General features: G+C 47.8%; 1 protein-coding gene across 1 annotated transcript; it reads left to right on the plus strand.

Annotated features, from left to right (window-relative positions):
- Positions 1-836: 836 nt before the first annotated feature.
- On the plus strand, positions 837-44,103 carry IFT43 (intraflagellar transport 43). The gene is made up of 9 exons (XM_026051869.1): positions 837-875; positions 1,010-1,099; positions 16,008-16,075; positions 28,090-28,122; positions 28,615-28,661; positions 41,033-41,105; positions 42,603-42,678; positions 43,029-43,091; positions 43,926-44,103. The coding sequence occupies exons 1-9, from the start codon at positions 837-839 to the stop codon at positions 44,034-44,036; spliced, it is 600 nt and encodes a 199-aa protein (XP_025907654.1). The 3' UTR covers positions 44,037-44,103.
- The last annotated feature ends 26,471 nt before the right edge of the window (positions 44,104-70,574 follow it).

The raw sequence follows: 70,574 nt of genomic DNA on the forward strand, positions 1-70,574 counted from the left end.
TGACAGTGGCCCTCGGAGCAGCCGAATCCGTAATTAAAAGAGGAGAAGGCTGTCTCTGGAAGCCTGTGATTTCATGGAGCCTAAGCAGGCTGGCTTCTGAAGAGGAAAATCACGCCTCACTTACTGAATTCCTTGAACATGTCAAGGTTTGTAAGGAGAGATAGTATCTTTTATTAGACCGATTGATACGGCTGGAAAAAACAGACAAGCTTCTGGGCACAGAAACGCTTCTTGTCTGTTTTTTTCCAGTTGTATCAGCTGGTCTAATAATAAAAAGTTATTACCTCTGCCTACAAATCTTCCTGCGCTTAGTCCTGAGATCATCACGGCCGCAGCGCAGCTCCTTGAGCGTTCCGGTGAGGAATGGATGAGCGTGGGATGAGGGCAGGATTCGCTGACACTGCTGTATGCAGAATTCTTAGGGGCCACCGGCCAGGGAGTGCGGGAGAGCCCGGTGATCCCTCGGTACGAGGTGCCGGGGCCACGGGGCTGTGACAGGGAGTCCCCGCGAGCTGGAGCTGGGGGGCTGGCGCCCAGCACCCTGGTGCCCAACAGCCCTGGTCTCGGTCCTGGGCCTTGCTGCAGCCGTGCGCCCGAGCCATTGAGGCCGACGCCGCACAAGCCCCGCCCACAGTCACACAGACCCCGCCCACAATCCCAGGCCCCGCCCACAGCCCCTCCGCCCCCGCCCACAGCGGCACAGGCCCCGCCCCTGTCGCTCAGGCCACGCCCACGTCAGCCCAAGCCCTTCCCCGCCGCTCGGGGGGCGGCGCCGCGTTGCCAGGGACGCGCGGGGCGGGCGGTCTCCAGGAAGTGCCGGCGGCGGCGGCGGCGGGATGGAGGCCGAGGCGCCGCCGCGCCGAGCGGGGCCCGGGGTAGGGGCCGGGGCTGCGGCCGAGGAGGGGGCGCGGGTCCCGGCGCCGCGGGTCCCGGCGCCGCTCCGGCTCTCCGGGCCCCTCCGGGGCCGCTGCCGTGAGTAACCGCGGGCCCCCTGCCCCTTCTCCCGCAGGTGCTGAGGATGGGCCGCCGAGCGCGCCAGGAGCCCCTTCCCGATGAAGGCCCCGGCCGCGGGACCTCCTCCTCCTCCTCCGCCGGAGAGGTGCGTGCCGCTCGGCGGGGCCTGCGGCAGCCCCAGGCACCCGTTCCCCCGGGGTTGCCTCCAGGGGAGGGTTCCTGCTCTCTGTGAGGAGCTTTCCCGTTCGCTGCGCCCTGTCCCTGGGGCCTGTCCTTGGCTGGGGCCCCGGAGCAGCCCTCTCTCCCTCTCCTGCTCGTGTCCTCCTGAGGGGGGGTAGGTTTTGCACAGTGGTGCCTGCAGCTGCAGGCCGTGATGTGGCAGGTAGAGAGGGCACTGCCACATGTGATGTGACGACGCGGGGCCCTCCAGAGCTGGGACCTCCTTACAGCTCCTGGGGATCCCTGTGACCAGACACGCTGTCTCCTTACCGCTCTCGCCCCCATCCCTGGGAGAAAGCAAAGTGCAGGTGAGCACTGGGGTGTGAAGCTGTCCCTCTCCCTTCCCCTCCCTTCCTGCTGCAGTGTAGTTTCTGATGGTCTCTATCCAGTTTAATAGCAACATACTTTTTCTTTTTTTATTTTTCTTTGATACTTTCCAATTTCTTCCCTGTATGGACCATGAGGGCCGTGCCAGGAGCCAGCGAGCATGCGGTAGCTGGTCTCCTGCAAGCCTCCTTGAGGCCAGCCTTGGAGAAGGGCTGTTCCATCAGCAGCAGGAGGAGATGGCCTGAAACTCCTCCCTCATGGGAGAGGGAAGCAGCATCCTTGGATACCCAGGAAGATGAGATGGGAACCCTTCAGCTCTGTTTGGAGGTTGTTTTCTGATGTCTGGCCTGATTTCTACACAGGCATCATTGTTGAAAGAAGCACCCATTAAGAAATGATAGAGGTGATGCTCCCTGACACCTTCAAACAAACCAAAGGCTCATCAGACTTGCAGCTTGTTGATAGTGGTAGTTCTCTAAATAAGATGATACTTACTGTAATGTCAAAAGTACTTTCTAATGTACAGTGGTTTTGGTTCCTTTCAACTGCAGAACCCCCTGGATATTCTGACCTGGCCCCAGCAAAGCTCAGGCTTCTGTGCTTAGAGTCCTGGGACCTTCTCTTGGCCCCGGCCAACTCTCTACCATTCTCGTTCATGACCTCAAATTCCACTGACTCCCTGCAGCCCGGCTGTCTGTGTGGAGCAGCTAGTGGGGTGTTTCTTGAGCGCCCCAGCTGTGCTGGTGAGGATGTGGTGTTGGAGCTCTGACTTCTCGGGGAGCGGGTTTCTCCTCCTGGTGAATCTTGCCATCATCTCCAGGGCTCACATCATCTCCAAACTGTGTGGTCACCCTCTGGCAGCGCTAGGAGCTTGGGAAGAAATCCGAGGAAGGAGTTTGTGGGAGGTACGAAAGGCCCATGGTCAGAGGTGACCTAAACTGTGTCAAGTCCATCCTCTTTGCTGCACTACTTGTCTGCCACTGCAGCAAAAATGGAGTACTCTGTGTCACCTATTATCCATGGTTTTTAGGGTTACACCACTTCCCACTTGCAAGGCAAACTCTCTTTGGTCCTGTTACGGATACTGGAGAATGAGGAAGAACATCCATGGTAAGAGGAAGAACTCATACTTGCCAAGTCTATTCTCATCTTGTCTGGGTGAAGCTGGAAGTCCACCTGTCTAGCTGAGATTATTCCAAGACCTTAGCTTCTGTCCAGTAAGAAGATGAATACACCCTTTGAAGAAGTTCAAAGGGCTGATTCCTTCAGGAGGCCTCTCAGGTGTCCTGTAAGCAAGACATGGACCTTAAGAGCAGGTGGTTTGGCCTGTGTTTGCTTTCTCCTGTCCCAGCAGCACTGGAAAGACAGGACAGGCCTGTGCAAAGCAAGAAGAATCTCCTTGTTAACAGTCAGTAGTAGAGTCTTTTGCAATTAAAAATCAAAATAAGTGGACCTTATACGTAAGAACAATTAAGGAAGCCACGTGAGAGGGTGATGGTTGGGGTCGCTGGTCAGCCTCCAGGGCAGGGAGCCCTGCAGCCAGACCGGGCTCCAGCTGGAACTGTCTGTCCTGGCCTGAGCAATGACTCCCTGGTCAGGAGGAGATTAAGCCCTGATGTGGGGGACAGTTTAGTGACTGAAGCTATCACAGGTTGTGCTTGGTGTGTCTCATAGCCCTTGTAGTGGTTGTGAAGGGCTTGTGATGGCTCCAAGTTTGGGCATCACCAGAGAGGCCTAAGAAATAATTAGGCTCAAGGCAGTGAGGTTTCAGCAGCAGCAGCAGAGAAGGGTGAGCCTCCCATGCCTCAAGATTCAAATATGTTATTTCTGGATCTTAACCACCAGGAAGAAATGTTTGGGTCAAGTCTCCCTTTATTTCTAGAAGTTGCTTTTAACTTAAAACCTTAGAGCCACTGGAGAACAGACAAGCCAGGATAAATAATATTTTTTTCCTCTCTGCTGTACAGTGGGAGCATCTCATACCAAATTTGATAGCAAAATAAGCTCTCATTAGAAGTTATGTTGTGTCTTCCTTAACCCTAGGTCGGTAAACACCTTCCTCTGTTCTGGGAGCTTGGCCCTGGCTCTCCCCCAAGCGGTGGGGTCAGCTGTTAGGAGGGGCATCTTGTTCAGTCAACTGGACCTTTTCAAGGGAATTTCCCCAAAGAAGCACAAAATACAACCTGTATTCTTTTCTAGAAGTGGCAGTAGTGGAGGAGGCACATTGCAATTAACACAGGCATAGGAGATTGTGTTAAAAGTCTTATAAAATCAATAAAAGGAAGGGAAAAAAGGAGGTAGGGAGGAGAGATGAAGAGATTGGCCTAAATGTTTATTTTTACGTATACCTTTCAGGATGGTGATCCTGAGCGCTGTATTTCAAAACTGTTTTGTCTGTCATGTTCCTGAACAGCCTGGGCACAGGGCTGCATCTCCTCAGCTTGTTTGCTTGTGAGAACCCCTTCCCTCAAATGCAACTGCAGGATGTTGTGCCTTCCAGCCTGTTGCACTTGCTCGCAACTCTGTAAGCAGCATATGGTATCTTAGTGTCTTTTCAGAGCATTTTGTGTGTATATGCTGCTCCCAAAACAAGTTGTTTGGAATATTGTCTTCTGTGCAATTCCTCTGCTCAAATCTGAGATGAATCTAACTCCAGTGGTATGTAGGTATGTAGATTACCTTCAAATTTAGACCTGTCTCCTCCAAGTGTCACCAAGCCCCGAGTCAGCCCCCGACCCGCAGAGCGTGCCTGTGTTCCTGCACGAGCCCTGACTAAGAGGGCTGAGCTGTGTGTGGTGTCGGGGGGCGAGAAGGACCAGGGCTCCACGCTGTCACCGAGCAGTCAGTGTCCCCCCCAGCAGCGGCCGTGCATGGCCCTGGCTTTGCAGCCCCTTGGCAAAGCAACAGGCACTTCTTGGGCACCCGGGGGAACTGCTGTAAATGGGAATTCCTAGAGATAAGTCTGCTTGCTGCGTGCCAGAACTCCACATTTCAAGCATTCATTTTCAGAAGGGTAATGCATCCGTTTTTTCCATTGGGAAGCCTTTCCCATCCTCTGGCTTCATGTGTTCCTTTTTCATCATCTTGATGCTATTAGGATTCTGACAAAATGGGGACAGGTTCAAGCTGGTCATATTATTAGTATAACGGTAAGAGCAGATCATATGAGTCTAATGATCTTTGCTCCTCCATCTACCAGTACTTCTGGACACTCTTATAGAATAAAAGCCAACTTTTTTTTTTTTTTTTCCTGGCTCTAATTTGCTGTATCTAACAGCCTAAGTGCTGGCTTGATGACATCCACTGAAAGAAGCTGTTCAGCCAGTTTGGAGCTCTTGAGAAGACTGATCTGGAAAGTTGGGTGGAAAAACCTTTGCATTTAAATATATCAGCAAATTTTTCCTTTTCTATGTCTCCTCTCAACATGATTGAACTATTTGCTGTTACACAAGAAAGAATATAATGTTCAAAAATATTTTCCTATTACCCAGCTTCCATGGTCTGTTTCCTCTTCATCCTGCAGTGGCAGGTTTCCTTTGGGACCTCGTTCGCGCTTTCCCTGCTTTTTCTACTTTTTACAATCTCAACGTGGTGTTGTCCGTGTCCCTCTGGCAGCACTTTATAGATTCTGAGAGTGGAGGCTGCTGTTGGCAGGGGCAGTAGGTCACCCGAGGAATCAAGGTCTTCCAGACTGTGAGAGCATCACAGTACAGGTAGGAAAGGGTTGTCCTGACTTAATCTCGGGATCTGACCAGAGTAATTTAAGCCCTTTCCTAGTTTTATTTTCCAAGTGTCCCTGAAGCCTGAAGAAAGGCCATGTGTGCCCATTTTGGAAAGTCTGATCCTCCAATGTTGTCCTACCTGGTATTAGTACCATGCTGAGGGAGCTGTAGTCCTGGGGTGATAATTAGGGTAAGTTGGTGTTCCTCTGCTATAAATATGTGCCATATGGGATAGGTTCTTCTAGCCCCACAAGGACTTGGGCTGCCTCCACTGCCTACTGTAAGGATGTCTCCACAGGTGAGTTTTGCAAAGCAAAACTTCTCCCCCCAGGCTTATAAGCAGCCCTGGATTGAGATCTCTGGCCACATTCCTTAGGCTGACATCCAGGCATCATTTAAATAAGACTCCTGTTACCTAACTGGAGAGAATAAACAACTGCAAATCAATTGCTGAGGGTGAAATCCATGTGGAAAATTGCTCAGAGAAGAGTGGCTATTTAAGCACGTCTTCAACATGTGTTGTCCATCTGGCTTTCCCTCCCTGCTACTGTGGAGGCCTGTAGCACCTGGATCCCGTGCAGCCAGAGAAGCTGAGTTCGTGTTGTGACCTGCACGAGCCTTTCTGTCCTCAGGTGTATGAGGCAGCGCTTCCCTTGTTGTTGGACCTGGGTAGTTATCCAAATTCTCCTGCTTAGTTGAGCATGATTTCATTTACACTGCTCACTAATATGGATGCCTCTGTGCCCCAGCTGTATTAACCTTTGTGTAGCCTCCCTGCACCCCAGGCACCACCAGAACATAAAGCAGATGATAGTGCAGAGACTAAATGGGCTCAGATGCCAAAAATACTTTAATCGTGGATATATGTAACTGGCTGTTACGTGCCTTCCCTGTTCTGCAGGAGGGATGATGCAGTTGAGGAAAAAGTTGGGTGGGTGAGAGCAGTGGTTGCAGCCATGTAGTGTGTGAGTGACTCTAGGTGTTGATTTCTAGTACTGGATAGAGAATACCTGGTTCCAGATTGGCTTGTTCTTCCTCACAACTTGCTGTTGTTGCTTCTGGTGAGAAGGTTTTTGACCCCTTCTCAACACTCAAAGCCATTAACAGGCTGTTTGTACTTAAGTTGCTCCTCTATCCCTGTAACCAAACAATTCTTAGAGGTTAAATAAAGTGCATATACTCAGGCTAACAGTGCTGACAACTAGACCTATCTTATGCCAACTGCAGTAGATCGCAGTGGAGCTCAGGAAACGGTGGCTCCTGGAAAAGGGTCTCCAGCCTGCTAAAGTAAATGGACTGCAGCATGACTGGTGCTTAGTTCTGGATGGTGGCATGCTTGCAGGGGTTACAGATAATGGCCAAGATAACTTGGGCCCTCTCATTCTCTGTGGGACAAGGAGCTAAGTCTGATCTCCTCTCATTCCTGTTTGGAGTTGGTTTTCTTCAGGTTGCATTTCGAGGCCCTGTTTGCTGGCAGACTTTCCTGCCTTTTCAATCATGCACACTCTGTAATATCACTTTTTTTATGTATAAATCACTACAGATATAAAATATTGTTACAGGGGTACCAACTTGGTATTCTGTTCATGTGAATAAGCTTACAGAGCACCTGCTGTGGGAGAGCTCTTCATGTCAATCTTCAGACTATTCTGTGCAGATTACCATATTTTTCCCGTTTAACTTCTTCTCTTTTCTTCCCCAATCCTTCTAGGATGAAGACTCCAAGGAAAAGGTAGAGCATGTAGGCCTAGAGAATTACTTTCTAGGTAGATGCTGGCTCCTCTGAAGGGGACTAGTAGGACTAACTTATTCACATGCCTGGAGACTACCTTAAGAGGGGACTCTTGTACTGGAAAATAAGATAAAATTATGCTTCATATGCAGCGCCTGTCCTGCAACTTCTTATTGCTGATAAATTTTGTTATTATCTTTATAACAGTTGCTCTTATCAGCTGCTGTAACTAGTGCTGAGGTCACAGACCTGTATGTGCCCAGTGGAAAGATGCTCATGAGCTAACAGTGCACAGAACTTTACTGGGCTTTGCTTTGCTGTTTGGTGTGGCTAGCTGGCTCCCACAACAGGAAAACTTGTTGTTACGGAGTCTTGCTGGTGCCCCAGAGGAGAAGACCAGCCAGTGGTAGCAGAGATGTGTCTGTGTATTTGTAGTGGGTCTCTCCTTTTCACTGTAGCAGTACTGAGAATTGTAGTAGCTGGGATGAATAAGGTGGAATTAGGCATCTTTCCAGGCTCCTGGAATGCAGAAGAAAAGCTTGCACACATCCTCTGTCATCCCGCAGCTAAGCTAGACTACATCTCAGCAGTCACTTGGCGTTGGAAGGCAAGGTGTTGCTGTTCAGTACCACGTGAGAAATAGTACCTGTTTCTGCTAAAATCTCTGGTTCAAAGACATATTCTTTCAGCAGTGGAGTTGATGTTGTCCAGCTTTTCTGACTAGAGCTGCCTTCTCTGTACACTAGACAAATTTAAGCATCCTTTTCCATACTCACATTCCTTGTGGGGAAGCACCAGAGCAGCAATGGTACCACAGTAGATTCATTAGTGAATCTTCTCAAAGCCTAGATGTATCCATCTCATTACTTCTGGCCTCAACAGGGTATTCCCATTGCCAGGAATGAAAACTGCTCAGCTCAGTTTTCTCTTGGTCCTGCCAGACACATTATTATAGGAAAGATCCCCGGAGCAGCCAGGTTTGTTGGTCAGTAATGGGTGGCTCAGGGTTATGCCCAGAGCACTTCTTCATTTATTGAGCAGAGACCTACCCCTGGCACGTAAAGTTTTGGGGGCTGATGATCCAAGAGGGAATCCTTTTCCCGATAATTATCTAAACCTTATTTTTTTTTTTCTCGTAATCATTTCACTGGAGCTAATTCTATGTCCATATATTGCCCCAAATCACTGCTTCCCAAGGCCTGCTGTGCCCAGTGGTGGCTAGCCCCATTCTGCGGGCACCTTCTTGCTCCTGGCTGCTAACTTTCATTAAAATAACCAAAGTGATGCTTCCACATGAGTAAGTGTTGTTACAGTGTTGTGCAATGGTGCTTGGCAAGGTCGTTTGCTCTTGTTTGAAGTGATCCTTACTTTGAAATCCCCCTTTTTTTCATGCACCCTTTTTACAGGCATTTGTCTGTAAGAAGTACAGTCACGCGTTATAGAATTCTTAGGTTTGTAAGCGCCTGTGAAGGGCAGCAAAATGGTTAACTGAATGTTCAGGAATCTGACTGATGAGAAAGCTGCTTGTAATGCTTGTATCTTGAAAATGCTTGCAAACTTCTATTAATTTTATCATGAGCCCCTTCCAAGCCAGTTATTAGTGGAACTTTATATCACGAAGTGTGATCCAAAGCTTGTTTAGCTGCAATATATCCCTCCCCTCGTCCCTGCCAGGCCAAGCTGAAATACTTGGCTTCTTGAATCATTTGTCCGAGGTTGGCCCCTCTGTCCCCCCGATGGCTCCTGCAACCCTGCTCTGAACTCCCTCCGGGCCGGGCCGAGTGTTAGAATCTGAATTTTTCCTGGATTTGGGCCGTTTCCTCTTGCCGGGCTGGAGGGGCTTCGGGGCTGCCTGAGCGTTAGCAGCTGCACGTGTGTTGTGGATGTGAACGTACCTGCACAAGTGCTGCCCCCGGCCAGCTGCCTGCTTGGAGGCTTGTTTTGCATCCCCTGGCAAGCTGCTCCGCTTGGAGCTGAGCTTTTGCCAGTTGAATCACTCGTTTGGCTGCACCTTCCAAGGCTGCCTGGGACATATAGCCAAAGGCTGTAAGGCTGATCAGTTGTATAATAAAGGGTGTATCCTAATATCTCAGTTAATTTGGAGGAGCGGAATAAGCAGGAGGAGTATGAACATGGCTGTGGGCCAGGAATTTGCTGGGTTCTCTTCCTGCCCTGCCACAGATTTGCTTCAGGGCCTCGGAGAAGTCCCCCCCTCCGGTTTGTGTTAGGCCCTGGCTGAAAGGAGGGATATAATTTTATGCAGGAAAAGTGGGGGAATTCCCTGAACACCTTCCCTGGAGGGGTTTAGGTGCCTTACCCTCATAGCAACATTGGCAGCTGAGGTTAGGTGCCCAGGCTGGGAAGTGTGCAGCCCACCTCAGGATGGACCTGTGGACTTATTAAGGTAGGTAAGAGTGGCAGGGGGCTCCAGGGTGTCCGAAACCCTGTTCTTCCCTGGAGACCTGGCCTCTGAGAACTGTGTGTGAGCACCTCTATTAGCAATGAGTGATCCTGATCCCTGTCCTGGTGCTTTGTAGCCTTCAGCAGTGCAGTAGATTTTTTCCTTTCCTTCAACAAAGGGATGGAGGTGTTAATTTTGATGCTGAAGCCACTTGTTTTATTTACATAAGCTCAAAGATCAAACCTACTACCTTGTTTCCAAGCTGTAAGATCTTGGTTTTATCCTCCTTTTCCTCCTACTGGAAGTTATGCCGGGTTTCCCACCTCCTTAGAGAATGTAATATTATAATGACAACATTATGAGCTGTTCTGGATTGAAAAGGCTCTTGGACCCTTCCCCTGAAGTTGCTCTGCTTTGAGAAAAAAAAAGGGGGGGGCATATAAGACTGTCAAACTGAAAGGCAACAATATGTGAATGTGGGGAGCCTTTGTTTTGGTCCTAGTGATCCATTTGGGCCTTGTTCTACACTCGTACTCTGGTAGGAGGCATAGATACTTTCATGGACTGTAGCAGGGAGGACAACTGATTGCCACCCCCCAACAAGGTGAATACTGACCACTTTATGGTCAGGGTTCTGTGTCCCTCAAACCTTGAGAGGTAATATGCCTTAAGGCAGCAATTGCAAGGAGGTTTTCTGAGCTATCCACCACATCCTACTGTAGTTCCAGTACCTGTTTTTCTTAAAACAGTTTGGGTAGATAAATGGGCCATTGCATACTAGGCAAAGAGGATATGCCAGGAATGTTCGTTTTCAATGAATTGATGTTTACTGACAAAACTAGGAGGAAGGTTGAAGTACCTGACACGTGAAGCCAGTTGTGGACTCGCTGTGTTACTGCATGGCCCTGTTTGGTGAGGTGGTTTACGTAGCTTGTGTTTGTATCCTAAATTATAATGGAAACGATGCAGAAATCTCCTAGAGAGAAACAGCCCGTAGCCGTGGTGCCGTGCTGAGGTGCTTCTGGTTACCAGAAGCAACTAAAACTAGACTGTTTGCAGACTTGAGCTGACTCACATGGGTGCTGCTCGCAGGTGTGTCTGCGCCTGCGGTGTAGACATGGCCTAGGGCTTCGTGTGATCAGGGCCTTTAATCAGCGCGGTATTTTCCTGACCCAGTTCTTACCCTAGCGTGGCGCTTGGCACCCACCTCCAAGCTCTCATTCCATTGTCTGGTCTCGGTCTGCACAGCAGCCACCCTGCGAGTACTTCCCCGCATTCCTGATTCACTTGTTCCTGCCTGTCACTCGGCAATGTCAAACCCAAGAGCCGAGCAGTGGGGGTGCTCAGCTGTGCCTGCTGGGGGGCACTGTTTTTGCAGCAGCAATCACCCTTTTGGGCACTGTCTAGCCACTCTTGTTCAGAGAAATCATGACCTAAGAAGTCATGTTTCATCATAACGTCGTCCTTCAATTCTGTCTGCATTTATGACTTGTGTTACAGTGAGACCTAGGGAACGTTGGGGTATAATTATGGCAAGAAGTTTCCATCCCAGGGACTTTACAGGCTTTTTTCTCTAGCATTGTGTTCTTGCTGGTGCTCCTCAGCTTGCCCCTGCCAGGGCTAGCTCCTCTTGGTACACGGCACCTTGCCAGGGTTTTGCCTTCTTAGGCATGTTCTGGGCCTAGGCTGGACTGGCAGGAGATGGCTCTTGAAGCGAGCGGCACTTCTGAGGACCTGGGAGAGTTCTCCGAGAATTCCCTGTAGCCGTTGCGGGTGCCCTCCCATCTGCGTGTTTGTCCTGGGATGAATTTGTCCTTCAGTATTACAGAGCCTCCATAATCTGTTTGGATTCTTGCGCTGTGCTAGTAAACGTCCTCCCCGCAGGGAGCCAACACCTGAGGTAACAGACATTGCACCTATTTCCCATCCATGGAGTTGCTTCTGTTTTCTTCAGTGGTCTTCTGGTTGCCTGTAGAAGTGCTTGCTGGACTCTTAGCCCGTTCCCGGGGAGCGCTTGGCTGGAAGTTGGCCACATTCTCCAGGAGGAATCTCAAAAATGCGGCTGAACTTTCGTTCCCTAATTAGGCCAACTTCCCAAGCGTGAGCCCCAGCTCTGCACGGCCTGGGCTCCCCAAGGCCTTGCACTGCCTTTCCCCTGGGCACCCCAAGTGCCTGGCCAGCAGGGCAGCTATTTTCAGCTTTCTAAGGTTATCTGCTGGCATTTTGATGACATCTTTTCTCATTCTTAGCAAATAGCATTTCTAATCAGCCATATTTTTCAGCCTTTCTAGTGGTGTCCTCCCTGCTTGACTAATTTGGTGTGGATTGGAAACCAACACTGGGAATCCCATGGGAAATAATTTTATTTACAACTCCTTTTCTCTTCTCTTCTCTTCTCTTCTCTTCTCTTCTCTTCTCTTCTCTTCTCTTCTCTTCTCTTCTCTTCTCTTCTCTTCTCTTCTCTTCTCTTCTCNCTTCTCTTCTCTTCTCTTCTCTTCTCTTCTCTTCTCTTCTCTTCTCTTCTCTTCTCTTCTCTTCTCTTCTCTTCTCTTCTCTTCTCTTCTCTTCTTTCTTATTTCATACTTTTGAGTGCTCCTAGGCCCACCTGAACCCAGAAAAAAAGAGCAGTGTAGAAGACTGGGAAAATATTTGTCAGCATGTATCCCCTGGGAGAAACCAAGTGTTTGAGAGTAAAACTGCCAGGTAACCCCTTGCTGGGAGGGTCAAATTGTTGTGTGGTGCCTCACTGCTCTCGTGCAGGGAGAACCATAAATCTGGAGGCAGGATAAGGTGCCAAATGCTGCAATGTGGTAGTTTTCCTGGCAGGCACATATTTAAGCTGACCTTTTAACTGGGGCTGACCATTGTTTGAAGGGATGAAAGTCCCGATAGCTGCTTTACAGTATAAGCTGCTCTCTCATGCAACGTGATAGATGACAACTCATTTGTAGCCCCACAAGAACTTTTTGTCTCAGTAGGCATTTCCCTAATAAAGGCAGGTCAGTGACTAAGAAGAAAGGACAGTGGAAGAAACAGAAATCTAGGGGGTCTAGAATATTAGGTGCTTAAGAGACCCGTAGATCCTGGGAGAGGATTTATTAAGCACTGCTTTACCATCTGTGGTCCTTGTTAAGATGGCAGGTAGAGTTGGGCTGCTCTTGACAACAAGCCTAGACTGGGGAATTGAGCTTTGCAAATCTGTTTATTGGAGGGACCCAATGGCTCCACAATCTGCTTGGGTCATGGTAGGCATTGACAGAAACTTTGGATTCTCAGGATTCAGAGAGACACAGGTGCTTCCATGAGAGAATATCCAATATCCATCTGGCATCTTCAAAACTGCAGCTTTAGGGATGTGATCTGACACATTCAGCCTTAATGGGAAATTCAAATTAGAATCCAGCTCTATGTCTGTGGGGTAAGGAGGACCTGACTACAGATAAAGAGGAGGGTAGAGTTCCCACCTGAGTTCAGGAGAGACGGAATTTGCGTTCACTGAACAAGGCTAGTAGTGTTTCAGAGAAAGAATAAAATACCAACTATAGTGGTAGTATAGAAGTATCGATGAGGAAGAAGGCCTTGGGGAATAATGGAAAAATGCCTTCATAAAAATGGCATATTGTACTCCTGAAGAAAAAATACAAGGTTCCGACTGAGGCAGTGTGCCTGAAGAGAGGACCTTCTGCAGAAACTTAGGTAGGGGAAAGCTTCTGTAGATAAATAACTGGCAGAGTTGAGCACAAAGGCAAACCACAGCAATAAGCAGTTGGGCAATGCTAAGAAAGGCTGAATTCTTCTGTAAGAGCAGCAGGAGTTGAGGGGGGACAGTGCTGTCAGGAGCTAGTAGATTCTCAGCATTTTGAAAACTCAATCACTTTGAGTGTGCAGCTGCATATTTTGGAAAACATACAGAAGAAAAGTTGTATCACAGGGTGCCAGCAGCTTCTGATGGTGCAAAGTCCCCAGTCTTTCACCAGAATGGTGTGTTGAGCGGTTGCTCTGCTACACAACCTCCTCTCCCAGTTGTGCTCTGCTCCCTCTGAGGCTGATGTTTTCACTCTGTACTTCAAGCTCTTGCTCGCAGCTGCAGCATCACTAGCCATGACCACATTACGGTGATTCTCAGCTGTAAATTATGCTGAGGTTTTGGAAATGTGAAAGTATATGAAGCTAAGTTAGTTTACTTGACAAAAGTGCATGGGGTTTGTGACCTTTTTATGGCACTTTCCAGGCAACTAATAAAGAAAAGCCATTTATCCTCTGCTGAGAGCTAACACTGCCTTTCCTGTTGCTGGTCCTCCTGTAGGCAGGTAAGAAAGAATTACCCAGTGTATTGCGAAAGGATTAAAAGGCCTGTAGGTAGATGCGAAATACTCATCAGGGTCTGACATTCATATACAGCAACGTACATTGGTGTATATGATCAATGGGAAGAAGTTGTAAAATACTGGTAAGATATTCATAGAATCCTTAAGGTTGGAAGGAACATTTAGAGATCATCTAGTCCAACCCCTCTGCACACACAGGGCGATAGTGGGATCGAACCCCTAAACACAGTGCCAGCCTGTCCTGTGCAAAGGCTGGCACAGACCTTCCCGGCACCCTCCGATCTGAGTGCCTGACGTGGGCTCTCTTGGATCTGAAGCCTAGCTTTGATGAGGAGGGAATTGGATCACAGGCACATTGGTATGTCCTAGCTGCAACAGCAGCAGGAGATGCTGCATTTTCCATCAGCCTGATGCCCCAGGCTGTTTGGTGACATGTGTGTAGCTCGGGGTACCTATGTGACCTTGCTAGTTGTCTGAGGAGCTGTAAGGATGTGTTGGGAACGTGGCCGGCTGGCTCTCCATGGCACGGAGTGATGCCCGGAGGGCTGTTTGCACTGGGAAGGATCAGAGTGGGAAGCAGTGGGTTTTTGAGGTAGGGGTGTGTAATGGGAATAGGGATGTTTATGTGGGCACGCATGCCCATATGTGGTGTGGTTTTTTTCCCCCCTTTTTTTCTGGACTCTGGGTGTGTCCAGATGAACTGAATTCAAAATGCTCCTTTTTTGGCACTATAGCCTCTTCCCTGGTTTGGCATCTGAAGAATCTGGGGGAATCATTTAAAGATCAGAAAACTCCATTCACTTGGGCCCCCGAAGGCCTCGCATTCTGTGACATGGTCATTCCAGTCGACTGAGCTCTGTCCCCTGCGGATGAGCCCATATAAGGAGGATGTTTCCTGCCTTTCGTGCTCCCTGCCTGTCCCTCTGCCCTCCTGTGCTCCCTTTGCTGAAGAAAGCTGGTATTTTGGGACTGCAGCTCCTGCCTCATTCCTGCTCCCTGTTTATTTTTGGAGAATGACTATTTTTGCTGCTATCAAGGAGCTATGCGGGGTCGTGCCCCCTCCCTGGCAGGCTCCCTGCATTTCCCACACTCGCAAACAATGCTCTGCCTCGAGAAATAAACACGGGGACCCCTGCCATGGGGGTTAGCTCTACCTCTTCCTCATCTGTGGCAAGAAATGATTTGGCCTTGCCTCGGCATTGACCCCACACGTATGAAGTCTCCCCTCTGTGAAGCCAGAAGCCCTCAGGATTCACCAGCCCCTTCCCTTCCTCAGTGGAAGCTTGGGGAACCACACGTCACCCCTCCACTGCTGCAGCCGAGGCTCCTTTCTCATTTGTCCCATGCTTTCCTCCTTCTGTGATGCTGTTTTAACCAATCTTCTTGAGCTGGTCCCTTCACAGATGCCTGTAGCTCCCTTTTCTCACTGGGCACCGTCATTTTGGAGCCATCATTTGAAATCCTTTTGCTGATTCCTCTTGTTCCTTTGCTTTCCGCTAGTGCCTGTCCTGGAAAATACCTAAGCCAGGGTTGTGTGAGGTGTTTCAGGCAGGCTGAACCCTGAATGGTGAAAAAATGGACATCTCCTATCCAGTGAGATCCATCTCACTCCCATCTTTGGAAATTCCCATCATGAGTCCCAAGCTGGATTCTTGTTTCCTCTTGCTGTGCAGCAGAGTACTGCACAGGAGAGCTCTAGAAAGCAGAAGATGGTGTCTTCTGTAATGTCCAAATGATCTCCCCCTTTAGCAGTTCTCTGTGTGTGTGTGCCCATGTATTCATCTCACTTAGCTTCAGAGCTCTAATTTCCTATTTTTTCAGTGGAGTAAAGCAGGCGCTTCTAGGGAGCGATTCCTCACCTAAAATACAATGTCCAAAATAGGGGAGCTGACTGAGCCCTAGGAGACGTGCAGCGTGGGATGCCACAAGCTGAGTGTGGGTAGCAGGAGCAGCCAAGTTCATGGTGAAACCAGCTTTGCCAGCCTGACACACACGTACCAGTCAGTCTGCGCCTGCACTCGCTGCGTCTTGGGCAGGTCAAGTGCTTACAGACCTGAAAGTGGTCATGATAGTTGGGCGATGCATCCTGAGCTCACAAAGATGCTTTAAAGCATATCCTGCGATATTAACCTTCCTTTTAGTTTGAAGGTTTACTTTAGAATGGTATTTTATGAAATACTATTTTGTGAAATACCCTTTTAAACTGCCTCTCAGTCTCTTATCAAATAAATTGTTACCCTGTCTGCTCACACCAGTGTATCTGAACTGGCTTGACTTTGGTTTGGTTGCAGCTAGCTGTAACCTCTCTCATCTCTGTATTAAAGGTGCCACCACCCAAACCCCCACGCCGGCAAGGAGGCTGGGCAGATGATCCCGCGCCGGCGTCTAGCAAGTGAGTACCTGCATTTTTCCTTATTGAGGGGGTTTCTGTGGGGATTAACTGCACATCACTAGTTGGGCGTTGCTGTCACAGGCATTGAAACAGTTTTTCTGGATCTTTATAGACTGCCTGTCTGTAATATCCTTGTTCTGTAGCAACTACTTTTGATCATCCAAAGTGTTGCTCTTGCTTGGCTTACCTGGCTGATGCTCTTTATGAATTGACCTGACTGAGCTCAGGAGTGTCAGCCCTTCCCTGTTGGAAGCAGCAATTCCCTTATGTCTACAGTAACTTTAAGGAATCAGAACAAAAAGAGCATAAAAAGCATATTAAATACAGGGTCTGTAGGGGTGGTTTGTCTGCATGAATCCTTTCTATGAGAAGGACACACAGCAGTGTGCTACTTAAAGTACACGCGGAAGAGTTTAGGATTTAGTGATCAGCCCTCCCAACAAAGGTGAAATTTGTTTATGTGTGCGAGGGGATTATGTTATAATGGAAATAGATGATCAGAGAGAAGAGCTGGCAGAAGAAAGTATATAAATTATACATACGTACAAAGGGTACAGATTGGGGACTGCAGGTTGAGAAGCCTGGTAGTTGTAAGGGACAACTTAGGATATATCACATCATGGTAACAAACTGGGTATCAGAACTACGGCATAAGTTAGACTTCATTACAAGCTTTTCACTGAGAGCTATAAAGTTATGCTTACATTACCCTGCCTGTTCACAAAGCTGAAGGGCTCAGCCATGAAGTGATATGAATATATGTTAAGGTCACTAATAAGGGTGAATGGTCGTCTGCCTTGGAGGCACTCTGATTTATGGCAAGGCTTTTTTTTTCCTGGCCTCCTGATAATGGGGTGGGATATCTGAAGACCTGTTACATATCCAGTATTTCTAAGGAAGTGAGACAGCTGGTCTATACTTTGCAGTAGCCATTTTGGAAAACCATTTCCATATCGGATAGATTTGGAGCCAGTGTCATCAGTGATCTCTCTCCAGCATCCCAAGTGCATGGTTGACAGATACAGCAGGGGGTTGGCCTAAAAGGTCTCCTCCCAGGTTGGGCCCAGCTCAGTTGTAGGAGCTGAACAGGAGATAGAGAGAAGGGTGTAGACTTTTCTACCTGCCAGACTATGCACAGTGGGGCCTGGGATGAAGATGTGTGCCATGCAGAAAAAGCACTCGATGGTAATTTCTTGTTCTGAAATAAGAGCTTTTATGGAACAAATTTAAAGAGGGGAAGGGGACTCCTCAAAATCGTAGGCAGGCCAGCATTCTGTGCAATGTACCCTGTCATTTCTTTCCTTCAGCTGCAGATTGTCCACAAGCTGCTCTCTCTCTCCTCCACTGCCTCCCTCTGCTTGTGTTAAAACAGCCTGAAGTGGTGGTGCCTCCAGGGCTGTCTGGGTGACATATCCCAGAGTAAAGCTCCATGTGAAAAGTCTGAGTCATGGGCTGATGTCATACCCTGCTGCTGTAGCTTTGTTGTTTCTCTTTTCTCAGGCCTTATCTCCCCGCAGCTTTTCTACCAATTTGACTCACTTTGGAAGCCCATTAAGTTAATGTGCCCTGATTTCACTAGGGTAGGTGAAGTTACACTAGAATAATGTTGTTATATTGGCATATTTGGTGTAGATATAGCAGTTTTACTGGTGTGACTGAGATCTCACTTGGGGTTTCCACCACTTCAAGTAATTTTGTTTTCAGAACTGACAGTTAAAATCTGTGTATTTTTACTTAGAAATAGGGAGCTAATGGCTGCATTTTGGTTTTCTGTGTTGCGTGAATATGCTGTGGGTCAGATGGGATTCTGCATCCATTTGTGAAGTAGTCTGGTACTTGTAAAATAGTGAGTTATTCTCTCCCCATTTGAAGTCTAACCCTTTGATTCTGTTTCTGCCAGGTTCAACCCGTTGCAGCTACACACTTGTTTTTTCTGCAGGGAAATTTAAGCTCTTTTTGGTATCTTTCTAGCTTAGAACTTATCGATGTGAGATGATTGCTTGAAATTGCTTTGTGTTTCCATCTGGCACAGAAGAATTTCATCAACAGCCTGTTTCTATTTTTCCTGTCTTTGATTCCTCTAGTCCCTTACTTTCCCAGCTCTTGTCATACCTAGGTAAACTTGCAGATATTCTTATTATCCATCTGGTTCTTTGCATCACATTCGTGCTGTCTCAGGCTACTGCAAGATGGCAAGAGGAGAAGCCTTAAAGATTTCCCGCATTTAGTTAGTTTTAAAACCAATTTGCACGTAAAGTAAGATGAAGTATTTCATCATAAATTCCCATAGCATTTGCAAGTGTCAGATGTTTAAATTCCCTCAAGAGATTAAAACATTGCCTTTTCTTGATAAGATTTCCAGAACTGCAGAGAATACTTTGGACTTCTAGTCCCTCTGTCCATCAGTTGTCTTCACTACTAGGAATACCGTTTTGTAAATCTAGATCATGATGAGGGCTATGGGTAAGTGCCTAAGCAAACTCTGGAGGTCTTCCTCTCTGATCAGTGAATAAATGGTACGAGGCAGTGACAGGAGAGTCTGTTTTTCTCACTGAGAGGGCCCTTTGCAATATAATCTGTATTTATTTTAGTTTCTATTGAGAGAGAAAAGAATAGCCTAGAGGCAATCCCACTGCTACTTATTCTAGACCCAGTATGGGAGGAAAGGGGACCAGCCAAGAACTTCAGCTGCCACTTGGGGCCTAGTACCCTGCTGAGATTGCATAAATAATAGTAATTACAGCTTTTTTTTTTTTTTTTCCTCCTACGGAAACAGCTTTCCAACCACTGGATGGAGCCCAAGTGCCATTGTGAAAGCCGTGCCGATGTCCTTAATGACATCAGTGTTGACACTTGTGACAAGAAAAGCAGGGGTTTTATTGTCAGGTTATCTGCTGCATGAGAAAGAAGAAACACACAGTGTCTGCCAGCAGGAAAAGGCAAAGGGAACTCAGGGAACTCAGTTCCTCACACTGGTGGGGATTTAACAGATGAAGTGTTTCTGGAATCCACTTAATTACAGCTTCAGCCAATTTCATCCAAGTGACCAATTTATGACAAATTTTCCTTAAAGAATGTCTTCAATTTCTCTCCCCATTAGTATCTTTATTTCTTTGCTTCTTGGGTCACCTTCAGTTTACTTGGGGCTGTGTTCCCTTTGGTTTTGTAACCTCCCTGTGATTAGCCCTTTAAAATAAGTTGTGTTTTCCAGGCAGCAGCTGGGGATGATGTGCAATAAACACAGCTCATTTCAGGTGGCCCTGCAAGCAAAAGCAAGTGCTGCTTTCACTAGGAAGTCCCTTCCATTTGCCTGCACATGGGAATCCTCTGTTCTGAAGGGATTGTGGCATTTCAGCAACAGGTGCCCCAGCTATAATTGAAACTGCTCCTCTGACTGGTAGGTTTCACAGAGATGGAGTAACCAGGGCTTGTTTAGTGGAAGGGTCATGCTGGAGTGTTTTGGAGCAGAACTGGCAGTACAGTGTGCAGGAAAGCATGGTGAATATTAAGGGCACCCATAGGAAGGAAGCAGATGTAGTTGGGACAGCAGTGGTGGCCCTGCCTCTGTGTAGATGTCACACAGAATGGTTAAGGTTGGAAGGAACCTCTAGAGATCATCTAGTCCAACCCCAATGAAGAGGTCAGGACACTGGAGGGTGGGCAAAGGTGAGATTGTACCCTGGGGCTGGAGGAAGGTTATTTAACAGATTAAGGGTTTGTATAATTCAAGGCCTCAGGAGAGTAAGTAAAGTTAAAAACTCCTGCTTTAAAAAAATGTGCTTAAACTATCTTGTGCTGTGTCTGTATGGCATGACCCTTGAGAGTGCCAAGTTTATAGAACCTCTGGCCATATCAGTCTCACAAGTGGGAGTAGTAAAACATTCATGAATTTTTCTACCTTACATTGTAGGGGGAAGCTTGTGTCATTGCTTCTCCTCTCTACTTCCAGTCTGGCAGAGCTGAGAAAACTCAGGTCATGCTTCCCTCTGCCACAGCCGTGTCAGGAGCAGATCCAGGCTCTTGGCTGGGGGGAAGATGGCAGCATCACTGCATCTTGCAGCCATCTGTGGATATCCTGAGTGATGTGGAGAGTGGAGGCACGAGGGACTGAGGCTGCCAAGTAAGGGGGCACATCTTGGAAGGAGAAGGTAGAAAAGGAAGACTGATTAAGTTTTGTCTTGAAGTGTCTGTTTTTGGGTTTGTCCCTGCATTGATCTGCAAGGGAATGAGGCAAGTAATGGCCCCTTGGGGACCTTCAGGACTTTCCTCTCAATGTCAGCCGTCATTTTCAATCACCCTCTCCCTCCCAGCCATTAATTTTGGCCCAGGATCATGGGGACTTGTCCATCTATCACTCCTAATTGACACTAAATGATCTGTCAGTTTATTGATGAACGGCAGGAGTGGAATTGTCACAATATATTTTACTTTCTAACAACTCCTCCTGACAATTTTACCTTGTCCATCTCACTCTCCTCACATAAATCTCCATTGGCCTCTCATTCCTTCTCTTGGGCTGCTCTGGTGCCAGCCGCCTCCATGCCATCGACACGCATCAAGGACATCAAGATGGCGCTAAGCTGCAATGTGCAGGCCCTGTGTGGGTTTTTTCCCCCCTCTCTCTCTTTCTCTCTCTCTCTCTCTTTACTGTTTTTTTTTTCCTGATAGGTTGGATGTTCTAGGAATGCTAACAGGCTCTTGTCCTCGTGTCCCTCCATGTCATTGCTGGGGTAAGCTGTCCTTGGTGTTGCTGTTTAGACTCAATAAAGGTAACTGGCAGTAGAACACAATTCCCCCAAACCAGAAAAGTCACCTGAGAATCCCTCAACACTGTGGCTGTGATGAGGAATTTTTTCCTTCAAATCCTGCACGGCGTGACTTTCAAGGTTTTTCTGCAAAAGGAAAATGCTAGAATTGTGACCTTCCCTGTATCTTTGCAATACCAATTGTATTTGCAACACTTGGAAAATTTTTTCCTTTTCTTTTTTAAGCCAATTTTTATGCTATTCATATTTTCCTCATTTGTCTTGAATTATCTTACTGGACTAGTACGTCTAGTAGGACTGTAGCAGTAAGATTGTAGAATCCTGCTGCCCTACAAAATGAAGCCTGCATGATGAAAACAGGGTAGAATTTTGTCATTTTTAGTAGAAGTCCATGTAAGTTGCTGAAAAGATGAAACATATTCAAGTTGAAGTCTTCTTGCTTTTCTGATTAAGGACAAAGCATCTTCCTCCCTTAGTTCTCTGCAATTACAAGGAATTTATCAACAAATCCAGGGAAGACCATACTTTCTATCATGTATTTCTAGCTAAGGACCTCTTCATCTCCCAAGAACATACGTAGTGTTCAATCCTTTCGTATCTGTCAAGCCAAAGCTTAAAACTTGCCTGGTCTTTGCAACTTGCTTCTAAATAGGCTGTGAAGTCTGGCTTAGTGCAGTTTACCTTTGGAAGGAGACCTGTGATGACCTGATGTACTTGCTAGACCCTAAATCCCTTTTCTCTGCCCTTCCCCATAAAACTCTTCCAAAATTCTCAAGCTAGAACCCATACTCTGTAAAAACCATCTTTCAGAAGCTTTATGTGAAGCCAAACATTAATAAGTATCTAGTTTTCTGTAGTGCTTTTCATTTAAAGGTTTTCAGTAGGACCAATCACAAGTGAAAATTCTTTGGCCAAGTCTGTCAGAATCAGGAGAGTGTTTTATATTGTGCACTTTTCCCTTTAAGCAGAAACCAAAATGCTTCTATAACCCCAGTAGCCATTTGGTGTGAGAGTTGGCCCTGCTGCTTGCTGGAGACCAAAGACGTGATCACTTGGATAGGAGCCCCTGTTCTCAGGGAATGAAGACGTGTGGTGGATACCTCTAGAAGCTGCTGCGCTGTTTTCCCACACAGCAGGAATTTCTATGGAGTGTTTTTGTTTTCTCTGTTGCTCAGTGGGAGCTCTGAGCAGCTTCGCCGGTCAGCTCTTCTCAGTGAGCGTGCGGGGGAACCCTGGGAACATCTGTTGGAAGGATGATGCAGTGAGTAGGCTGAGGCTGAGCAACCCGTGACCTCTCTCTGTCAGCTCGTTCCTTCGTGCCAGGTCCTAAAACCCTGCTTGCCAGAGTTGTCCTCCTTTTCTTTTTTTTTTTGTTTGTTTGCTTTTCTGTGAAGCAAGCCCATGTATTAGGACATGAGGGGGGAAAAAAAGCATTTCAGCAAGAGCTTGATTAGCACCTCATAAGCCTGTTTCAGCTGGAGCTGGTTAGCCGCGGTGTCGGATGCCGTCCTGCAGAGCTTGCCCTCCCTCTGCGTCCTTCCCCTGCCGTGCAGTGCTCCAGAGCAGCGCGTCCAGCACGCGGTCCGGGCACCCAGGGAGCCTGGAGGATCACAAAGCGGTCGTTGGGACCGCTGCAGTTTCCACAGAACGTGTGCCTGCCCAAAACCCTGTTGTGGAGATGCACACGTGTATCTGTGCCCCAGGGCTTGGAAGCTGAGGGGACTTCTCATGAAAAAAAGGAAGGCTCTTCATAATCTTCCAATGCCGAAACCAGTGGCAATCTTCCCTTTATTTTAGAAAAGGTGAAGATTTAGCTAGGCAAAAGCTGCATTTGCCAGGCTGTCACAGCACAGGGAGAGAGCACAGAAAGTTAACTGACCTGAGCCTCAAGGAGCGTGAGTAGGGGTAGCTGAGAAGCCAGTCTGGGGTTGTACTGCCCAGTGAGGGCTGCAGGCCTGTTTTGTGTGTGGCTTCGTCTCCTCCTCTCTCTGCGCCTCAGCAGACGAGCTGAGGTGACCAAGGCGCACGTGAAGCGTTGGGAGACGTGATGAGTCCGCGCTCGTGCGTCATTTCGGACGTGGCGCTAGTCATGCCCTAGGCTGGGAACAGGCTGCAACAGGTAGATCACCGCCCACGCGCCGCAGTGATGGGCACTGTAAGAAACGCTTGTGCAAGACCACAGTGGCCTCCATCTTGTAACTTTTTACTTTTATTTCCTTCTTTTTTTCTTTCCCTGGCCTAGAGCGGAGTTAGTCTGTGCTCTAGAGGCAAAGGCTCCGTGGCGGCTGAGGCGGGCGCGTCGTGCCGGGTGGCTCCGGTTTGCGGGGAGCAGAGGCAGCGCGCGGGCCCCCGCGGAGCCCCGGCTCGCCCGCAGCTCCGGCCGCTTCGCGCCCGCCTGCCGGCTCCGCGCGGCCTCCCGCCCTGCCGCCGCGGCCCGGCAGAGGGCGCCCGCGGAGCGCCCGTCATGGCCGCCCTCGCCTCGCCTCGCTCCCCGCGCGGAGCCCCGGCCTGTGCTCCCGGCCCGCCCTGCCCCGCAGCCTCTGCCACCTTTACACCCCACGTTCTCGCCAGGACACCCCGCAATTTCCATCTCCATGTGAGGAGGAACTTATTTCCTGTGAGGGTGACGGAGCCCTGGAACAGGCTGCCAAGAGAGGCTGTGGAGTCTCCTTCTCTGGAGATCTTCAAAGCCCATCAGGATGCCGCCCAGTGCCCCGTGCTCTGGGTGTCCCTGCTGGAGCAGGGGAGTTGGACTAGATGATCTCTAGAGGTCCCTTCCAACCTCAGCTATTCTGTGATCCTGTGAATTTGTTCCAATAAGTCACCATAATTGCTTCCCTTAGCCATCCTGGCCACCCTGTTATGCCTACCAGGGCATGAGGGCACCTCGCCTGCTGGCACCTGGCTGTGGCTCAGGCGGGATACCAGCGTGACCAGAGCTCTCCTGAGCTGTGGGCAGTAAAAGATTTCAAGGACATCTCCCCACATTCATCCCAGTTATGTCTCCTGCTAAAATAGGTTAACGGTGTCTAATTAACCACTGAACATTGTCATGCTGCATAAAGATAGCATCCTGGCTGTTCTCTGAGCCCTGCTACTTTATCTCCATTTAGATCTCCGTGGTAGTCCATTAAATGAGAAAGAAACAGTTTAACAGAGATGATGTCTACATTAGAACTGCCTTTCACCCCTCAGCACAGACCAAGCGGCAGGTTCCAAGGCAGTTCAGCGAGGGAGGTGGGGGAAAGCCTGGGTTGGAGATTCAGCCTCTTCTTGTTAATGCAGTGGGGAGATTCTTGCTGGTGGAATAGAGAGCAAATGCAGAGGTTGTACCCTCTGCCCCAGCAGGTGAGCGTTGGGTGATAGGAATTACCTAACAAAGTGGGACAGGATCCATTGGCGGTCTTCTGTCCAATTTCTCAGCTTTTCAAACCACTGAAATAGGGAAGTGGCAGTTAGTGAAAGCCAGTGAAAATATTTTAAGATTTAGGTTATGTTTGGGAGCACAGACAACCTTGCAGTGAAAGGGATTTTAAACACAGCTATCTGGAAGATAGGGATGGTTCCAGTCCTTTGGTCCGCAGGAAGGAATGGGCCACATGCCGTAGGTAACCATGCATGTGCAGCGGGGGTTGGACTAGATGACCTCTGGAGGTCCCTTCCAACCCTAAGCATTCTATGATTCTAATCAGAAGAAATGAGAGGAGCAGAGGTATGGTTGGTTGAGCAAAATTGGTGTATGATATATCAGACCAATTGCATTCCTGATCACTGGTCCCAGGATAAGCTACGGACTGCCCTTTCTTGTGTAAATGTACCTGTAGTTCATACACAACTCATCATTTTGTAGATGCTTCTTGTTGCCCTCTCTATGCTATGCCTTCAGCTGGAGCAGACAAGCAAGTGCAGTGCGGATTCCTTGGAGCTGCTGAGGGCATGGGAGACACAGTGGACATCTACTAATATTGCCTTCTGTTTACATGCTGGTTTCTTCCATGTCTCCTCTAAGTGGTCACTGGAAAGCTGTTGTGGTGGGTGAGGAGGATGCTAGGTATCCAGGCCTGATGGTCATGAAGGATAAAATGTTGGTTTCAACGTGTTGCAGTTGGCAGTGAACTACTGAACTAAACACTGAACTAAAACAGCATAACCTTATGACACTTCATAGCAACTGCATGCCGAAGAGACAAGCAGGTGACTAGTTTTGAAGCAATGGTACCCCCATGCCGTACCCTCCCTTAATGAACAGGGTTCAAGTTAGGGCACCTTGTAAGAGTCTCTTTGAAACTTTTTTTCTGTTAGCATTCTGGTATCTTTACACCTTAGAGCAGAGTGCAGAGCTTCTCTTCTCTGTCTGGGTCACTTGGTTAGACAGGTTTAGGTAATGTGATTAGAATTTTTCCAAATAAACAAAAGATCAGACTGCAACAAACCAAAACTATCGTATTTATTTTCCAAACTATAACAAAGTGAAAATGTAATTGTCATTGAAAAAACATTAAAGGAAAACTTTGGATGTAAGCGAAGGGAAGGAAATGATAGGCAGGGTGTTAGGTCTTAACCTAATGGCTCAGTTACTGGAGCTATTTCATAATGAATTAAAACTATTTAGTGTAGCTGTGGATAGTTTTGGGAATGCTGAAACTACCTTCTTCTAGAATTGTGTAGACATATGCAAATACTGTACAAAATTGTCAAGTGTGACATTTTCTCCCCTGCTCTCTTATCACTACTTCTTTTTTGTACCAAGTCACCAGCCATAGTGCACATGGTGGGATGTGAACTAGCCTTTTGTTACATGTTGCAGGTAGTAAAACAGGTAGTCCTGATCTGTGAACACTGAGAGTTACTACCTTACAAAAGGTAAATAATAATCGCATCCATTATTGATTACTGTGCCCGTGTCTGAATTGCTCAATCCTGCCAAGCTGCCAAGAGACAGCTTGCTAAAATGCTGTTATATCTTCTAGAGCCCCTTTTTCCACTTTACTGAGAAATGTGTTGATTGTCCAGCAGAACTTGTAGCTCTCAGCCTTCATTTAGGAGTTTGGAAATGTGTGATTGAGGTTGTTTCCTAAAAAGCCACAAGCTTCATAGAGCTTGTCTGGCAAATTCATCTGTAGAAATTATGGGTTTGTCTCCCATGGACAGCTCCTAGGTGAAAGGATTTGTGGCTATTCATCAGCGCAAAAATAAGCCTGATGTTAGTAGGAGAAAAAAATTAAACCTAAGCCAGGGCCATTGGGAATCCCGGCAAAGTTGTCAAGGTTTGGGATTGCCTAGATCACAAAGCTGAATTCCTATGGTGTATGTTTTCCTATTATGCTCAGTGAGTCCTTTTCTAATGTGTCGAGAGAGCTGAGAAAGCTTTAAGACTGGGAACGTGAGTAAAATAGTCTCTGCCTTTAGGACTAACACATGATTGCCTTCCCTGTGGGCTACCTGGTTGTGTTTGAGGACAGGGAGCTCAGGAGAAAGAAACAGAAACTGCTTACAGGGATAGTGACCTTCTCCTGGGAAGTGAACATGTGGAGCATTTCACTCCTGCCTGGGGACAGGAGATGAGCAAGCATGCAAAGAGTGGGAGTATTGAGTAAAAGAGAGGATTGCTTGGGATGGACAATTATCAAGAGGACTGTGCCAAGAAGAGTTTAGAGTGACCCTCCAGGAAACTATCCCGCTGTGCAAAGCTATAGGATTGTCTCCTGAGGGAGGAGCTAGAAGTGCCCATCGTTGAAGATGTTTCAGCTCTGAGAGGGCAAGGCTCTGAGGACAGGGTGTGGGAAGCAGTTCTGTGTAGGCAGGAGGGACTGCTGAAATAGGATAAATCTTGGTCTTTTTTTTATCTCTGTCTTCTAGGATTCAGAATCTCCTGGGTGAGCCAGTGAGGGAGTCCCTTGGAGTCCTTCCTTTCCCCGTTTGTACTGTGAGGGTTTGCTGCATGTGCTTGGCACTCCTGGGGAGAAGGATAGAAGTGGGGAGAATAGGGGAGAAGGATAGAATTACTCCTCATTGCAAGTGCCCTCTCCTGGATTCCCCACCTCCGTTACACTCCTCCCTTTTGTGAGGAGCAGCAGAAGTCTGCAGCTCAAAGCTCAGGTGCAGGTGTCACTGCTGTGGCTTCAGTTCTGATCATGGCAGTGCATTTTGGTAGACTCCATTCACTGACTTGGTTTGATCTTTAGCTTCTCACAGACGTTAGCTCCAGGGAGAACAGGGCAGGCAAGGGGCTCTCTTCTCCTCCTGGCTAGACATTGAGTCCTGACAGGAGCTAGGTGAGGCCTGTAGCCTGCTAGAATGGGGACTAGCTGAGAGGAGAAGCCTGCCCCATCTCATGGAAGTGCTTTGAAAGATGTGAGGCGATGGAGCAGCTTCTCTTACCTCACGGTGCGTGTCGGGACAGCGCGTGCGGATGAGAGCCCTGTGTATTCCTATTCATGCCACCCTGGATTCCAGGGAGGGGAGAATATTTATTCCCAACGCACAGAGTTGAAACTTCATTCTGCAAAATGGCCAAAGCAATCAGCGAGTGATGGAGTATCTGCTAAAAAGAAACCTGGCATTTAATTAACTTTTCAAAGTGCTGGTTCAGCAACCTCCATGTTTTACATTTTGAATATTGAACAAGCGTCCCTAATCGGAACTGAATTACTTCTGGGCTTGCTGGGGTGGAGAGGGAGAGAGCAGCCATTTGCCAGCGCCTCCCCCCCACGTTATTATTATGAACTCCTGTTAACTCAGCCAGATCAACCCTGATTTACTGCAGCGGCAGCGTGTCTGACCTGAACGTGGCCAGCTCAGGTGGCCAGCTCCTAACCTACAAAGGCGAACAGGTAATCCTTGTGCAAGATCAGGCCAGGAAGGCCCTGCTGGTCTCTCAGGAGCAGGTGGAAAGAGCATAACATCTTCTTCATTCCTCACGTGCTGACCTCTGTACTCAGATAGGGCTCATGGCAGAAGGGATGGAAAAGTATCTGTGGAACTAGGGAAATAGGACGTATGGCTCTCACTGTTTCTGGACCTGGCTGTCTCTTGTCTCCCAAGTAATTCTGCTTTAATCTGATGCACTCAGGGGCTTTTTGATGCACTGATTTAGTGTTCACTGTTTTAGTCCATGGCACTCAGCAATCTTTGAAGGTGCAATGTGTTATACCATGCTTGGGTTTAAGAACCGTTTTGCACAATGAGAGTGTTACGAGGACAGATGTGTTTTTTCTCTTTTTCTGTAACCCTTTCCTTGCTTTGCAGGTCAGGAAGAAAGCACGCAGAAGAAGTAGAAGAGTAAGTTTCTGTTCTCCATTAAGGAAGGCGAAATAGACTTCAACAACTTTCCCATCTGACCTCATGAAGTAGGGACATGTGGCTCTGCACACCGGTATACTCAGATCTGAAATTTGGGAAGGGTGTAGAGATTAGCGTGAGTGCATGTGATGTGTTCTGGAGTGTGGCAGGGCTGTGACTCTGAGGTTCCCAGTGTATGGCAGAAGGAAAAAGTGGAAAACACCCCCTTTCCTACCAGGCTCATACAAGGCCCTGCTCAGCAGCAGTGTAAAGAAGCTTAGGTGCTTGTCTAGTGTTCAAGAGGTCTTGTTTAAGCAGTCTCAACTGAGATTTCTGCTGAGCCCAGCAACGAGGAGTGTAGGAGAAAGTCTCCAGGCTGGGCACATTTGGGAATTCAACAGGCCACGAGGGCTATGGGGGGAGAGGAGCTGTCCAAAAAGAACTTTTCTGGACATGTCTTTGAAATTTTTTTCTCTTTGTGTTTTCTTGCAGCCACCGTCTCAAGCAGCAGAGCCTGGAGGCATCAGATGATGGAGGAGGTAAGGTACCACCTGCTAAACCTGCCTTCTGTCTGGCAGTGCTGCAGGAAAGTGGAGAGATGCATCTTGTAAGAAATGGCAAGGAAATGTTTACCCCCTGGCTGCTCTGGGGTAAACAAACACAGGAACAGGCGCTGCTGTTGTCTCTCCAACTGCTGGATGGGAAAGAGAGAGTAAAGTAAGGAGGATAAGAACATGACACCTGTGGTCTAAGTCTGGCTCTTTGTTAACATAGAATGATCAAGCATTTCTGGGAAGATGGAAGGGCTTGAGGACATGTTTTCCTTTGTGATTACCTCCACAAGAATAGTGCAGGGGGAAAGAAGAGAGCTAAAAGACCAGTAACTGATTGAGAGCAGGGAAAGAAAGCACTGCTGTCCCCTTGCTTAGGCAGCAACAAGCTCAACGTCAAGCCCATCTTCTATTGTATGGTAGCACTATTGTCTTTGCTCATCAGGACAAGTGCCTGCCCTGCCTTCCTGAGGCCCCTTATCCTGTTCTCACCAAGTACTCCAGGTCTCACTCTTTTTTGGTTTAGGGTGATAAAGACTTCATGAAATTCTTCATTTTAAAAATCTGCTTGCCCTAACGAAAGATCAAAGATCATATGCTAAACAAACACATGGTAAGTTATCCCATTCCAGTTCTGCCAGGCTTCTGACATAGCTCCAGTTTTCTTCATAGTATGTATCTGCTACTCTTCTAAGGTCAAATAAGCTAAGGGAAATACCAGGAAAAATCCGAAGTATGAAGTTCTAGACAAACTCTAGCCAGAGTACAGAGAAGGTTAGTGAGCACAGAAACTCATTAAAATTTCTAGGAGCTACCTCAACTTTTAAGGTCTAATAATTTTCTAGAGTGAATATAAAGTTGCATCTGTAAAATATCACCAAGCATCAACAGAATTATCAGGAGTCACAAAGGTTCACACATCAGTATGGTTAATGAGACTAAAGAGAAGACTTATTTGGGTCGTGCAGACAGATTAAGTATTGCAACATATGACTGCCAGAAGTGGCACCTTTATAGCATTGGCATCTTTGGAATAGACTTAATTTCCCCCCTGGGAAGCTTCTTGGGCTTAAATTTCAGTGTATATCACCGAGTCTGATAGTCTGTTCTAAACAGCTCCTTGACTATTCACATATGTGCTGTCCTTCTTGTTGAACTTTGGTCTTGTGTTCAGAATATGATAACTTTCTTTCCTAATCAGGAATAAAAATGCTTGCCACATGTTTGCAGCATGTGACTTTTAATGCTTCAAGACCTTGGGTAATAAATACCTAAATAGAATTGTACAGAATGTGGAATGAATGCATAGTAAGTCATAATGCATTTCACTTATTTACCTGAAGATAACCTACAGTTAACAGTTGATTTGGGATTGTTGACAAACCAAAATTCAACTTTGAATTATGTGTGCATGTGCAAAGAAAGACACCGCTAGTCTTATTATAGTTCTTTTCAAGACAATTTCTGATACAGTCAAATACACTGGATTGTGGAACTATTTTGCTCAAGGAGAATGTCTAAATAAGCAGTACATCGCGTCCTTGTGTCATGTTTCTACTGAGAGAAGGGTTCTCTATGTAGGCTTAGCAATTGCAGAGAGGAAAAGTGATGCACAGAGTCCTGAACCCAAATAGAATTACTTCAGTGAATAAGCACAAGAATTCAGATAAATAACACAGTGTAGAAGGCAGAGCACCATGCTGTACTGAGTTGTATCGGCCTCCTTGGCACAGAACTGCACCTGGGCTTGTGTCCTTATCTGCAACAAAGCAGCTCAGATTCTGAACACACAAACCCCTAGACACTGGTGTGTGGCTCCCCAAGGAGGGGTCATGGTCGTTTTGTGCTGCATAATGTGTTAGCTTGTACACCTTAATATGAACAGGCACAGTTGTCTAATGATTGCTGCTGTCAACGAGTGCGCTTGGATCGCCTTCCTTTAACCTATTGGGAAGCTGCCTGTACGATTCCATTAACATTGTTTGTCCCTCACATGACCTTTCCATGAGAAGACTGAAAGATGATCCTGTGCGCCCTTAAAAAAAAGCCTTGTGCACATAAAGTGTGCTCGGTGGTAATTACTTATATGGCACCAACATGAGGAGGTTCAGAATTTGGAGTCCTTTGGAGGAAAGATTAAAGAAAAAAAGTCTCCTCGCTGGGAGGATGGAGGTGAGGTTATACAACCAAGTGGAGACATTTTGGGTTTGATATCCTGTGTTGTTACAGCAGTGAAATAAAACTCTGTCACTGTCCCAGGCCATTCATCCTTAATGTGAAACAGCATCTGATGTCTCATCTCTATGAGAGCTTGGGACAGGAGGACAGTTGCTTCTCAGGCTGAGGAAAGGGCTTTGTGGGAAGCCCAAAGCGATATGGGAGATGGTGAGAGGATGGACAAGACATGAGGATGCCCATGGAACCATCTGAATTTTAACCATTCTTTATATTTGCCCAGGGAAGCCCAGAAGGTGCAAATCATCCATACTCTGTGATTAAAACCATTGAAGTGCTAGTGATGGAGTACCTTGTCTCAGGCTGGGCTCAGAATTCTTTCTCTCTAATCTCTTTTCTTCATAGAGGCTAGTTCAGGACCACTTTAAAGAGCAGCTAGTTTTGAGTTATAAGGAAGTGATGTGTTCAACAGAAACCATCATTTGCTCTTACAAAGCTCCAAGTTGGAAGGACTTTTTAAAGAAATGCTCACTTTTTTCAGCTGTGGTTCTGTTGCATCCAGCTGATGAATGCTGAGGCCTCTTGTGATATCTGCTGTGAGCTCAGTGCCCATCCTCATATATACACTCTAGTACCTACTCGTGCGTGGGCCCAGCAAATGGATACTGTCCTGCTGCTAGTTCCTCTGTGTCCAAATGAACCTTGGAGCGATGATTCTCTGCACCATAGGAAACCTGCTTTAACAGGATTTAATACATCACAATTTAAGGAATAATAAACCTTCCTCGGCAACAAAAAAAAATGTTTAATTCCTAAAGGACAGCCCTAGTTGAGTCACTTTTGGCCAGGGGCAATTGGGGGCTTAATGCTGTGTGTGTAGCAATCTGGGCAATCTGAAAGAGAAGAGTTCCAGGGTAATTGCTCAATTTTCTGTCCATGTCAACAGGGGAAATGGGCAGTGGTGGCTGAGCGTGTGCAGCAGGGAAGCTGCATGAGATGTGAGGCTATCTGTGGAATTAAAAAAGTGCTATCTGCAGAGCAATGTCTTCCTTTCTGTAGCAACAAGGAGCTTCCCCAGGTGCAGACTACTATCTGCTGTGCCAATGCAGCAGGGCAGGGTGGCTTAATTCAAACTGGAAGCCTCCCTCTCCCTTTGTTTTTCTCTCTCTAGCAGGATAGCAGAGTCTCTCATTACTTTACTTAGGTATTTCATTCGCTGTTACTCCTTTTGTGTGTCTTTCTGACACGTGCCTAGAAAGGGCTGGCTGCTGTTGGTTAAGGAATCTCTTGCTCTGCTTTTAGAGCTGGGAATTCTGTTCTTGTTCTGTTTCCCCACCAGGAAACTTGCTTGATCTTTTGGGGCGAAGGTTTCCTCTGTGTTGCCTGCTTGTTGTTTGGCCAAGTTGTGCTCCCGGAGACTCCTGTCTCTTTGTCTCGCTGCCCTTGGACTTTTTTTCCCAAGTAGTGGGGAAGTAGTTTGTGTGTTGAGGGGAAAGGTAGCGGGGGGAGTATTTTCCAAGAAGTAGTGGGGACTTCTTAGATAAGATTGTCATCTCTTTTCCAGTTCCCTGGCATTTCTCTGGCCACTTCTTTTCCAGTTATCCTTCCACTATGATCTGCTCCCTCATCTTCCAAAGTCCTTTCCACCTTCCCTCTGTTTCCTCCGGGAATGCATAGCCCTTGGAACTGGGGCTTTTCCTGGAGGATGGGGATGTGACATGTGTGATTTGCTGTCTGTGGGAACAACAGCTTGTTATTTTAAAGCCAGCAGTGTGTGTGAATGAGAGAGCTGACTGAAATGAAAGCCTGACTCTGCTGCACAGACAACCCAAACCTGACCTGCAGGTGAGGGAAGCTGCCAGGAGACAGACACTAGATCTGTGCCCTCAAGGCAACCCCCTTCCTGCCTGCTGGGAAGCCTCCTTGAGGAAGCAGAACTGAGGATAGGATCTCTCTGTGCAATGTCAAGCCTTTAGAAGGGCTTCTTACCCTTCTGGGGTGTACAGGCAGCTCCTCTGCATCTGAACAGGACAGGAGTCCAGGCTCTGTGCACAATAGGAGTCATAGGAAATATTTTAAAGCTCCAATGTAGGTTAATATTGCTTGCTTGGGAGAGAAAAAAAATAAAAATTAAGTGGGCATGTGCAGTGGTCCATGTGTCTGCTGTGGACTGGTGTGTGCCAGTCAGGTGGGGGCTGGATTTTACAGGATATCCAGCACTAGGATTTCATAGCTATAAAATACCCTTCCTGAGCTGCCTGCAAGTAGGCAGCAGTGGTGAAAATGCTGAAAAAAGAATTCTGAATACCGCACTTTGCAGGTTAGGGTTGGCTGTATCATTTTGGATAGAGTTTGAGTTGCTTTGCTGCTGAGTTGCTCTTTTACGGGACACACCAAGTGCTGGTGGGTTCCCAGAGGCTGTGAGCTGCAAGGAATTTGTGATGGGGCATTAGAGCTGTAATGGCTGAGCACTGGGCAGAATGGTGGGAGATGGGGAACTAGCAGGGAAGTTCAGGGAGAGGGACAGTGGATAATTCCAAGGGCAGGGAGAGAGTGGGAACATGATTTGCAGGGAGCTAGATTGCACAAATGTGCCAAGCAGCATTGAAATGGAGACAGAGTGAAAAATCTGATGTTTGAGAAGTTGTATGAATTGGGGTAAAGAGAAGGATGTGTGGCACAGAGATGGTGGCTGCTGGGCTTCTTGGATTTTGCATTGTGACTTTGTGTGTCCTTGTCCCTGTGTGTCACTGGGGGATCCTTCAGTGCACCGGAGTCCTGCCTTGGCTGCGCCAGGAAGGCTCTACCTGGTGTCTCTGCACAAGGTCAGTGAAAGGCAGAGTCAGAGCAGGCTGCTTCACTGTGCTGCTCGTGCGGGCCAGCGTGAACGCTGCGTGTGGGCGCTGACGGGCGACCCGGCGCCTCTTGGGTCTGAGGAGCTTTCCCTCCTGACAGCCACGGGAGAAGAGGACGAGCAGAGAGTAAGTCCCAAGGATTTTGAGTAGCTGACCACTGACCAAAGGGTAGTGGAGAGTTTAACAGCAAAACAGCAAGCACAACTTTTGGGGGGTTTGATATTATAGTCTGGATATGCGTTTTCTGTCACTAAATTCTGCGGTATGTTAGATACACAGTTATATTGGGCTGGTGATTGCTGAGTCCATAAGTGTAGTTGACGGACTAGGTTTACCTAAAATACCCTTTAAGAAAAAGCTCTTGAAAGATGATTACAGAATTGAGACACCATCATTTAAAAGTGCCTGTGGCAAAATCCTTTGAAAATTGCAGCAGTGGAGGGACAGAGAGAGAACCGCGCAGCCCTTGATTGTAGTGTCGTTCCCCCAGGAGCCGTCCCCCCTCCCCCTCAGTTTCTCATCTGATCCGAGAGAGAGCAGCAGTAAGATTCCTCATCTGTCTTATGAAAATCCGATTCTGAGTGGCTCTGATCAAACCCGGCTGGCTGTCAGCAGCGGTGGCCTTGTGCGGAGGGAGGGAGGCTTCTGAGGAGCTGCTGGATGGGGAAATGTCATGGGTGCTGCCGATCAAAGAGGCATTTTTTAATAAATATATATAAGAAAAAATAAAAAAAAAACCTAAGGATTTAGCATAAAAGAAATGTAGTTTGTCTTGTTTTTCCAGCGTAACATGAAGAGGATGAAATAGAATCAGATACGCCTGCTCCCGAACATCCTTCCACGGGAGCATTCTGAAAGCCTCTGCCCCTGTCGCACTAGCACTCTCATGCAAAATCACTCATCTCCAGAGTTATTGGGGAGGGTTTTGTGTTTCTGAGCTCCCCAGACCCTCCCTGGGCACTTCGTGCTTTCTCATCTGCTGCCCCACCACCTCCTGAATGTCTTTCTGCAGGGGAAGACTCCAGGAGAGCAGGCAAGCCTGCCTTTGAAAAGAGGCAAACAGATGCTACTGAGAAGTAAGGCAGGTGCAGTGGTCTCTTGGTAAGGCTGGTAAGTGTGTGGCTGCTGTAGATGGTGGTTAAATCAGGAATACGTTGGATTCTAGTTCCTAAACTTGAGCTCCAGTATTTCTTGTTTCTCCTGCTGGTGAACAGCCTGTGTATTAAAGGTTCCTCCTCTTTAGAGCTGTTAGCATCTGATCTGTCTTCTTGCACAATACAAGGCTAGGTACTGCCTATTGAATCCCTGCAGGGAGGCCAGTGGCTGATCACACACGGCTGTCCTGGCCCTGGCTGCAGTGCTGTGTCTCTCTTCAGGCTTCCCAGGAGTTGAAGCTCATCAAGTCCTTTGTGTCCACAGCAGCCCTGGAGCTGCAGCAAAGGAGTCTGACTCCTGTGCCCACCAAGCGCTCAGGTGAGGAGCAGGCCCTACCATGCCAAGCACAACGTGGTCACGACGTGTAGGGTGTCTCATGGACCACCCAGCCTCCCAGCCAGCCTCCTCTCTAACTGAAAATATCATCAGAGGTTGGGTGGCTGAAGAAAAAAAAGATTTAATCTGTTTTTCCTTCAGTATAACCTCCCCTAGGTCCTGTGGCACTTGCCCATGGGGTGACTTTTCCAACCATTTTGCCTGCATTTGCTGTTACCGTTCACTTCCTAAAGGGATGCTTTGGGTCCTGGCCCCTGGTTATCTTCAGCTTATCTGGGCTTTCAAGGCAGTGCCCTGGCAGCTCTAGTGCTGCCTGCTCTCCACCTCACTGTTTCCATCCTCTCTGCTGGCTGATGTGGCAGGTGCCTTGCTCAGCATCAGCCTGTCACTAGGGCTTTTCAGTCAGAGAAAGATAGCCCTGTGAAATTAATGTCCAAGCATCCAAAGGAGTGTGCTTTATCCTCCCCATTTGCCTGCTGCTCTCATGAGAAAGCTTCCAAGAGGCTTCAAGCTTGTTTGTGTGTTCAGCAGAAGCTGTCCACGTCCCTTGTTCCTTATGTTTTTGAAGATTTTTTTTTTGCCTGTTGCTTTCCACTTTTTTCTTTTTTTTTTTTTGTTAATTCTCCTTTTTTGCACTTAGAGAAAAAAATATTTATTGCATTGAGATGCGCTAATTAAAGCCATTTTCTGGTATTTGGTTACTGAAGTGTTTGATGTCTTTCTGACAAGACCATGAAATGCACGGAGTGTCCACAGGGATGGAATTTGCTGAACACGGTGCTTTGTAAATGAGGGGACACAGTGTCGCAGCAGCTCATGAATATGAAACGCCCATGATGCTACCTCAGTGGACTTGGGAACACAGATGAATCCTGTCATGTGCTAAATGAGACCAATTTCTTTCACTTAACTTCATCTTCAATCAGACCTTCTTCCATTTGCCTGTTTAAAATTCCCCAAACGTGATGCGGAAGGTAACAGCATTCAGTAAAACAAAGTTTTGCAGCAGCAGAGAAATTGTAATTATGCCAGTGTTACATTTTATAAGCCTGCTACTTAAAGTTTTATTCTTATGCCTGTTTAGTAGGGGACTGTTAACCCCAGAAGCCCCCCTGCTCTTTGTGTTTTCTGAACATTGTGGTGTACAGACAGGGAGGAGAACAAAGTCCTCACTGCAAGAGGGCTGGTTCTGAGCTGCTCATTGAAACTTGCTTGCTTAGGGAAAGTGAATCAGCCTAAGGGCAGAGGAATTGCTCTTTTGAGTGTCGGGGCTTTGACTTAGTGATTCTTAAGGCTGCTCAGTGAAAAGTTAACAGCTGCATTGCTGAAAAAGTGTAGACCTGGCCTAGGAGGTGGTTTCTAGATGCAGTTCAGTTAATGATTCAGTGTCTGACCTTGAACAGTTTGTGTCTCCCCCCCCACGAATTGTGCTTTCTTGTCTCTAACAGAGCTTGTGAGTTCTCTGGGGCTAGGACCATATCTTACAGTGAGCTTGCAGCATTGCAAGGGACCCAGCCTGTAGGTGTTGCTGTAATACAAATAATATTAAATCAAGAATCAGCTCTACCTGGGAGAGGAAGTGCAATGGAGCAACCTGCAGGAGCAGTTAGACTGTGAGGTGGTGCAGGTTCTTTTACCTGCTGCCTCTTTCCACAGCTCTCTCACATGTCAGCCAGCCCTTTGGCTAAGAGGCAGAAAGGATGGTCGCAGTGGTCCCTGCATGCAGTCTGACACCACCACATAAAGCCCTGCTTCGTTTGTCACTTAAGAACTGCTGTTCCTTGTTACGTAGCTACCGAGATGGTAGCACAGGTCACGGTGTGCCTTCCCTCCCCATCCTTTCCTCCTGCCATCCACACACTTCTCCCTTATTCCGTGTCCTGCCCTGACTCTGCCATGAAACTGTTTTTGTGTGTGACCATTGCCTACCTCAGTCCAACTCTTGTATTAGAATTACTGTTCTTAATTATATGCTGGCACTTAGCTGTTGTGGGGCAGTGGGTCTGGTGCAGTACATCACAGCTCTCCTGTTTGTCAGCACTTGGTACTCCTGTCTCCCATCCCACTGCAGCTATTGTGAATGAGTGCATAGATGGTGCATAATCACTCAGTTCGGTCTCATTCTTTGATCGTTCTCTGTTCTCCGTCGTGATCCTGGGGACTGCAGAGAGTCTGCAAAGGTCACCCAGCACGTGGTGCTCCCTCAGTGCTTTCCATCTCTGCCATATGCAGTTTAGGAAGCCAGTGCCTTTCTGGGCTGACTGGGGCCAAGGAAGCAGTGGGGAAGTGCTTGGTGTTACTCTTCCTTCCTCATCATCACGGGCAATAGAGGGAAGCCTCGTAAGGTCACAGCACGCGCTGACTTTTTACATCCTCTCCATTTTACATCTTCCATTGTATATACTCATCTGTTCTCCTATCTGCTTGAAAAACACGACCTGACGTGTGTGTCTACCCATTCCCTCTTCCCTTCAGCCGTCTGAAAGTGGGATATTCTCTGCCAGGGGGAGGGCGAGTGCTGGGTTTAGGAGCACTCACTCTGGGAATGTTACCTGCCATGTGAAATGGAGATTTAGAGGAATACTTTATAGCAGAGACTGGCTGAGGGGGCTGCACTGCTTGCAGAAATCTGCTGTACAATGCTCCGAGGTCTGCCAAGAGACCCAAGTTGGAAGGGTGTTTTCTGTACCCCATTTGTTCCCTTTTTATGGTTTTTTAGTTTGTTCGAGTTTTATTTAATGTTTGTTACTACTCTTGCTATTATCATCATCACTGTTTTATTCTCCTTGTTGAAGACTGGAGGGGAGGATGTGAAAATGGGAGAAGAAATGCTGAAGCATTAAGGTATTCACTTTGCTTTGAAGATTTGCATGCAGTATTTGATTGACACTGGTTGATGTTAATTCAATATAGGCTCTATTTTCCAAAATGCAGCTGAGGAAGGAAGGAAGGAAGCTAAAGCTAGATTGCAGAGAATCACTTTTGTTTCCAGGTTTTAAATATACCCCTTCTGTTCAGCTGAAAAGCATCTTAATTTTTGTAACGCTCAGACCATTTTTTTCACTTCACTGGTTGTCCTGGTCTCTGTAAAGGTGTTTCCTTTTGCACATAGGGAACTCCGTAACATATAAGTAAGTACATTATGAAGTATTTCAGAATATTTTTATTTCAGAATTTTATTTATTTCTTACAGTTACTTATGAAGACCTGAATTCAGAAATTAGGACCAGAGCAATAAGAATACATCGGGTTGCGGCATCAAAAACACAGGCTTATCAGTGTGATGAGGAATGATCTGAAAGCCACACAGTCCAATAGGAGGGAGAAAAGCAGGTCATGGAGCAGAGGCGCAGTACACAGAATAGGAGGCTGTAAAGTAATGCTGATAGATGAAATTAAAACAATTTCCAGCTGTATGTTCTGCGTGCTGCAAGGTGGGACTGCGAGGACGTGGTCCTGTGAACATTTCTGCAAGTATTAGCATTTCATGTAAGTAGTCTCCCTGCAGCTCATGGCAATATTGAAAGGAAAGCAGATGCCGACGTTCTTGCAACACTGCAGCCCATGTGGTTCATCTCCCTGCAGCTGACATAGTGCCATGGCTTGGCAGTGTGAGCACAGCTTACTGGAAAAAAAAAGGATGTAAGCTCTAAAAAGAGCAACAAAAATGATTAGGGGGCTGGAGGGTCTTACTGAGGGGAAGGGTTGGCTACCTGTTCGTAATGGGAAAGCTCAGACACCTTCCAAATTTTCAAAGGATGCAAAAAGAAGAGAAAGGGACATTATGAAGTTATGGCATCATGGGAATTGGCAGGAGGGAGAAGAAATTATGAGTAACAAGTGAAATAAAGAACCAAATATTTCAGGGCTGACTTGTCGCTGATAGCAGTCAGCCTGGGGACCTTATATTTTCTTAAAATTTGGGATATTTTTGTTCTGCTTCCCGTCAGTCTCTCACAGTCCTAAAGGGCATTGCCTAGAAATGGACAAAATTATCCACACTTTGCAGTAAGAACAATCAGGCACTGGCCTTTGTTGGAGGGGCTGCCAGGAGCCCCCAGAGCATTTCCAGCTCTTCTGTCTGAAATAGTTTCAAAGCTCCTATAAAATACCAGAGCCTTGAGTTTCTTTTGGAGAGAATTTCTACGTGATAGTCTCTGTTTTGCTAATACAGAGTAGAGGTAATGTTCTGCAAGGGGTTTGGGAATGTCTCCATGGAATTCAATGGCAGTGAGATAAAGTCAGTGCTGGTAAGTCCAAGCAGCAGGATGCTATTTGTAGGGCTCCCTGGGAACCTGCAAAGTAAAAGGTACATCATTGATCTGGGCCCAAAGTGTGCATTTTTTTCCCAGATCAAAAAGAAAATTAACAAAAATCTAGCCAGGCTGTTCCTCGGGTGGCCGGGGAGCTGGAAGGCAGAGCGCTGCCGCGAGCGGCCCGGCTCTCGCTGCCTTTGTGGTGGCCTGGCTCTCGCTGCAGCCTCCGGCCTGCTCAGCCTGCTAGTGACAAGTCCCACTGTGTGGCCAGCTCTGAACGGCCCCTGGCCGAGGCCACCCGGCCCCTGCCCCACTGCAGCCGGGTGAAGGCTCCTGGTGCACTGGAGATGGTGCCTGGGGTGGCCTTGGAGCAAGGAAGGGCAGCTGGATCCTGCGCAGCTCTGATGGGCAGCTGCAGGAGGAGCCTTTCCAGGACGACACTGTCCAGGCCCTGAGCGCCACAGCGGGAGCATCTCCCCAGCCCCTCAATATCCCTCTCAGGCCGGGCAGCAGAACTGGGCACAGTCAAGGCCAGGCACCAGCTGAGGCGCCTGGGAACATGGCCTGACAGAGCCAGGAGCACCCGGGACCGGCTTGTCCGGACGCTGCGCGAGGGAAACCTGCCCTCAGAGCTGAGCCACCCACTTCTCCTCAGTTTGAGGGTTCACGGCTCTGGAGAGCTGTGTGGATTTCAGTAAAGCTGCTCTGTGCACGTTCTCTCCTGCTTTGTTCCTTTGCCTTCCTTTGCTCTCTCCCTTTTTATTCCCATCATCTCCAGCTGTCTGCCAAGGGACACGGGACTTTGTCTTATCAGGACCTTGTCCCATTTTCTCTGAGCCTTGGTCTTCTAGCAGGACTCAGTGGGCACCCAAGATTTTTTTCTCCTTGCCTCCTTTCTCCTCTTGCTTTCTTTTCAAGCAGGGTAGGTTTAGTCTATGTACTGGAAACACCCAGGGAGTACATGTGTCCTGTGTCAGCCATCCCATGTTCACATTGGAAATCATGACAGGATTTATGACATTCCAAACAGATGTATCGTCCCCAATCTTTGTATTTGCCAGACCAGCAGCATTTCTGTCCTCAGCTACCAGAAAGGTCACAAATTTCTGCAGTCTGAGACCCACACAGCAGCTCCTTCAACATCTAGTTCTATAGCTTAAACTTTTCCCCGTTTCTGTCCCTTTCTGCATTTAACAGTCCAGATGACTGGACTGAGCAAGTGATAATATATGTCACAGGAAGCAAATTCTTACCCCGTATTAGGATGATGGTAAGTAGTAGGCAGCAGGTTTCAGTGCAGTTTCTTTCTTTCAAGATTGTGTTTGAATGCACAGTCCATGGCTATTGAGCCCTGTCCAATACTAATTTACTCCTTCTGTCAGATAACTTTTGACCCCAAGCTGCAAAGTTTTATTGCCTTATTTTAATATTAAACAATATGCTTTAATCATTGCTGTATAAACCTGCTGTATTTTCCTGTGAAGAGGAACAGTCTATTTTGCATCTATGAAGCATGGAAACCTTTATCTCTAGTGAGAGGACAACACTCCTCACTTACTGCTGCTGCCTTCTCCTGTTGCAGACATTCCTGTGATCCCTGACTTGGAGGAAGTCCAGGAGGAAGATCTGGCCATGCAAGTGGCAGCTCCACCCAGGTAAGAGCAGTACCAGCTGCTCTTGGGGCTCTCATTGGCAGCGTGAAATGTGAAATGGCTCTTAAATTAAACTCCATCTTACCCTGTGCTCAGTGGATGTCAGTGACTGTCCCATTCAGCAGCATTTGATGTTTGTGTTGTGAAGTGAGGCTCCAAGCCAAACAGTCCAAACTTGTTTCCTGTTACACAGGGAAGGCAATTACTGCACACTGCCTCTCTATGTGCAAAAAAACTGCATTAGAAAAACACATTTGATGTTTGCAAAATCAAACTCTCAAAAGCTAAGAAGTGCTTGATTTAAGGTTGCCTGTATAACCTCCAATGCCTCCAGTACACATATATTGTCACACACACACACACACACACTTTGATTTCATGGTCAAAGGCTGCTTTGCCCTCCACAGGATGTCCTCCTTACTCAACTGCCTAGTTAATTTGCAAAGTACAATCCTGTTCTTTGAAGGAATTATCAGAGCAGTCTTGGGGCTAGCTCAAAGGAGACTACCAAACTTTAAAAAATGAAATACTTGGAGGCTTTATTTTAAAAGAGTCAGGAATGTCTTCTCTCCCCTGTTGGGCCTGTTGCCAAGATCACAAACTGGGATTTCTCTCAACTGTTTTTTGGAGAGATAGAGTATCTTAGTCCAGACTACGGATCTCTCTCATAAGTATGAATTAGGCATTGTCATTGAATAGCTGTTAACAAAAATAAATTACACTTTATGGTAGTAAATTAAAAATTACTTTGTTTCTCACCAGAGCTCATTTCTGTTTTCTCTCTCTTTTTTTTTTTTTTTTTAATAATCCCATCCATTATTCCTTTATCCATTGTTCCTCTGCAATGGAAATGATAGGTAGTTTTCATGGACAAGCATAAACAGAAATGAAATTAATATAGGTCTTTTTCTGTAGTATTACATCACCTGCAGAGTGAAAGATGGCGTAACAGTGTGATACCAATCCGTCCCCCTTTGAAGGCTACCTTTTAAGAAGTTGTGTTTGATAGCTGTGACCCACTCAGACATGGAAATCACAAATTCCCTACTATTTTTTTTGCTTGCAGGGCTATCAGAGCCTGCTTTTCTTTCAAGCTAGGAGAGTGATTTGGGCTGTTAGGTGCTGGCTGTGAATGCTTACTGAGGTGGGGCTCTTGGCCTGTTTACCACATGCTCTTTATTTTTTTTTTAATTATTTCCTGGCCCTTGAAGCTGTTTTGCGGTTATTCTACCTGGAGTGCTGGTTTCTTCAAGTGAGTCAGTTGTCCCTCTATAGCAGCAAGAAGCTTTTTCCTTTTTTTTTTTTTTTTTTGCCTGTGCAGGACATGTCACACATTGATGTGTCAATGTGTCAATGACTGTTTGTTGAATGAGATGCACTCCTGTATCAGGCCTCTTGAGGTGAAATGGACACTCAAGATGGGTGTCCCCAAACTCCTGCTCTTCTCAGATGTACTCCTGCACTTATCAAGGTTTGTGTCTTTCCTCTTCCTGGTTATAGTGTCCAGGTGAACAGAGTGCTGACTTACCATGACCTGGACAAAGATCTTATGAAGTATGCAGCCTTTCAGACTCTGGTAAGTGGTGCTTGCTTGTGGGATGACTGATGCTACTTGCTCTCCTTCTGGTCTCCCATCATCCTTAAAAGTGATTTTCAGCTCCAGAACCACATAGTGCTATTATCCCGACATCTTCTAGTCTGTCTGCACACCTGTTCCTCTCTGCATACTTGTTTGTGCCTATAAATCATATGGGTATAACATCTTTTGCTCAGATGAGCCTCCTGCTTCTGTCCTGGGCAAGTCATCTGCCCCTTATGAGACTAAACAGTGTCTGTATCTCTAGCAACACCTTCCTGGTGAAATAACAACATCCATTCTCTGCCTGGCCTGTTGAAGGAAGATCATGGTTGTTTGTGTGTTCACAGGATGGAGAGGTTGACCTGAAGCTTCTCACCAAAGTGTTGGCTCCAGAGCAGGAACTACGAGAGGTGAGTCTTTCTTGTGGGGAAACACTGATAAGCTGCTTGTGTTTCTCAGCCTGTGTTTGGAACATAGACTCTTGTCCATGGGGTGGAGGAGCCACAGATGAGGAGAAGCCTGTGAAGAGGACCTTGATGAGTTGAGGGAGGTCTTATTTCCCTAGCACCTTATTTTATAGTGTTTATAGGTTGTCTGTGGTTGAGAGAATGGCATCAGTCTGACTGGCTCCCTTCTGTGTGAAAGAGCAAGTAAGGAGGTTGTGAAGGGCCTAGCTGACACAGATCAGTGCAGAAACAGTGCTCTGTCATCTGTTGGCTTTTGATAGCTACCATTAGCTCCAGGTGCTTCTGCAGGGTGGTACAGAAGGACAAAAGCAAAAGGCTTTGGGGTTAAGGCAGAGGAATATTGTAAAGCAGGTCAGAAAAATCTCAGTGCAGCTGGGCAGGTATGAACTTCGGACTGGAAGCAAAGGATTCTTGCAGCTCAGAATTACAGATGCCTCAATAGAAGGGTAGAAATTAGAAGGTTTTTATGGGTCTTCCTTCTGCTTTGCAGGTGAGTATATAAGATTAATGGATATCAAAAAAACCCTTTTCTTTATTGGCTTTGGGAACATGAATAATTATGTCCAAATCTTTAAACTGTGGCAGAGATTCAAGTTTTGTTCTCTGTAGGGTTTGTATTGCTGCCATGAGACTCTGAGACCTGGAGACCCTGCCCTGGAAAGGCCAACTACCATCTAGCCTCTTTGCTCTTCAGCCTGAGTATTTTGCAGCATTCAGGGATTTCTGGGTGTCACCAGTGAAGTTTCAGCATGTTTGTCTTTTTTTTTTTTTTCCTAGGATGATGTCGGCTGGGATTGGGATCATCTCTTCACAGAGGTGTCCTCAGAGCTAGTGACTGAATGGGACCTGGGGCAGTCTGAGAAAGAGGACCACCTCAGTCTGCCCTAGAGCACTGCCACACAAGCCATCTCCTCATCCACACATCCTCTGTAAATAATTTAGCACTTTAGTTTTTTATTCACATATTTGTATTTGAAAATTTATTTCAGACATGGAAATAAATATAAGCTTTATAGGAAAATTGGCTCAAGAGTTTGGGGTATTTTGTAATCAGAATCTTTGTTCTTGAAAGAGATTAGAATTCCAAGCACAATAAAATACTTTCTTATGACCAGTCACTTCCACTTCACTAGCACCTTTACAAATAACTGCAGCAGTCAGTCATTTTTCTCCTGAAATGCAGCCCTTTGAGCGTGGACCATCTCACAAATGAGTAGGATGAGTGTGGTTTTCAGTGATGGCTATCAGAACTGGTAGGATTTTTTTATTTTTTGCCTAGGACATCAATATTAGCATCTTACTCACAAGATGCCACAAGTTGCCAGGATATCCATTTTTAAATCTCGTCCAGCAGCAAGGTTTTGCTCCCGCCTCCAGCCATCCCCTGCTACTTTAACCTCTCCTCTGGAACGTTACCTCTGTATTGACTCAGAGGAAACAGCATCACCTATTAAACTGCCAACACCATTTCTTACAGCACCTCTTTTTCCCCTGGAGGTCTCCCAGCTAAGTACTGACCAGACCTAACCCTGCTTGGCTTTTGCAATCAGATGAGATCAGAGCCTGAGCTGCGATAGCTTCAGGCAATAGGTAGTTTGCAAAGAAAATACTGTTTATGCCACATACGTGAAAGAATGAAGCCCGCTGCTCTGAAAGAAGATAGCTCCTGGATGGGTGTTTTCTCGGAACCAAGAAACCCACTCTCCTTGTCCAAGAAGAGGTCCATTAGATGGTGACTTCGCTGTCCCTGTAGAATGGCATTGTTGGCAGGAGGCAGCAGGATGAGCTCTGAGCCAGCTTCCTTCAAAGCTTTGCTCACTGGAGAATCTTGTTCTGCTCCTGGAGGGCAGTGCAGGTGCTAGGCAGAAGGTGCTTCTTTGGTTTGATGGTTTAAACATTGGTTTAATGGAGTTTAATGGTTTAATGTTCTCACTTGTGCCCTTAGGGTAGGACAGGTCAAGTAACTCACTATGAATTTAATACTCTGCCAAATTTCAGCTCAGCTTTGATAGGCCCAGCAGTTCTACCAGCAAAAGAGAAGCACTTGCACACCAGTGTGGGGATCACCAAAATAAGGCGAGGTTGATCTGTCTTGAGAAGATGCTAAGTTCTGCAAAAATAAAAAATCCCCCTTGTAACCGGAAAACTTTGTTTTCCAAGAGAAAGATTGGGAAATTTTTGACTGGAGAAACTTGTTTTTGTAGGAACAGAAAATTCCCAGCTAAGGCAGCATCTTCTTATCTGTGACCACTATGGTCTTGAGCCGAGGAGTGCTTAGGATATTTCTTACCTTCCAGGAAAACAAAGCAAACCAAAACCTCTTCCAGTAGAAACTGATAAACTAAGGCAGTTCAATAAATTAGAGAAGACCAGCAAGCCATTGTAATAGAACAGTAAAGGGAAGAGGGAATGGGAATAGAGCATAAAGCAAATCTGCTTGTTTCTGCACCCTGAGGACAAACTTGAGTAGCTGCAGGAGAGGCCCAACACAAATTGCCAGTATCTCCCTCTGAAGTTTGGATTGCTGGAACATGCTTCTACCAGCAATGTACTGGCCTCCAGTTTGCTGAAAAGAGGAGCAAGAAAACCACATAAACAGGAATAAAAATGAGACAAAGAGATGAAACGGCCCTTCGTCCTTCAGCGAGGCTTAAAAGCACGAGAGGCCTTGTAGTCATGTGTAATTTTATAAACCCACCCAGAGACCCAGTGCAAATCAACTAGCTTTCAGTGACCACAGACGCTGAAGGTGCTCTGGCTGCAAGCACAAGAGTGGGTGAGCTGTGAATCCAATTTGTCTGTGCAGCCTGAAGTTGTGTCTGTAGTGTGTGGTGTGTTGTGTTGACGGGTTTTTTAGAGCTTTAGAGCACTACCCTGCTTCAGGAACTAGAACAAGCCCTTGGGGTTGTGCCTAGCTATGGAATAGACAATAATCCTGTTTTTTTATCATTTTCAGTGGGAAACTCGCTATGGTTCCCACATGACTAAGGCTGCACAGCCATCCTGGGTGGCTTGTTGGGACACTGAGGTGCAGGGCTGCGCACAGAGCTACACTGTGACTCTGGGCAGAACCACGATTAGAAGCCAGGAACCTCAAGCTCTGGATTCAGACATGGAGACCATGTACCCACCAACTATTTCCCATCTTCAGTGTGAAGACAGTACCTCGGTGTAGAGAGCCCTGCATCCCATGTGCTGTTTGCCTGCTCATACATCACTGAGTCACTTTGCTGGCAAGGATGCCTTACAGGAGGGCAGTTTGGTGGGAGACTGAGTGAGATCTTGTGGCAGCGACCACATATGCAGCTCTGGAAAAAAAATACAGAAAATAAAAGCTGAGAAAAAGCCAGACCTAGCAACTTTCCATTAAAGAGCCAGCCAGGAGCCTCTTAAAGGGACTCTGGCTGGCTGTTTTATTAAGTGTGACAAAGTGATGGGAGGCAGGGGGAGCTCCTATGTTAATCAGTTGGAAAGGCATCACGGTTCTCCACGCGGGAGCATCCTGGGGAACGCGGCATTAATTCCCGGCATATGCTCCCGGCATCTGCCGCGGCAGCCGGGCGTGGTGGGAGCGCAGGGCGAGGCAGTGGCAGCGGCGCTCCCGTTCCCCGGCGCTCCCGTTCCCTGGCACTCGCCTTCCCCGGCCTCGCCTTCCCCGGCCTCGCTGCCTCCTGCCTGTGCCAAGTGTGCGGCAGGACATGGACCACGACTAAGCGCAGCTCCCTGGGGGACGCCACAGTCTGGTGTTCAGGCATCCTGCAGAAGGAGAAATGCTGGGCGCTCGGGAAAGGTAAAGATGGCTGAACAGTAAAGAAGCCATTTTGGATAGAAATGAATCCAGTTTGCCCCAAACAACCTGAATTTCCCCCACAGCCAAGTATGCCTCTCCCCAGCGCTCTGACATGTTCTGCAGGAGGCTCGGAGGCTCTTTGACTCCTCCTTCTTCTGTGTGTCCCACCACTTTTGGGTGTCTCCAGGGGACAGGGGTTGACTTTGCTGTTAGGCTGCTATTTCCTTCCCTGCATAGAGGTTCCCTGGAGGGACTCCCTTCCGCCCTGTACTTCCACCAACGGCACCGTGGACAGGGGGCTCAGTCCCACCAGCCTGCTGGATTCGTGCCTTGGTTCAGGTTGGGCCCAGCCAACCTCCAGCAGCTGCTCCCCGGCCACATCCTGTCACTTTTCCACACAGTCCCTAGGGACGGGAGTGCGCCAGGAGCAAGGCCGTGCGGCAGGAGCCCCACTGGGCAGGAGACACTGCCGCCGCTTCGGCAGCTCCTCTCGCGTTGGGCACTCGCCATCCCGACACCCACCAGGCTGTGCTTGGGCCGCGCGCGGCCGGGAGCATCCCGAGCCATCCTGCCGCATCCGGGCGCCCTCGTGCTCCCGGGGCAGCCCTGAGGGGCTGGGACCTCTCCGTGCCCTCCGCGAGGCGGCTGCCCTGGGGCGCCGGCGCTCTGGGCTGCGGGCCCTGCTATCGGCCTCCATCTCCTGTCACTTTCAGGACCACTTCATTATCCTTTTACTCTCCCTTTTCTCCCGCTTATCGTTATTAATAATCGCGCTGGATTGGCTGGAGTGCTGACAGCTGCCCCTTGTCTCGTCTTTCTGTCTATTTTAATCCTGCCTGCTTATCTGGAATAAACCTGATCCTTTTTCTTTTAATTAAAGACATTTGGTCAGCCAGCCCCTCCCCCTGCAGAGATAGGGTCGATCACGGCAGCGATATGCGGCAAGCAGGAAAAGGGGCCAATTACCAGGTATTCGGCAGCCCGAGGACATGGGATGGTGGAATGGGGCCGGAGAAGACCCCTGGGCTGTGCAGTGTGGGGGGCTGTGGGCGCTCAGATGCACGTGCTACGTGAGCAGCCCTTAGCGCTCGTTCCTCCGCGCTTTCTCGTGCTGCCAGGAGGAGCCGGTGGCAGCTTTCTCAGGACCAGCCATTCCTACGCCGCTGTCTGGCCTTGCTGCTTCCTGGGGCCACAGCCCTAGTTCTGGCCCCTGAAAAATGCCTTGCCCGGCACTTCACTTCACCTGAAATATTCCGGTTGTCTGAAGGGACAGGTCACTCGAGGAAGGGCTTTGCAAATAGGCTGGAGAAGAATTGTTGTGCTAATGCACACTTTTATGAACCCATAAACTCAAATCTGCATTCAGTGCAATCTGCAAAGTGACTGGAGTGCAGGCTGAAATGCTTAGAAAGTGTTAACCAGGGGTCCGTAGCAAAGCAAAATGCTCTGAAGTGCAGCAGCAGGACTTTGGCTGTGAGCAGCAGGGGTACTCAACCTTAGCACTAATAATGCATATTCTTCGTTTCCCCAACAGTTCATTTCAGATGCACAAATTGCAAAGTTGACTGAATGCGTATGTACCTCCGCCAGAGTATGGCAACTGGCTTAGATTTGTAGGGCTCGCTCAGCCCCGAGAGGCTGCAGGCCCATGAAGGGTACAGGGCAGAGCTTCCTGCTGCTCAAATGAGAGCGTAGCTCTAAAGTTCTGTCAAGCAAACCAGGCTGCTTTCTGTGCGAGTGCTTCCGCTGACTGGGGTGAATGTTAACCTGCAGTTTGGATGGTGTTTAGGGAACTGCCACAATGCAAACCCATGCATATGGCTTAGCAGATGCTTTAAAGCACGTGATTCTATGCAAATCACGGACATTTGTGTAACATTTGGGCTGTTGCTTCCGTGTGAAATTTCCTGTTATTTGCAGAAAGTATTTTCCATCACTTTTTGTCCGCTCAGAGATCAAAAATGAAACCCAGAGTTTGGCTCTTTTCTATCCAATTATTGATGGCAGAGCATGAATGATCATTGCTGAATGGTGAACGAGATATCTGAAAGATGAGAAAAGACAGATTTCGCTTGTCTAAACTGAAGCGCTAATAACTGAACATAGCTTTTATTATCTCATGTGCAGTTCCAGCAAAAGCCATCACCCCTCCAGATCCAAGCAGGGAGAATTCTCAGGATGATTTTTGGCCATGGAACAGCTAGGGACACCTTTTCTGGTGCTGTGAGACATGTTGAGTCGGCCAAAAAAGATGGACTTACAATCCATGCAATAGGCTGAAGTCTTGCTTTGATCATTACCCTGATCAGCAAACTACCCACAAAGCCAGAAAAGCACCTTGGGAAAGTGCCAGAGAATTTGCTCCAAGTTAAGCAACCTTCTAAGTGCTTTGAGTGCCGAAGCCAAATTGGAGTTAAGCATGTGGCTCCCCACGGCCCGCGGGGTTGTGTGTGCAGATGGCTGCGTGGCTTGGCGAATCAATCCACTGAATGGACCACAACACTTCGGGGTCATGTAGATCTACCTGAGCTAGCTCAAAGCTAGCCCAAATTGCAGCTCCGCCTAAGCCGGGGAAGGAGAAGCAGCCTGGATTTGCCTGTGCTGAGTGCCATGGCTCATCCTCTTTGGAGCTCGGAGCAGACACTGCTCTGTGTCCCATAGAGCTCCTTCCTTGCTTCCTTTGCATTCAAACCAATGGTGCTTGAGACTGAAAGCCCTGTCTGTTCCCAGGTGCGGGTGTTTGGATGGTCTCCCTTTCACACACGGCAATAGTCTTGGCCTGACCATGCCTCTTCCCTGGGGTCCCACAGTGAGACCGCGACACAGCTAAGAGCTGGACCAAGCTCGTCCCCCAAACGTGCAGCAGGTGCTGCACCCACACTGTGCCACTAACTGAAGTGATGCACAAGGGCAGTGTATTTACATTTATTCCGATTTTCAGCTAAAAGCTGGTTCCAGACTCCTTCCAGATTTACAAATACAGAAAGCAAAACTGCACACAATCTTTGTGGAAAAGCACCTTTCCTAGGAATAGTACAGTGGCCACCTGATATTCCCCAACTTGGTTAGGAAACCATAATAATCTCCTGCAAAACCACCACCTTGTCATTAGCTTGCTCCTGTCCTCCCAAAAATACCTAGGGAAGGGGATGAGTTTTCAATGTACCAGACTCTTCTTTTTCAGTGCAAGGTCTGGAAGCCCAAGGCTGGCAGACTCTTCAGCCTGGTACCATCTCTCCCCACAGCATCCAAAAACACAAGGACTTCTGCTGAGTTCACCCCTAGCACAACCAGACGGTTCTCAGAAGAGGAATGGGAATCCTTTTCTATGCTGCAAGATGTAGAGAAAGTCATTCAGAAGACCTTGAATGTGCCACACAGTAGCACATGCTTTAATAATACTCAAGATTTTTGTTTGCTGTTCAAGTTACATGAGAGTCAAGTGGCTTTAACAAAATTGTGGGGCCTATGTATCTGTCTCAGGGGTGGTGGGCCCTTGGCATGGGGTTCCCTTGTCCTCACCTGTGTAGTGCCTGATCAGGTGGGAGTGGACGTGGTTCCAGGCCAGCTTCTCCTGAGGTGAGGCAGGCACAGAGAGAGCTTGATGAGACACCCGTGGCTTGCAGGATATGCAGCTGAATACTCTCCCGTTCAGAGAGTAATGGTCAGTGTGGTCTGTGTCGTATCAGGTAAATTGGCCTGGAATATGTGCACGTCTGTGTGCGTATGTCTGAGGAATCCCTCTTCATCTTGTCAATAAAGAAAAAAATAAGGAAAGGGTCTTTTGACTTAAACGAGCCAGGTTTGTGTGTCTGGGTGCTGGGGGCCGTCACCTTTCCGGGATGTTCGTGGTACAGGACTGCCCTGTCTCTCAGCGTCCAGCTCTGTCCACGTGGGTCGGGGGATCTGTCTGTCTGTCTGTCTGTCTGCATAATGTGCATGTGCACCAGCCATGGCTGAGGTTGGAAGTATTTATGGCAATTAAAATGTTTTGCCTGGGAGCTGTTTTGGGGCTTTTTTGAAGTGAGGATTTTCAGACTTCAAGGTGTTAACAGCCCCTCTAAACGGTTTTGTTTTTTAATTGCAGCAAATGACTGTGGAGCCATTAAACATTCGCCTCTCTGCAGTTGTTTCTAAGCCCTTTCAGTCCTTCTTCTATTTATTCTGTTTAATTCAGTCAGGTAGCTTCGGGGCAGTGAAGATCAATACTTTACTTTGATAGAAAAGAGTCAGGTTTGAAACATAGAGATAAAACTGACACATTTTGTATAAATTTAATTAAAAATGCACCTTTAGTGGCTTGTTGCAAGCACAAAGCCAGCCCTCCATCTAGCTATCTCTCTGTCTCTCCCTCTGTCTTCCTCTTCCCTTTCTTGTTCCAACAGGAAGATCTCTGAATCTGCCTCGCCAACAAAGCGCCTCGTTTTATGATTTTTTGTCTTGAAAGTTTCGCACGGAGGCAGCGGCGCGGAGGGGATGTGCAATTCTAAGCAGCCCTGGCGCTCTCGGCGGGCCGCTCTGCTCCGCTCCGCGCGGCGGCTGGGGGCAGCGAGGAGCTCTGCGGCACGGGGGGAGGAGGGCCACCAGGCAAAATGATTTTTGTTTTGTTTTATTTTATTTTATTTTTTTTTAAACCCAGCAGATTGGACACCCTGGGGCACTTTCCATGCGGTTCTGTAGCTCCTCTCCACCCCCGCCCCCTGCTTCTTGCTTTGTTAAAGTGAGAATTATGTTTCTGAGTACACGCGCATCCCGGATCCCACTAGGATAGCACTGGCCACGAGGCAGCATCTTTATTCTCTCTCTTTCTTTCTCCCTGCTGGCCCTCCTCGCTTCTTCCCTCTCCCTCTCTCCCTAACCCGGCTGCCAGCGAGGACATTTGTCTTGTGTTTTATAATCTGGCCCCTTCACCCCCTTCCCCTGCGTGTCTCCCTCTCTCTCTTTCTCAATCCTGTTTGGCTCCGTTCATTTTTCACTTGAGTGGCTTTCCGCCCCGCTCCCCTCCGCGCCGGCCTCCCTCCGCTCAACACCAATAAAACACACGCAACACGGGTAGAACAAGGTGCCAGGGCTCAGCGTGACAAACGGCTCGGGCCCCCTCAGCAACCACGGCTGTAAATCGCCCCCTTGCCCCGCACCCAGTGCCAGGGACAGCACAAGGGCCACCAGTGACAGGGACAGTGCGAGGGCCACTGGCGCTGGGCACACCGCACGGGCCACCGGCTCAGCAGGTCTCCTGGCCCGGCCCTCGGCTGCCTGGAGCTCAATAACTCCAACAAGGCTCCAAATCATCCAGGAGGGATTGGGAGGCCATCGGGAGTCTGGACGCCTTTACAGCACCTTTACAGATGCTGTTGGGCTCAATGTCCTTGCCCCGTGGCCATGCATGGCTGTGGCTGGAAAATGGGATCATGGAGCAAGGGTGTGTGGACCACGCTCCTGTCCCGCAAGCCCCAAACTCCCGTTGTTTTGGCAGGGAGCCGTAGCGCATCTGCTGGCTGGGTTTGCCTTGGCTGCGTGTCCTGCGGAGCTCGCTGTGCGGATCGCACCGTGCTCACGTGCACCAGCTGCTGTGCACACGTGCACGCGGCAGGGCCCTGAGAGCCGCAGCCCGAGGAAACAAACCACCGGGGAAGGGACACACAAGGAGAGAAAGAGCAAGTTGCAAATAAACGTGAAGCGTATCTCATCAGCTGGTGGTACCTGAGATCAGTGTCTGTCTGGCTCCCCAGAAACACCGTGGAGAATAGTGGCATTAAAGGGCAACATGGCCTGGGGAAGTGATTGGTAAATTATGGATGGGGTGAGAAAGGGGAGAAAGAGTGAGTAGAGCCCGCATCATTGTGAGATTGGAGAACAAGAAAAGAGAATTGGAGAGAAGAAAAGAGCAAGTCTGGAAGTTGAGACCAGCTCAAGGCTCATGCACAAGTGAGATGAGCTTGTGTGAAGGGCAGAGGGGCAAAGCCAGACACATTGGAGAAGCCATGGCATAAAGAGCTTGGATGATTAGGGTGAAAGATAGGAGGTGACGGACTTGCTGACTGTGGGTCCGGGTGACGCTGGGGAGGGAGCGACTGTCAGTGCCCAGCGTGAGCTGCAGCCACTGATTTTGGGTGTCTTAAGCAATTGCCAACGTCAGTAAGGGTGTATGTCTCCTGCTAGGGGTTTCATTTGGGTGTGGGTTTCCTCTTCGCCTCTCCCTGTATAAATTCACATCAATAATATAGGTAGCATTTCCTGCTCTCCTGCCTAGAGGAGATTGCATTTCAACTATGAGCAGAGAGCAGATTTTGTAAAATGTTAAATACTTTATGGTGCCAAGGTAAAAGAAGAATCCTCATCCTGCATTGCTGTGCCCGAGTCTTTATTGGCAGCTCGCTCTGTAGTCCTGGCCGCTTCACTTCAGCAGTAGTAAAAGCACAAAGCCTTTTTTGCTAAGTCAGACCTGATGGGGTTAACGCAGTCTGTCAGTCTGTCTGCATTACCTGGGCTGCAACATCAGTTAAGTCCTTCTGAGTGATTCGTGGAGGTGAGTGCTGAGGGCTGGTTTCTCGGGGACTGCACCGCGACGGAGTGTGCACGGTACACAGTGCACCGCTGCACACAGGCAACTTCGGTGCCTTCTGCCTTTAATCACGGCAAATGAAAGTTTCTAAACAAGCGGAAGATGCCAGGCTTTTGTGTTCTGCCACCGGAGCTGTCTCTGCGCTGCCTTCAGTGCCGGTAATTGCAGACAGAAGTCGCTTTGTGTTAAAATGGCAGCGATAATTGAAACGGAATTCAGAATCAGGACCCTGCAGGCAGCGCGTGGTGAAAGAAGAAATAAAGATCGTTTGGGTCACATCTTTTGTAATTTGCGTTTAATAATCGTACCAGGAGGTACATACAAAGGGAGAGGAGACATGAGAGGCAGCCGGCTCTCCCTCCCTGCGTGGGCGCTGCCTCGCAGCCTTCCCGCGGAGCCGGGGCCGCGGGAGCCGCGCGGGACATCGCGGAGCGGCGGCAGGGCTGCCCGCACCGGGTGCGGACTCCCGCAGGGCGTCTCCGGGTGGACATGTGTCCTGTCCAGCCTGCATCCGGCTGCACTGGATGGCCTGTGGACTGCCCTGTGTGTCCCGCTCCACAGAGAGAACCAGCCAGCACCGTGCTGACTTGTTCTCATAGCACGAGACCACAGTGGTGAAGTTTGGCCTGCCAGGTACCTCCAACATAATCTCACGGACTAAATAAGAGATTTCCTCTTGTCAGCTGCTCTGTGATTTCCCTGACTTTGCCTCAGCTGGGCCTTCCCCATAGTGCACAATAATCGAGATTTCTTCTTCAGTAAAGAAAAACAACAAGCACTTTATTTCTTATACCAAACCCAACAATATCCAGCACAGGTCTAAGGAATGCCTTTATCCATTTGCATGTTCCACTTGGGTCTTTCTAACATCCAGCTATATTTTGAGGCACCCTGGGACCTATGCTTAAATAATGCTTAAATACACATGAGATGAAGATACCTGCACACAAGGCCAGTCCATTCCACTCTTGGCAGTGACTGTCCTTGCTATGGACTCTGAGTATATTTGGGAGAACAAGCTCAGTCCTGGAGACCTTGGCTAGTGTCTTGCAAACCTCAGTGTGAAGGAGTATATGGCACTGCTTGGACATAGTTTTTTACCCTGTTACTGGGCTTGACTTGGAGGTAGAGACTTCCCTCCACCTGTGACCTGGGCACAAAGAAGCCACCTCCAAGGCCCAGCAGCTCCCCTATCTTTGTGCTGACGGTGTTTCCCCTGCAAACACGCTCTGCTGCTCCTGGCAGCTCACCAGGTCGCAGCTCTCGCCCGTGGCCAGGAAGAACATCATCTGTCGGATACATCTGGAGCTGCCATCCTGCCCTCTCCCAAGGAGCCCAAGGGGTCCTTATTAGAGGGGCAGAGCTGCTGTCATGACAGGAGAAATTCAAGCTGGGAAAAAGCAGCTCCTAGTTTTAACTGCCATTACAAGGAAGAATCAGGTTAAATTTAAGGAAACAAAACCGCAGCCTTCCTTTAGCCTAGAGAAAGCACCAAAACGTGACTTGGTTCTCCCCCTGTTCAAGGGTTAACAGATGGTGCCTCATTCCCCAAAACTTGAAGTCAGGAGGGGGAGACTCTCTGAAAGACAAAGAGAAACAGAGTTTGTGGAGAGAGACTAAGCCCTGTACAGTTACATTCATGCCCAGCTGCACGTTAGAGAAAAGTCAGATCCCGAAGAGGAATGTGAGCCCTCCTGGCCTCGGCCTCGCGCTAGCTCCTCTCCCATGGGGCCGTTTCTGCCCGGTTTTGGGGCAGCAGACCCTCTTTCGTGCAGTTTCATAGGGTCCAGGCTGCACACAGGGTAATATGTCATCAGGAGGCCATAAAAGCATCGCAGCTGCCTCTCCGCGTCTCCTCATCCGCGCGGCCGCAGGCCTCACCTAGGCCCCGAGCGCTCACAGGAGGGCCCCGCTCTCCTGCTTCCTCCATTACCCTTCCTTCCCGCTTCCCATCTGTGGGCTGAATAATTCCACGCTAAGTAACTTCCTCTCTGCAGCCCCCGGGATGGGATGTGGGGCTGTCTCCCTGAAACACACGGTCGAAAGCCCCCCGGACCGCGGAGCTCCGCGGTCCGGGGGGCTTTCGACCGTGTGTTTCAGGGAGGCAGACACCAGCTGGCTCCGACGCCGTTTGCACCGTCAGCTAAAAGCTCCAGAGCTGGGGACGTCTGGAGGAGCCCGTGGCAGAGTGGAGGCTTTGGTCAGCTCGAGGTCAGCTGGAACAGATTTCCAAAGCAACGGACAGATGGCGAGAGGAGATGAGGGGTGTAGGGGGTGGTGGGGGGACGCACATCGAGGCTTTCACATGAAATAAATAAAGAGCTGAATGTGCTAGGGGAATAAGGGACTGATGAGCGTGGTGGTGGTTGTGCTGCTTCTTTTGGAGCCCATGCGTGGAGCTCTGCCCGGTACCGGGGTACCAAGCCCGGCAGAGGGTTTCCACTCCCACCTCCAGCCATTGCGCCCATTCACAGCTCAATCCCTCTATCCCGGCCTCCTTCTTGTGCACCGGTTCCCACATCTCCTCCGGGTAATGTCCCTGGGGGGAAACAGAAAGCTGTCCGGACAGTGGTGGTCCAAGAAGGACATCTCTGTAACACCAGGATAACAGCGGAGCGCTCCAGGAGCCCCGCTGCTGCCTTTGCGCTCTCTGCTCACAGCCAGTCTTGGCCGCCGGGCTGTTTCATATACTCCTGCTTTTGCACTGCTGACTCCTTGGGACGGAGAAGACACTTTATTGTCTGATCCTGCAGCACCTCATGGAGTGCTGGGGAGAAAGGCCCTCGCCGAGAGCTGCCGCATCCTCCCAGCGCACACAAATCCTCGCTCACTGAGAGCATTTCAGGAGAAACAGCCCAAGAAACTCTGCAATGCACCATTATGGGACAAGCCACCCAGAGATGCTCCGTCTTCCTCCATCCCAACAGCTTCCCCAATCCCTTCCAAGATGGCCAACCGTGGAGGTTGCCACGTGTCCTGCATGAGCAAGGCTCACAAATGATAGATTGTCTTTAAAATCCCGCTGGCTGCAACTGGGTGTTCCTGATCGCACAGCTGCCTCAGCCTTTCCAAAAATACATGCTCCATGCACCCAAAGCAGCTCCTGCATGTTAGTAATGCACTGCAGTAAGAAATGCTTAAACATTATCTTCCAGGCTCATTATATGACTTTTTTATTCATCAAGAATGGAAATTGATTTGTGTTATCTTTGGGGAGGACTGGTATTTTTTCCTTTTTCATGGTGATTGTTTCTTTTTTTTTTTCTAATACTACTGCTTGGATGGTGCTAAATCCTTTCCTGATGGATGAGAACACATCTTCATGGTTGGCATGGAAGCAGATACATGTTATGGGAACATGTAAAGAAGGCTTTTCATTAAGGGATAGCTAATGTGGAAAGGCAGTTCCATGGGAGCTCCTCACGTGCAAGATCCTACCTTATACTAAGAAAGTCAGTGAATTAAGCTAAACTGTCAGGACACTGAGGGCACCAATAGACTTGAGTTGCCATGAGTGGCTCCACCTGAGACCCTCCAGATGCTGCCCATGAGCCCAGGAGCTCATTTAAGCTCAAGCCTGGCCTTTGTTCTGTTCTTTTGCTGTGGGTAGATGTGTCTGCAGCCTGGCTTTGGCCTTCTCTCATGGCTGAACCATGGACTGCAGCTGCAGCCCTTTTTCCCATCCTATTGCTAACCTTGTCTCTGCTGATCCTGTTAGGATCCTCTGGATGCATCCCAGATTTTTGCCTTGGTGGGGGCTGGCAATATATCCTGTGTGCAGGTACTGTTTGACTGTACCCTATTTTGGTGACACTGCTACTGGTGTTGGCTTTGCCTACAGCTCCTGGCTTCCCTGTCCTTAGGGAGTAGATGACCCTTGCTGCTCCCTCATGCATACTGTAAATACTGTTTTTGGTGTGCAATAAAAATGTTGTTATAAGGAAAGTATAAAATAACTGGAACCCTTTGTATTCACACAATGGTTTATTTCACATTAACTCCTCAGAGCAGACTCACCCTTGGACTAGCAGAGTGATGACAGTGTCTTTGGGAGATGAGCTTGTTAGAGCAAGCCTGTGTGCAGCTCAGTAGAGGTGGGTCTGGAGGGAGCAGGGAATGAGAGCTAGTGTCCCATGTAAACGGTGCAGTTGGCCTGAGTAAGGTGGCAAGCACCTACAGGTGTACGCCCTGCTGTGGGCTACTGTGTGTTAATCAGTACTAGAGGTGTCTGCTGCTATCCATCTTCTCAGAGTCTTTCACTTGCCCGGCTTGGATTTGCAGATACAGTTGTGCAAATGGGTATGCTTTATTTGCCCTGTATTGTTGACATATGAATCAGACACCAACATTTCTAGGAAGTTGTCTTGTGGCATCTTAAAGTGGTTCCTCTAACCCCTGCCAGCTTTGTCATCTTTATCTCATTATGGCTTAATTTTATCAATATTCAAGATGATGTCCTCTTTTTGCAAGTTTGGATGATGATATATCCTTTTCTTACAATTTTTATTCAGATATCACTAGTAGACAATGCCTGGTGTCTTTCTTCTAGAAAATAATTTTTGTCACTGGCTTCCACTGTTCTTGCTCTTTTAGCCATGGGATACCCAACCTAGAGAGCTGATAGATAAAAGCCACTTGGCATTTTAGCTTCAGCAGTTTAATTCTCTGCCCTCTGAACAGTAAACCCAAACCCCACCCACTTGCTCAGATCCTGCTTTTAGCTTCCATAAGTAAATATTTTTAATACATGATTAGTTATTAGGAAGAAATAGGTCTTATCTTTTAACAATGATAGCTGAATTTCTAACCTATTCAGTAAGCCTTTTTTTCTAACTCATAATTCATTACAGAACTGACTCCTCTAGACCAGGTAGTCCAAACTCATCCCAGTTGTGTTTGTTTGATCTAAATGTTGCTGTCCCAACATCCTAAAAGCCAGCAAATAGGATGTCCTCTGTAGTCAGAAAAGCCTCGTGTGTGCCTGCTACAACAAAGAAGCAGTAATTGTCTTTAGAGTTCACTGAGTAAGAGAAAAAATGAAGTGCATTGCTGCTGCTTTTTTATTTTTAAAGTTCTGAATTTGGTCCTCGGGGCCTTATTATTTATCACTTGGAAATATTCATATGACTGTGGGGATTTCATAAGAAGGCTTGCAAATCCCCAAAGTTTTCTGAATTCTAGTAGGGGAGGCTCTTCTGTCTCCGGCATGAGCTGTTTTGCGATTCTGTACTTAACAATGTTTGTCCTCTAAACAGGGAAGAGAAACAAATCCCATTTAGTGTGTCCCGTGCAGCAGCGGCTGTGCTCTGCCTCAGAGAAAGGCTCTGCCTTTCTGCTGGGTCGGGAGCCGGGCAGGGACCCAGCAGGGTGGAATGAGGGCTGCAGTGCAAACTCTTCAAGCTGTTTCCCCCTCCGTTTGCTAGTGTTTCAGGCAGATAGGCTGCTTGGTCTGAATGCCTCTCTGTCTGAATTCTGCTCGGCCTGAATAGCTGAAAACATCAGGGAAGTATGCGGGGAAGGAAAGTGGGCTTTTGCCAACTATCTTTTCACACGTGTGCACACACGTATATGCACATGCCATAACCTGTCAGTTCCCTGAAATCTCTGAGCTGCTGATGGGACACGAGGAGTTTGTCTGCCTCCAAACTTAAGCTTGTGCTTCCCTCCTCCTGGGCAGCTGCTGCCAAATGTCCAGCTCATATTTTGTTTTATGAATCCCTTGCTTCTGTGAGGCTTTTTTTATTATTATTATTTGAGCTAAAATGGATCCATAACCTTGTGGGACAAGGACATCAGGCTGGCTGGCGGTGCACACGCTTTCTCGTGCTCATGCTCTCCCTCCCCTGCACAATTACTCTTCATTCAGCACAGAAAATAAAACATTCCAGCAAAATATGACAGCCCCAATGGACTGCCCCCTCTCCCTACAGGAGGTCACTGAGGCTTGGACTAGCACAAGAAAAAGAAACCCTAGGAAAAGAGCTGCTCCCTTTTGATTTATGTGCTGGCTGGGAAACAGGAGAGACGGCTGTGTGGAAGGAAGATGCTGAGAGCTGCTAATTGAGTAACTGAGGCTCAGTGCTGCAGGAGTTTGAAAAGCGAGAGCAGGAGTGAGGCCTTCTCTCCTGGCTGCCAGGAGTCCTTATTTTTTCTTACCATAGGTTGGAGAGCAACAGGACGGGTATATTTATCTGCCTCTTGACACTGCAAAAAATAATTCCTGTGTCTCAGTCATAGTGAAATCTGCATCTATTCAGCATTTGCCTCCTCTCCTAATATTTCCTTTAACACCTTTCATACTGGGAAAACTTAATGTAGTTATTCTGTGTCTGAGTAGACTTCAACTCTTGACTCTGTGTCATTTCCTTTGAGGGAAGAGATGGGCAAGTGAAAGGTGTCATTTGCTCACCCTTCTTCCTGAGCTTGTGCTGCTCAGCATGAACATGCCCCTATGCAGAGTCTGTCATTTTTCTCCTGTTGTCATGTGGCCACACCTGGACACAGGTGGGGCTTTGGGGCTGAATTCAGTAAGAGCTGAAATGCTCTTCTGTCCTGCAGCTGAATCCTAAATGCTGCAGTTGTCAGGGCTGTGCAAAGGGGATATAGTGTCTCCAGGAGTGACTGGTCTCAGCCAGGCACTTTCTGTTCCTGTTCCTGCCTCTCCCTGTGATGAGCTGTCATCAGCTCCGTTCCCTGTCCAGCTGAATGCAAACTTTTTTGTTCACACGTTGCAAATTGCAGTCAAGCTGTGCATCATTTCCTGGCACTGGCAGCTATCCTCCCTCTGCATGCACACTAAAGCACATGCCCCATGCCAGGGTCCTGCTGAGCGTGGGCAAGACCCAAGGCAATTTCCCTTACCTGCATTAGTTTTTCTGAACTCTCCTGTCCTGCGTGATCATTCCTCTGTTCCTCCAGCCCCTGTTCAGGTGAGTGGATATTTTTCTGAGCAGTCCTTGTTTCTGTCTCAGCAGGAAGGGCATTACTGCACTAGTCAGAGCCATCTAGACAGCTGTTTCAGGCTGTGGAGGATGCTCGCGGGGAGAGGACAGGCAGAGTCCCTCCAGCATCACTAGAGGTCTCTGTTCATCTGTGTGTGGTTGTCTGAAGGGCAATGAGAGAAAAATACACTTGCTCAGAATAATTTCTTTATCTGCTTTTTGACATGTCACAGCCTACTAAAGCGTGCAAGCCCAGCAAAAGTCACTGGCTTGGATTCTCATGGCTTGGTTTCTCTAGATGCTAGCTGCTCAGCAGTGTCTCTGCCTGGGATTTGCCTTCTGCTGCCCTGCTCTTCACAGCTCCTGCCTCCTCTCCAGCACCCTGTTGGGCACTAGGGCTCTGCAGTCGGGTGGCATCACTAGCCCTTTAGCCAAGGTGTCACCACTGACTTACCTGAATGGAAAGTGATTTCCCAAAGCCACAGCTTGAGGTTTTTGTTTTGTTTGCTTTTTGGAGATGGTTCAAGTAGTTTCCCTGCTGCCTTCCCTTCCTGTCCCTGCCTGGGCTGTCAGCCACACATCTCAGCCTGTCCCACTGTGCTCTGGCTTCTGCAACTCCTGTGTACGGACTACAAAGTCCTACAGCATCCACTGGCAAAGAGCACCAGCAGCAAAACTCTGCTGCTTGGGATCAGAAACCCACTCGTCCAGCACCCTGCATTGGAAAGGGAACAGCATTGCTACTGGTGAATTGCCAAGATGGCAATTCTGGAGGACTGGTCATGCATTCTCCCAAGTAATGCACTTTACTGCAATAAGAGAACCATGTTCTCAAGGAAAACATTCCTCTGCATGCTACCTGCAGCAGGAGGCCAATATCTTCATTTGCAGAACACTTTGCTTGACACTACAGCAACTTCCCTGCATTTTTCAATGGACTATGCAATAACTCTGGACACAGTTACCCCATTTTGATTGGGACACTTAGGCCTAGTGATGTGTGGGAATGAGACTTGCTCCAAGTGCCTTCTATACTGTTTTCTTTTCCGTGTGCAATATAGCAGCCACCTCTGCTGCCCAGGGGTGTGTAGTGCCTCAGATCCTCTCCAGCAGCCTCTCTCTGGCCTCAGGCATGGCCCTGCAGGGCTGCTTTGCCCAGAACACAAGTTATTCAGTTCCCCTGGATTTCCTGGGTAGCCCTTGCAGGAACCAAGTGTGCCAGGAGCACCCTTGAGAATGGGCAAATGGACTTCATTTTTCAGGTCTGCTGCTGGGTCTAACTTGCACCTCTCCTACGTAAGTGGTTAGCAGCTGGGCTGAAAGGTGCACTGTAACTTGTGCTGGGTTCTCCCTTGTTTTTGATTCTGATATATATAATTTGAGGTGAGGAGTGAGGTAAATGAAATAATTCTGCTTATTAAGGATGAAACTGGATGCACAGCATTTATGATTCAGATGTGAAGCTGGACTTTCTCTCAGAGCTCTGCCAATGTTTCCCCGGCATCTTCTGAGCCAGTTCCTGCTGCATTAGCCCTCTGTCTCCTGACAGTGCCTTGCAGCTCCAAAAGCCTGGGTACCGGGCTGACCTGCAGCACTAGGAGACAGCAAATCAGCCAAGCAAGCCATGTAGGTCCAGAAATCAAGGTCTGGTGGTGGGAAGCAGTTTTAGAGCACCCATGCCAAAGCCTGGGAAGGAGCAAGTACTGTGGGCAAGGATGTTGCAATCAGCTTGCACAAAGCTAGAGATACTGACTGATTCTGGGATACTATTGACTTTTGGAAGCCTTTTAAATTAATTAGATCCTTGTCTTGTTTATATCCATTGACTGACGCACCCTTTCTCTCCTTGCCCCTATACATCATTTCTATCCTTCCTCTGAGCAGAAATATAGACAATTCAAAACATGGCATATGAGTGACTTGGGAAATGTGAATAAACTGAGCAGTTGAGCAGAATAAACTGAGTAGCTTTCTTGTGATGCATTTGGCTTCTGAACTCAGGAAGTTACTGGATGAAAAAGATGGGTTCATTGATCTGTTTTGTCCTTTCTTTTATCTGTTCCCCTGCCCCAGTGTCTCTTGCTGTACCAAGCACCAATAAAACCAGTCCCAGTGTAATGTCTTGTGGCAGGAATCTTTTTCAGGAAGAGTTTAGATGCCAGTCTCCCATAGATAATCTGGCAAACATTTTAGTAATCTGACTCTTTTCTGAGGAGCATTTCAAGGTTAGGTGTTCCCAAACACTTGAGTCCCGTGAGCTGGGACTCATTCAAAGCCTGATAATGATAGTGGTGTAGAAAGCTGGTGTTCTGCAATGAAGTGGCAGAGAGATGATGTGATGGCTGAGGACTGGTCCTCTGCCCTTGCTCCTGGAAGGGTGAAGCTCAAGTGTACTAGTTCTACTCTTGTTGGGTCTCTGCTGCCAAGATAGCCACTCAGAGGAGGCAGCAGAGTGATTTGTGGCATATTCTACTGCAACTGGACTGCTCCTGGTTTTGGTGGGGTTCAGGATGCCTGAAAGACTGAGTGCAGGTGTCTTTAAATCTGCTCTGCCTGTGTATCTAAGTGCTTACTCTGCATGTCTGCAGGTACAGAAACAGTCACCTGCCCACAATGTTGTGCGCTCACGTCTCGGGAGGGGCCTCAGTTTGTCTATGTATGTGTGTCTCAGCCTGCAGGTACAGTGCCACAAGCAGGACTGTTTTGGAGCTGAAGCCACTTTAGCAATTACAGCAGATAAACTGCTCTGCTTGAGGGTTGTTGTCCCCACCAGGCTGAGACAGGCAGCCCAGCTTCACCACTGAAGTCTATTCATTTTAATAAGAGGGACACCCTGTGTTATTAAGAAGAGTGTTTATTACTGTCGCCGCATGCTGACAGCAGCTTCCATCATCGTTAAAAGGCAGATGGGGGGAGGAGGGTAGGGAGTTGTGTGCTCCTCTCTCGGAGGCCAGGGCCCAGGGGGTGGGGAGGCAGGGGGCTGCAGGGCTTCCCCTCAGCCCAAAGGGAAAATGGAGTGCTTGCAAGGGGGCCTTGAGGAAGGATGGATGGGGTGGGAGGTGTGAAGCCCTGTTTGATGTCATCTCCTGGCATGAGCAGTTTTGCTGCTTGGGCCCAATCCAGTTGAAGTCTGCTCTGTGCTGGATGCCCGTATGGGGACTGGGGAACCTCAGGCAGCAAGCAGCAAGGCAAGGGAGACACCAGAAGTGGGCCCTCACTGGGGTGGGAGGGTGAGGACAGGCATGGGATGTTACTGTGGTTGTATTGAGTGTTTTGCTTCTCCTGGATTTGGCCCAAAAGCAGAGCTTATCCCACTTCCCTAGCTGGACTGTAACAGCAGTGCTGCTCCCGTCCCAAGCAGTGCTGAGGTAATGTCCCACGCGGCCCCTTGTCACTGCTTGGGTACATCGCTTGTGATAGATACTGACCCTATTACGAAGAAGGGGCTGAGTGAGAAGCAGGGAGTGGCAGGATGGTATCCCTGGTTTTCTGCTGTGACATCCCAGCTATCCCTGGCTGCAAGTGACACATGCTTCTTAGTCTTGGGTAAATGGAGGGAAGATGATCAAAAGTCATGTTTATGCAATATGCAAGCAGGCAATGTCAGTAGTTGGCTTTTCTAGTATTTTCACTGTGCAGATGAAACCTTGTTAGTCAAGATTTAGAGAAGCTAGTGCTAGCACAGGATAGGATGGGGACAGGACACCAGTAGAGTTGGGTGAGGGGTGGTCTGCACTGTGACTGCCCTGCAGTCTTCCCTTGGCACTTTTACATTTTGGAGCTTCTGAGACAGCTGTTTTCAGATGTTCATGCAATCAAATCCCTCCTGGTTACTGGGATGTTTCTCTTGCTTTGTCAGGAACAACTGCATTTAAAGACAAGAAATAGCCTTAAATACCTTGTTCCTTAAAGTCCTAGCAAGTCACCAACAATTGCCTGGTTTAGTTGAAGAGATACAGTTTCAGATGCTATTCTTGAAAGAAAACATATGTGTGAAAGAAAAAAAGGCAAAATTTCCTTGTCTTTCTCCCAGCTGTTCCCTGTTTTCTGACTTCTTCAGTATGTGGAGTAGCTGAGGGAACTGGAATAATAGTCTGGAGGAGTCTCAGGGGTGACCTTATCACTCTCCACAACTACCTGAAAAGAGGTTGTAGTGAGGCAAGGATTGTTCTCTTCTCCAAAATAACTACTGATAGGACAAGAAAGAATGGCCTCAGGTTGTACTAGGGAAGTTCAGACTAGGTATTAGGAAAAAAATCCACATGGAAGGAGTGGTCAAGCATTGGAACAGGCTGCCCAAGGAAGTGGTGCAGTCACTGTCCCTGATAGTGTTCAAGAAACGTGTAGATGAGGCACTTATGGATGGACATGATTTAGCAGGCATCTTGGACTGTCTGATCAAGTTGGACTTGATGATCTTAAAATCTTTTCCAACTATTTTGTTTCTATGTCCAAAGAATATTGCTGCCTGCAACCTTCATCTCTGGGCTTCCTTTTTCTTCTCATTCTCTTTAGCTTTAAGCTTCTTGAGCACTTCTTCCTCCCACTTTATTTCTGTGGGTGTGATACCAGGCTAGTTTCATACAATGGACATCTGCTCTCCCTTATTACTCTTCCTCTGAGAAAGACTGATGAATGGGAAGAGATGACCCAAAGTGAGTGTGGCTGGTTCCTGTGTCATAGGCCATCCTGGAGCTCCTTGCCCAGTGCAGCATGTGTTGTAAAACATCAGTGGACCCTACTTCCTCCTGAGGCCTCCACAGCAGTAAATATCTCCACAGCCCTTAGAGGAGCAACTGGGGAGTGATGTGGGAAGGCCCCCTGGTGTCTTGTATCTTTATAGTAGCACCACAGGCTGATGTACCAGCAACTTCATCCTTCCAAGCAATAGGTGAGTGCAAGGAGGTGGCGGGAGGGAGCCGGGGAGTAAGGAAGGCCACGGCTGAGCTGAGGGTTAGTGGGGAGCCAGGAGGAAGCTGTGTCCTGAGGCAGTGGTGGGTGCATGCCTGCTGTTATCTGATGGATGGTACAGCCCCAGCTGCACTCAGGTGAGATGGAGAGCCACAAACGCTGGGTCTCCAAGTCCTTTTTCGGTGTGACTTAATGCCTTGGACTGACAGCTGAAGCTTTTGCTGGCCAGACGCCTCTAGTGGCTGGGGACTACTCTCCGACTGCCTCTTTGGCCCTAGCCCACCTTGTTGGGGCTCTCCAGCCAGGCGTGACATTAAGGCTCCTCTAGGTCTTTCCAGGCTTCACAAGGTTGATTGGGACCAGTGCATGTCACTCTCGGCCACTTCCTCATCACCATAACTCTGGGCTGAATAACAAGAGGCCAAGAATCTGCTAACGCAGGCCCCGGCAGAGTGCCCCATCAGTCTCTTTTATTCACCCTGGAGATTTATGCTGCCTATCTCCCTTCCCTTTGTCCACCGGCCGGGCCCTATAAGTCATGTCCCCGGGCTGACAGGTCACGTGGCCTGTGCTGCTGCCCTGTCACGGTGACTGATGCCGGGGGGTGATTAAAAGAGAGGAGGGGTGAGAGGTCAGCGGCAGGCGGCAGGATGCGAGCGGGGGATGTAATTATCACTCCCGTGACATACTGCTGGGGGCCTTCATGGATCGCCACCCCGGCTCGAGGCGGGGAGCGAGGCCCTGCCCAGGGGCAGTGGGGGGACACGAGGCGGGCATGGGGAGCCGGGGTTACGGGGGGCAGGGGCTTTCTGTGTTGACCGTTCGTGAGAAAGTGGGGGCTGGGAAATGCACTCTTTTCCCTCAAACACAACTTCTAGACTCCGCAGGGCAGAATGTCTTTCCGGGCATTTGGGAAATCACTGGGGTTTCTCCTGTGATCAGGACATAGCTCTCTGGAGAGGTTTTTTTCCACTCTGAAGCATTGCAAATTCCCTCTATTCCTGAATTCCCTGTATTTCTGAATTCCAGCACTGAACACAGCATAGCCAAGAATGGCTTTTTATTCTTGCACATGGTAGTGTTATTACTCAGATGAGGGTGATCTAAAAATGAGACCTGCAAGCTCAGCTGGAGAGAACTGGCAGAGAAGTTTGCAGGTTCAATCACCCAACACTCTGGGCTGAGACTATTTCCCTGTGTGTTTCCTAAATCTTGAGTGTTTTGTGAGCAAGATGAGGCTATCTGTGTAGAACCAGCTCCCAAATATAGCTGCATCTTTGATTCATTCCTTGCCATAGGGAGAGCCAGAGCCCTCAGTGGAGCAAGGACTGAGTAAAAAGTAGATGACAAAATGAAAGGTATGTAACTAGCAGAGAAAAGAAATTTTTGGATGGAATAAGAAAATAGATGTCAGATGGCTATATAAATGAGAACTCAGATTCTGACAATAGAAGGTTTAAGTATATTGGCTGGCACCTAGGGGCCAGGGAGATAGTTTAAGATAGTTAGTTTAAGATAGATGTTGATAAATATCTTCACAATAAGAGCAGTAATGAGTATGGTCAGGTTCCAACATTGCCAGGTCTGGGGGAGACAACTGAACAGATCCATGGGAACACTTCAGAGCTCACAAAGGGGCCCGTTTCTCTTTCTGATTGGATTTAGGTAAGTCCAGGGTTTCAATAGACTTTGTTTGTGCTTTCCTCATGTTCCATCACTTGAGTTTCTAGTTTGCTGCTCTTGCACCTGGGAACACAATCATGAGCATACTTTTGCCAAAGTATTCTCTAATCTAGAACTGACAGCTCCCAATGTGGCAGTATTGCCTTGTATGGCCCTGGCTATTACAAACCCTGTAGATATCTTATCTACCTAGTTCAGTATCTAGCCTCTCAACAGTGGCTGTCATCAGTGTGTCTCAGGGACATTCATGAAACATGTGGATGTGCCTCACTAAGGCTTTCCCCTGACTTTTCTGGTGCTGGTGAGATTTTTCTGGGGAATAGTGAGATAGCTGCCTGGACTGCCACTTGGAGATTTTAACTAGCCTTGTTTGGCAGGGAAGGGCAGCCATTTAAGATTAAGGGATTAACGTATAAGTCAGAGTTGCTCTATTGCTCTTTGAGGATTATTTGTAACTTCTTGGTGATCCATCGGCCTGAGGTATATCTTGTTCATGGTGACTCCCAGTTAAGGAGGATGAGTAGTTACTTAGATATCACAGCACAAAAGCTATCTGAAATAAAGCAAAACCTGTCCAAAATAGAGCAAAGGAGAAGAAACTAACCAGCCTCAATAGATCCTCATAATGTTAATCTTTCCATGCTAGTTTGACTCTTGAGCCGGAGGAAGAATGTCAAAACTCAAATATCATGGTGCTCCATTGAAAGAAGAGGATGCTCTTCAGAGTCTCAGCAGTGTCATGGTATGCATATGGTGACTCCTTACCTTTTCTCTGCTTCATTTTGTCATAGCCATGTTGGAAAGGGCATGCAGGAGCCAGTTGGTTCCTTATATTGTTATCATGCTTATGCTAGTGCTGGTCCGCAATGGACCAGCATTTCAGCCTAATGTTTATCCCTGGAAAGGACTGTATAAATCATGTGTATGGTCATGCTAGAAGGAAGTCAGGAATATATTTTTATATTCAGAGAAAAACAGCAGGAAAGAACTTTGAAAATTCATCTAATTCAGTCTCCAAAACACTGATTCCTTCCAAATGCTTGCCTAACCTGGCAGAAAAATGATGGTGCTCCTACCATAGCCTCTCTAATCAGATTCTTCCAGGAGGCTAGTGCACGTACAGTTAAAAGCTTTGAGCTTTCTAAATATCTCTTGCTGCAGTTAAAGGATACAATTTTTAACTGCTCTTAGGACTGTACCTCTCTGAAGCAGCTTGCTGTATTCAAAGAGTCGTCTTGTCCAGTCTTTATTTTTTCCCCTTCCTTCTATTTTAAACCAACTCAGCTACAATTTTTCCATCTTTTTGTGTGGAAAGGGTTTTCTAAATTTCTGACCTTTCTTGCTTAATTTCTCTGTTCCTTTCTGAACGGTTTATTTTTTCTTGAGCTTCCATATCCAGAGTAGGACATAGAAGGATGGAATGGCCTAGCTTGGCCATTATTAACACTAAGCAATGCACAGGAATAGGGATTATTAGTTCCTTTGCCTTAGAGGGTGTTCTTTATTTTTATAGCTAAGTATGGTGTTTGTAGTTTTTTTTAAACAGCTTGTCACGGTGATTTTTCTTCAGCTTGACCTGTGGCTTCTCCCTACATCCTTTCTATTTGGCTCTTTGGCTGGTTCTTCACACCCAAAATTATGCAGTTGATTATTCAGGCTCACATTTACTGGAGAGGGTGCACACCAAGGGAGTGTAGCCCCTCCCTTTTCATTTAAAACTGCAGTATATATGTTGTGTCCTTTGCTGGACAGTGTGGTTCTGCAAGCTGCTTTCAAGAGTTAAGGTTGTGTCTTCCTGTGTTATTTCTGCCTGGAGGCTGTGTGGAGTCCTGGATGCTGGATGACCTGTCTCGTGTCTTCTAGGGCTTTTCTTGAATTTGCCAGGAACATTTTTTTGATTCTTAGCTTTCCTCCAATGTCCATGTAGTCTCTTACAGCTTGATCCACAAACTTATAAGCAAATTTTCTGGTATATCATAAAGACTATAATTGTAGTGAAACCAGTGATAATGGGTGACCACTCTGATATCTTCTATATTCACTGCAAGAAAAAGAAGATTATACCTTGTCAAGCATCAGTTACACAAGTAATTTGTTTCAAAATTATAAGGATGGGAATGGGGAACAGAGAAGCCAATGTGCTGTCAGCTGAGTCATCTCTAACTAGTGATGATAGTGCATTTTTGCTTGTGTGTGTCTTCAAAGAAAACTTCAGTTAACCATTAGGGACTGAAACCAAATATAAGAAATGTGAGACAAGTAGTTATGTGGAATAGAAAGTTACTTGTATTGGAAAAAACTGTGTGAATATATCAAAGTTGTTGGATTTTTTTTTGGACAGTCAACTAATAAGACAATTCATTTCACTTCTGTTTGTTTTGCATTATGGCTACAAGCACTGGCAAATGATGTTTGAACTAAAAATTTTAAATCAGGCTAGAGTTTCAAATGTGAAAGTCTGAACATTTGTGCCAAGAACCTTGGCTTTAGAACCATTCCAGGATATTAAAGCATGTGGCCTACAAACAGCTGATTCAAACCAAAAAATATCTGTTGGAATTTCATATATTGGGTGCAACACCTCCCCCTATGACCTGTCTTCAATCCCAGATTCATTCCTCAAAATTGAGTTCCAAATAGCAAATACATTCAAAGGAATTCAGCTTTAATGCATAAATTGTGAATGGAGGGAAAAGGTGATGTTTGACAGTTATTATTTGTTCGGTCTCATGGAAGAAGGAAAAGGATAAGCCAAAACAGCTACTCCTAGTCTTTGCAAGAGAAGCTATTTGAAGACATGAGGTTATCCTGGGACAGGAGAGAGAAGACAAGAGAAAGAAGATAATTCAGTGAAGATGAGCTCTGGTAATGGTGATGGGAAGCCAAAGGATATAGTGGTAAAGAGAGGTTTTGGGTGAAAACAAGCAGGAAGAAACAGAGCAACAGATAGGAGTGGGAGATCTCAGAGGGATGAGGAGTGTGGGGGGAAGAGGAGAGTGAGTGAGCCAGGAGAAGACAGCGTGACTGTGTCTGATCTACACTGACGAGTACCAATGTTAACTGTCACCTCTCATCTCCAAACTAAATCACACCTGGAATTGGAGGCAGCGAGGAGCTGATAGTCAGCCTTAGAGAGCCGACAAGTCAATCAGAGCGGAGATGCGTGGAGAGACACCAGCTTTATAGGGCTTGGTGCCTTCATTCATTGTGGGATTTACACCTGTCAGCCTCCTGGCGGGGGAGTGTGCTGGGACTCACTTCAGCACCACTTAAAATGGGACAACAGACACATTACTACAATCACCCTCTGCTCTCCTTTCCTCTGGAGGGAGCGTTTTATATTACACAGAGGTCAGCTGCCTTTGCGGGCTGTATTTGAAGCTGAATGTGCCTTCTGACAGGAGGGAAATGACTGCTGAGGTCTTGGGACCTGTGGGGCTGCTCCCCATGCAGTTGAAATGCCCCGGACCAAAAGGGAAGGAAGGATTGTATGGCCTGAGACTGGTCTTTAATCTGTCAGCACATGAGGTAGGGGG

The sequence above is a fragment of the Nothoprocta perdicaria genome, unplaced genomic scaffold (assembly GCF_003342845.1).
Source record: "Nothoprocta perdicaria isolate Ctin4 unplaced genomic scaffold, notPer1 scaffold_8, whole genome shotgun sequence".
Classification (NCBI taxonomy): domain Eukaryota; kingdom Metazoa; phylum Chordata; class Aves; order Tinamiformes; family Tinamidae; genus Nothoprocta; species Nothoprocta perdicaria.

What these genes read in the sequence shown, in the direction of transcription:
- IFT43 (XM_026051869.1), top strand. Translation starts at nt 837, where the DNA reads ATGGAGGCCGAGGCGCCGCCGCGCCGAGCGGGGCCCGGG. An exon ending in GGCATCAGATGATGGAGGAG is followed by an intron (nt 28,662 to 41,032) that starts GTAAGGTACCAC and finishes CTCCTGTTGCAG; the next exon opens with ACATTCCTGTGATCCCTGAC. An exon ending in CAGAGCAGGAACTACGAGAG is followed by an intron (nt 43,092 to 43,925) that starts GTGAGTCTTTCT and finishes TTTTTTTCCTAG; the next exon opens with GATGATGTCGGCTGGGATTG.